The sequence below is a fragment of the Cicer arietinum genome, chromosome 5 (assembly GCF_000331145.2).
Source record: "Cicer arietinum cultivar CDC Frontier isolate Library 1 chromosome 5, Cicar.CDCFrontier_v2.0, whole genome shotgun sequence".
NCBI lineage: Eukaryota > Viridiplantae > Streptophyta > Magnoliopsida > Fabales > Fabaceae > Cicer > Cicer arietinum.
This window is the reverse complement of record NC_021164.2, coordinates 62,271,646-62,343,734: the sequence shown is the minus strand read 5'-3', so window position 1 is coordinate 62,343,734 and position 72,089 is coordinate 62,271,646. Positions and strand designations below refer to the sequence as shown.

General features: G+C 29.8%; 6 protein-coding genes and 1 non-coding gene across 9 annotated transcripts in view; 3 read left to right on the top strand and 4 right to left on the bottom strand.

Moving 5' to 3' along the window:
• The first annotated feature begins 9,803 nt into the window (after nt 1-9,803).
• On the top strand, nt 9,804-9,875 carry TRNAP-UGG (transfer RNA proline (anticodon UGG)). The gene has a single exon. It is a non-coding gene; the product is annotated as a tRNA-Pro (tRNA).
• Nucleotides 9,876-10,890: 1,015 nt separating this feature from the next.
• LOC101497757 (dof zinc finger protein DOF5.6) lies at nt 10,891-12,853 on the bottom strand. Its single transcript, XM_004501871.4, has 2 exons — nt 12,465-12,853; nt 10,891-11,992 (listed from the first exon to the last, which is right to left on the bottom strand). Exons 1-2 carry the CDS (start codon nt 12,519-12,521, stop codon nt 10,979-10,981), a joined length of 1,071 nt encoding a protein of 356 aa, XP_004501928.1. The 5' UTR covers nt 12,522-12,853; the 3' UTR covers nt 10,891-10,978.
• Nucleotides 12,854-20,697: 7,844 nt separating this feature from the next.
• LOC101496775 (pantothenate kinase 2) lies at nt 20,698-34,631 on the bottom strand. 3 transcript variants are annotated; one of them, XM_004501867.4, is made up of 23 exons: nt 34,406-34,631; nt 33,419-33,835; nt 32,815-33,027; nt 32,602-32,654; nt 32,103-32,219; nt 31,492-31,611; nt 31,280-31,374; nt 31,102-31,195; nt 30,818-30,949; nt 30,416-30,528; nt 30,120-30,312; nt 29,130-29,341; nt 28,698-28,742; nt 28,560-28,608; nt 27,314-27,396; nt 25,567-25,683; nt 24,591-24,654; nt 23,914-24,060; nt 23,648-23,806; nt 22,636-22,719; nt 21,639-21,830; nt 21,476-21,547; nt 20,698-21,069 (listed from the first exon to the last, which is right to left on the bottom strand). In XM_004501867.4, the coding sequence occupies exons 2-23, from the start codon at nt 33,705-33,707 to the stop codon at nt 20,980-20,982; spliced, it is 2,733 nt and encodes a 910-aa protein (XP_004501924.1). In that variant the 5' UTR covers nt 33,708-33,835; nt 34,406-34,631; the 3' UTR covers nt 20,698-20,979. The 3 variants fall into 3 exon arrangements, with proteins under 3 accessions (XP_004501924.1, XP_073224403.1, XP_073224404.1); XM_073368302.1 differs by lacking the exon at nt 34,406-34,631 and adding an exon at nt 34,212-34,315; XM_073368303.1 differs by lacking the exon at nt 34,406-34,631 and adding an exon at nt 34,090-34,165.
• A 10,474-nt stretch (nt 34,632-45,105) lies between these two features.
• On the top strand, nt 45,106-47,659 carry LOC113786621 (uncharacterized). Its single transcript, XM_073368459.1, has 4 exons — nt 45,106-46,540; nt 46,627-46,730; nt 46,823-46,913; nt 46,990-47,659. The coding sequence occupies exon 1, from the start codon at nt 45,508-45,510 to the stop codon at nt 46,168-46,170; it is 663 nt and encodes a 220-aa protein (XP_073224560.1). The 5' UTR covers nt 45,106-45,507; the 3' UTR covers nt 46,171-46,540; nt 46,627-46,730; nt 46,823-46,913; nt 46,990-47,659.
• Nucleotides 47,660-53,539: 5,880 nt separating this feature from the next.
• On the top strand, nt 53,540-59,023 carry LOC101496116 (boron transporter 1-like). Its single transcript, XM_004501865.4, has 12 exons — nt 53,540-54,794; nt 54,934-55,016; nt 55,098-55,290; nt 55,380-55,518; nt 55,630-55,801; nt 56,048-56,214; nt 56,333-56,506; nt 56,610-56,705; nt 57,014-57,151; nt 57,235-57,554; nt 58,135-58,405; nt 58,538-59,023. The coding sequence occupies exons 1-12, from the start codon at nt 54,691-54,693 to the stop codon at nt 58,796-58,798; spliced, it is 2,118 nt and encodes a 705-aa protein (XP_004501922.1). The 5' UTR covers nt 53,540-54,690; the 3' UTR covers nt 58,799-59,023.
• A 5,029-nt stretch (nt 59,024-64,052) lies between these two features.
• LOC101503635 (transcription factor MYB98-like) lies at nt 64,053-66,149 on the bottom strand. Its single transcript, XM_073368830.1, has 3 exons — nt 65,578-66,149; nt 65,359-65,485; nt 64,053-64,956 (listed from the first exon to the last, which is right to left on the bottom strand). Exons 1-3 carry the CDS (start codon nt 66,147-66,149, stop codon nt 64,420-64,422), a joined length of 1,236 nt encoding a protein of 411 aa, XP_073224931.1. The 3' UTR covers nt 64,053-64,419.
• A 5,897-nt stretch (nt 66,150-72,046) lies between these two features.
• LOC101495561 (triose phosphate/phosphate translocator, non-green plastid, chloroplastic) overlaps nt 72,047-72,089 on the bottom strand; it is a 4,377-nt gene continuing 4,334 nt past the window's right edge. The window contains exon 10 of the mRNA XM_012716313.3: nt 72,047-72,089. This exon is cut by the window's right edge and continues 95 nt beyond it. The gene's annotated coding sequence lies outside the window, so the exon portion shown is untranslated.

Genomic DNA, 72,089 nt, shown 5'->3' with positions numbered 1-72,089 from the left:
CATAAAATCATTTTTTTAATAAATTAGATCAGTTTTAGATTATATGATGCAAATGGATTCAATCGAAATCGAACTACAAAATTATAATATTGATACATGTGTATCTAGTATTCACACACCACATTAACTGAATACTCGTTAAACTTTATTTGAAGTTTGTTATTATCGACTAAAATTGATGTTCATATTTTTTTTATCGGAATTTGATAGTTAAAAAATTGATTGATAGTTGAAAACTTAGTTGATAACTCATGATTTATAGTTAGAAAAACTAATTAATTGAAATTAAAGTGATTAATAAATTTAGCTATTAATAGTATAAAATGTCATAAAAAAATTAATTATTTAATTTAAAATAATAAAAATATGACATTTTTATTCAACCTTAAGCATTATTTTAGTTACAGGCGTACACGACTAAGTTCGTCTCACAAACCCGACTTGACTCATAAGTTTTGGGTTGGATCTGACTCGATCCAAAACAAAAAAAAAAAGACAAAAAAAAAACAAAAAAACAAGACAACAAAGTAAAAAATAGACCCGGTTTAGACCACCCTCCAGTTTTTCGTCCCGTCTCAAAATACTATATCATCAATTTGATTTTTTTATGTATCCTTTGCGTATACCTGACATTTGGTTTTAGAAATAAACAATAATAAAGATCTCAATTTATTTTTTTAGTCATCAATTTTTTTTTGGTACTCAATCAATTTTTTCTACTTCACTATATTTCTTATGTTTCCGTATTTTCCATATTCTCATATTTACAATTAAAACATAAATTTTTATATTAGAAATTTTATTGTATGAAACACGAATACCGACACATAATCAGACACAACACTAATACATCGATAGTAATAATAAATTGAAAAATTAAATTAATTAAATATAATTAAGATGTTGGTGCCGTGTTCGTATTCAACGCCATTTACTTTTTTAATTATAATATAAAATAAATTTGAAAAGTTCTTCAAAAATTAAACAAACCTCATATATATATATATATATATATATATATATATATAATTATAAAAAACAATTTATTTACGGTTTACAATTTAGAACTTTGTGAATTTTTTCATATGAATAACATGAATGATTTTTTGAGTTATTTTTTGGAAGAAATTAAAGAAATCGAGTCTAACTATATTGTTTTGGAAATAATTAAAGAAATTGAGTCTAGCTCTATTGCATGAATTTGTCAATTTTGTATTATGTGACATAAACTCTTGCCATGCATGAAGTTAAATTTGTTATTGTGAAATTTTGTACAAGAATCAAAAGAATGAATGTGTTATGTAGAAGTAATAGTACCACTCTGAATTAAAAAAATAGAAGTAATAGCATTGAGAAGAAGATACTAAAGATAATAGTAAGTTAGTGGGAGAATTATGTTTTACGTATAAAAAATAATATTTTAAATTATTGAGGTTATAAATAAAAGAAACGGTAAAAAGTTATAAGCTATAAACTCAAACACTACTTGAAATAGCATCTGAAAATCTGAGAATCTGATAATACACTATAAGTGTATGAGAAAAAAACTTATTTACTAAACACATCTAATTTAATCCAATCAACTTATAAATTAATTTAATAAACTATGAACTAGTTTATTAACATTACTAAACAATACCTAATACCTAAATGTCTATAATTTTTTGTGTGTGTCAAAATGTCCATAATATATTGTCTATTATGTTTTATATAACAATTTTTTATGTCATATAAAAAATATTAAACAAAGTAATGTAAACAAAACTAAATCGAATTTAATTTTAAAATAATTTGGATATAATAAAACAATTTTTATATTTGAATTCTTTAATTTTCATACATATATCTATTTAATATTTTATTTTCTCTCCCAAAATATTTAAAGGATATTTGGGTGTGCACGAACCATTTTTCATAATAAAACTAGTGATTAAATCAAATGTTTTTCCTTCTCAACAAATCCAATCAAACCCTCGAATACTCGTACGATCAGAAAGAGAGCAAATCAGGGAACAAAAGCAACACCATCGATGCATTATGCACATAAGGTTGAAATATTAATAATAAAAATTGGGAGGGCTTGATAAAGATGTTGTGCACTTCACCACAGTCCCATAGATTTGTCAATATATACAAACACAAAGTTTATTCTCAACGGATTTTGTCTTGTATATATACAAACCGTAGATCTTAAACAATTTCGTTACTTAGAAATTATTTAATATATAAATTATTTATATGTTATTAATTAAATTTTAAAAATAAATAATTTTATAAGTGAAATTGAAGTTTTTAAATAATTTATTGTAATTTTATTAATATTAATATTCAACATCATTTTATTATATGTCATATTGTTGAAAATATACTACAACAACATTTTAAGCTAAAAAATATGAATGATGGATCAAAGCTATTAAATTTTAAAATAAGAGATCAATTTTATAAATCAATGAAAACATAGAAACCAAAAATGCAATTAAATCAATAAATGATTAAAAAAAAATACCAATCAATTTGACAAATTTTACACATATTAGAAGGATATATAAATGAAAGTGGAAACAATATACTTCTAAATTATTTTTAAGAAATAATATTAGTGCATTCACTATACTATAAATTCAAATGGATGAATGTTGAGTTGAGAGTGATGCAACTATAATCAATCTGAGTATATTGAAAAAGTTATTCATTTTTTAGATAATTATTTTTTATGAATTGGTCTAGAATGATAATTTAAATTTTGATTTAATTAAAATACTGGTAACCAACCAAACTCATATGTACTTCATAATTAGTTTACCTATTTTTTGGACATAAAAATTCACCTAGTAATGAAATTTCTCTAAATGCACGAGGCGAGGATATCTAGTCACCACATATTACATAACAATTACATGAACCAAAAATAATTAGAGCAATGACACACATCTCTTCAAAAAAATTCATACACTCATTATAACATTTCATTTTATCTTTATTTTTCTCTTATTGTTACATTATCAATTTATTAGACTTTTTTTATTATACCATTAAAATAAAAATTAAATACTATAATACCACTCTTTTTAAATTATATACCAAAATACCACTGATTTTAAAGTTTGTATTGTTTTCTCTTATAAGTCAGTTCTTGCTCCTACGCTTTCTCAACTAAGTTTTTTTTCTTTTTTTTTTTAAAGAAAGAAGGGAAATCGGTTTATTGAATACCGATTTCTCAACATGAATTTTTTTATTTATTTAAATTTTGTTATTTTTAATTATTAAATTTATTTTATCTTTTATAAAATTATTTTTATTAGTAGTACTATTTAATAGGCACATATATAGGGAATTTGATCAATTAATAAAGCCACGTTCACCCACTGCGAAATAATGCAACACATTATTTTTCGTTAACATCTTTCTTAATAATAAATATATATTTTATTAATCAATAATTATTATTTTAATTAAATAATTAATTTAAGTTTTATTTATTATTAATTTAATTAATTCTTATTTAATTAAATTAATTAGTTTAATTTAATTAATAATTAATTTAAGTTTCATTTATTATTTTAATTAAGTAATTAATATTTTAATTCAATAAATAAATACAATGTTAATTTTATATTTTATAATTATTAAAAAAAATTAATTAAATGGACTCCATAAAATAACAATATTTAATTTAATATTATAATTAAACATACAAATACCAAATGAGTAAAAAAAATATATATAAATTTTATTACAATATTTTTATTACATTAATTTCCTATATGGTGTCCAGTCCCACATCGTGGTGGTCGACGAATACGACGTGGACGACATGGAGGTGAGTTTTCTTTGTCAACTGGGGCATATGTCTCCTGAACATTTTCACTTAGTAGGTCGACATGCATCGAAGAAGTATGATCTACTTGATTTGGGAATGATGGAACACCAAATGAGTACATGTTATTAATATAATGAGTAGCCGATTCAGACGTACCTAGGTATGCACCAAATAAGTTATTCACAAAATCTTGATCACTTGAATGTAGAGATTGTCGGTGATCATCTTGTTGAGTTGACATGAATTGAACTGATTGTCTTGGTGGTTCAAATTGTTGTTGTGTTGGGGTGAAAGAAAATGAATGACGATGTGGTTATGGCGCTTCATCTTCTGCAACACCACATCGTGGGTCCCGTAGTAGGTGTAGAGCTGATAGATACAGATTAGAGTTGTGTCTAAACCACACCATATACTCCTCTGTTGGTATTGGGTGTCCATGTATCGGTTGACCGGTAAGACAATGACTTCGACGTTCGTTCCAAAATTGAATCCATGCAACATGTTTGTCTTTCCAATTTTCCAGATGATTCCCTCTCATATCCTGACAGTGAAGTGTATCAATATTTTCATGTTCATCTGGTATTTCCTGCAAAAGTCCAAACTGCAGTTTGACTCTATCTCTTTGATGTCATTCAACAGTTGAGAAACAAATCAATGCAGTTTTGGCAGTCCATATCATTGAATCCTGATATGCTTGTTGTGGTATGACATTTTCAAGACCCCTATAAGGCATCCGTATGAACTAGAGAAAAAAAGACATATTGGTAAGACAACACAGTTATAATAAATATAAATTTTGTTGAACAATAAAATTTTAAACCTGATAATGTTGCATGTGATCAATGTTTGATCTATAACTGACAAGATCCCCGTATGGAGTTCCAAAATGGATTAGTCCTCTGCCAATCCATCTAGTAAAAGAATATAAAACTATTATTTAGCAAGTTTGACAAGTATATTATATGTAATTTATTGGATTAATATGAAAAATGTTTTACCGTTTTGCTAGTAGAAATGATATCTCTTTAGTGCAATGAGGGGCAATGAACGGCATGCGATACCATACCCAAGATTGAAGGAGCAATGTACATCCACCTATACATGCATAAGACGGTGTGGTTGCACGACACATTTGTCTTTATAAGTTTGCCAAACACGCTGAACCCCAACTATATAGTCGAACACATTGAATATGTTTCAACAGGGGAAAATACATCAAATGAACTCTATTGCAAGATTTGTCAGGGATTACCAAACCCCCAATCAAGCGTAATAGGTACGCTATACTATGTTGTTGTACTTGCTCAGCTGCTGCATTATTCAGAACATGAGCAAATGTGTCTTTTAGGATTACGATTTGTCAAGATTTATCAGTGGATGATTTGAGGATTACGATGACGTCATCGTACACGCATTCATTATCTTATCCAAAAATCTGAACCAGCCAATCAGTGGAGGATTGGGGGATTACGATGACGTCATCGTACACGTATTCATTATCTTATCCAAAAATTCGAACCAACCAATCAGTGGATGATTTGAGGATTACGCTGTCGTCATCGTACCAGATTACGCTGACGTCATCTTACACGTAAGCATTATCCTATCCAAAAACCCAAACCAGCCAATCAATGGATGATTTGAGGATTACGATGATGTCATCGTACCAGATTACGTTGACGTCATCTTACACGTAAGCATTATCCTATAAAAAAATCCGAACCAGCCAATCACTGGATGATTTGAGGATTACGTTGACGTCATCCTACAAGATTACGCTGACGTCATCTTACACGTAAGCATTATCCTATCCAAAAATCCGAACCAACCAATCAATGGATGATTTGAGGATTACGATGACGTCATCGTACACGTATTCATTATCTTATCCAAAAATCCGAACCAGCCAATCAGTGGATGATTTGAGTATTACGATGACGTCATTGTACACGTATTCATTATCTTATCAAAAAATCCAAACCAGCCAATCAGTAGATGGTTTGAGGATTACGCTGATGTCATCGTACCAGATTACGCTGACGTCATCTTATATGTAAGCATTATCCTATCCAAAAATCTGAACCAGCCAATCAGTGGAGGATTGGAGGATTACACTAACATCATTGGGATGTTATCCATCATAGTATAAATATGTAATGTTGTTCACTTATTGAGTACACAAACAAATATCATTCTAAATGCTTACTCATACACATCTTTTACCTATAATGGCTCCATCAGAGTTTTTTGTCATAGTATATTACAATGGACATGTTGAGAGGACAAACATAGAAGATGTTGTCTTTGCATGCGCAAATACATCATTGGTAAAAGTGAAAAAAAATATCAAACTTGATGGACTTATCAAATGTATCCAAACAAAGATTCAACCAGACAACTCACAGAGGGTGGTAGATGTTATTTACCGATACCTTATAACTCTTGCGCCAGGACATGTTCGATATGAATCGTTAAATCTCTTAGGAGATGATAACGTGTATATGATGTTTGACATGTTCATTGCAAGTAAATGCCTTGGTATTTCAACAACTGAAGTTTATGCACAGTTAGTAGACGATCCTAGAGACGACACACAAGTAAGTTTACCTTCTTCATATCCCAACTCCATTCCATGTTCATACCCTTTTATTGAAACACAAATCCACCATCAATCCATAGCCTCATCGTCACAACACCCATCAACATCCACCCATGATATTGACCTTAACACACCGTACGATGATCCTATTAGTGTTGTAGCTGGTGTCCACAATGAAGAAGTCGACGATTTTATTGAGAATGAGGATGACATTCTTGTTGAAGTTGTTGTCGATGACGATGACGATGATGATGATCAGGAACCCGTAGTAGAATGTCCATCTACTACAATTTTTTTCTCTGACCCCGCCTCACATTTTTGCAACGTTACCACCGACAACATGAATTACGTTGACAATGAATTTGTCAACTCTATATCCAAAAACCAATCTTACCTTGTTCCAGATCCTGACAATCTTCAAGTGGGGATGACATTTCCCACAAAAGATGTGGCAATGCAGTGTGTAAAAGAATATCATATGCACAATTCTACGAGCTTCGTCGTTCCACATTCTGATAGCACTAGATGGATTGTCCACTGTAAAAATAAAAATTGTATGTGGAGGTGTAGAATCTTGAATGGAAAGAAATCAAACATATGAAAGATCACAAAACTAGAAGGGCCATACACATGCTCATCAACAATGGTTTCACAAGATCACCAACAACTCTCTTCGGCTGTTATTTGTGAAAGCATCTTACAAATGGTAACAACAGATCCCACAATATCAGTTTCAGTATTGATTGCACATATACGATCTCGGTACACATATACCACTACTTATAGAAAAATATGGATTGCAAAACAAAAGGCCATTGAGAGAATATACGACAATTAGGAGGAATCATATAAAGAGCTTCCAAGGTGGATTCTTGATTTTAAACATTATCTTCCAGGTACTGTTACCGATATTAAAGTGGGACCCTTTATTGAGGATGGCCAACGAGTTCCTAGCAAGGCTGTCTTTCATCGTCTCTTTTGGAGTTTCCAACTATGTATCAGAGGGTTTGATCATTGTAAACCAGTTGTTTCAGTTGATGGAATATGGTTATATGGGAAGTATCGTGGGACCTTACTAATGGCAATCGCTCAGGATGGTGACAGTCATACCATTCCTATAGCATACGCCATTGTTGAGGGTGAAACATCAGATGGTTGGTTTTTTTTCCTCAGTCGTCTACGAATGTTTGTCACACCTCAACCCAACCTCTGCTTGATTTCAGATAGACATGAGTCGATTAAAAGTGCTGTTAAGCGTGTAAACATCAATTGGCATCATGTCTTTTGCGTTCGACATATATCACAAAACTTCATGAGGACTTTCAAAAATGGGCTAATGAAAAATCTTGTAACCAACATGGGTTAGTATTTTTATATATATATATCTCACACATATTTTTTCTTTATAATTTTGTTTTCAAATTGTCTAAACAACATCAACTTTTGTTCATTCAGGATACGCTATGACTCAACCAAGCATCACATACTTTAGAAGACAAATCAGTGATTGGAGTCACGATGCAGTGAAATGGCTCGACGATATTCCAAAGGAACAATGGCTACCAGCATATGATGAAGGTAGACGTTGGGGACACATGACAACTAACCTTTCTGAGTGCATGAACAATATATTAAAGGGGACACGCAATCTTCCAATCAGTTCCTTAGTGCAAGCAACATACTATAGAGTGACTGCAAAATTTGAAGAAAGAGGGATATAGGCCCAAGCAATGATGACATCATGTTTGATTTACTCAAATACAATCATTCAAAATCTTAACAAGGAACGAGCAATGTCAAATTCCCATGAAGTTGTTATTCACAATCGAGCTCATAGTATATTTACAGTTAAGGAGTTGGTTCGTCCACCAAGTGGTCGTCCTGTAGGGACATTCAAGGTAGACCTCGACAAAAGATTGTGCGATTGTGGTGAATTTCAAGCATTACATTATCCATGTTGACATGTCATTGCCGCTTGTTCGTTTATTCACCGTGACTACATGATGTATGTGTCTTATAAGTATACATTGCAATGTATCTTTGACTTTTACAAAGAAGAGTTCCCAGCAATTCCTCTTCAATCATATTGGCCAAAATACAATAGAATAAAGTTATGCCACAATCCAGCCATGAGAAGAGATCCAAAAGGTCGTCCATAGTCTACTCGTATTCATACTGAAATGGATCAACGAGAGAAAAACACACACCCCAAGAGATGTGGTTTGTGTCGGAACGAGGGACATAGCAAGAATAAATGCCCTTATCGTACTGATGCTCCTAATAGAAATTAATTCATTGTAATAAAATTAGTTAATTTGGTATTTGTATGTTTAATTATAATATTAAATTAAATATTGTTATTTTATGGAGTCCATTTAATTAATTTTTTTTAATAATTATAAAATATAAAATTAACATTGTATTTATTTATTGAATTAAAATATTAATTAAATAATAAATGAAACTTAAATTAATTATTAATTAAATAAAACTAATTAATTAAATTAAATAATAATTAATTAAATTAATAATAAATGAAACTTAAATTAATTATTTAATTAAAATAATAATTATTGATTAATAAAATATATATTTATTATTAAGAAAGATGTTAACGAAAAATAATGTGTTGCATTATTTCGCAGTGGGTGAACGTGGCTTTATTAATTGATCAAATTCCCTATATATGTGCCTATTAAATAGTACTACTAATAAAAATAATTTTATAAATAATAAAATAAATTTAATAATTAAAAATAACAAAAATTAAAATAAAAAAAAATTCATGTTGAGAAATCGGTATTCAAGAAACCGATTTCCCTTCTTTCTTTAAAAAAAAAATTAGTTGAGAAAGTGTAGGAGCAAGAACCGACTTCTAAGAGAAAAAAATACAAACTTTAAAATCAGTGTATTTTGATATATAATTTAAAAAGAGTGGTATTATGGTATTTAATTATTATTTTAATGGTATAATAATAAAAAAAGCCAATTTATTACGTGTATTAAATCATTATTATTTATTTTTCTCTTATAAAATGTATAGACAACATGGTTTCTTTGTGATATTAGTGAGGAATAAATTCCACAACGTGGTTGCAATTGAAATGCAAGTGGAGAATACTTAAGCTAATCTCCTTGTCTACGGGAGGCACCATTTCACCCTCATCTCCAAACATTCGCTTTCAAACTCACGTTAACATGTCGCCCTCCTTTTAGGACATGTAGAAGATTATTTGTTGCTTTGTTGTTAACAAATAAAAAGCAAGAGAATGATAATTGCGCAGCAAAATATTAAGCACATGCATTTTATGAGTTCTTGAATATGTGTGACCGATTCTGAACATTTGGATTTATTGCTTTTGTTTGACACAAGTTACAAGCGGGCATTTGGTCTAGTGGTATGATTCTCGCTTTGGGTGCGAGAGGTCCCGAGTTCGATTCTCGGAATGCCCCTTCTTTTTTAATGTTTTTTCTTATTTTTTCAGTTTTTTCCAATTTATTGTTTGCAATCAAATCAAAACACAGTTAAATATTTGTTTTGGTACAGCCAAAAGGACTAATATTCTATTCTGGTTGTCTATGTAAATACGTAACGTTGCCATATTCTTTCAGCTCTGTATATATCTGAACTTCCACTCATCATAACTCTTGGTCCCTCAGTGAAAAACTTGTTTAATGTCTTGTGATGAAAACAGAATAACGAAGTCAGATCAGAACACTAACAATTATGGACATATAATATAATATTAAGGCCCACAAGCATAGAGACAAAAGGTTTTCATAAAGATAATAATATAACAGTACACTACTACTGCATATTTTCTTTAACTAGAAAAAGAACAACTATCATATCTTCCTCGATGTTACATCATATATAAATCCTAAAGCTTTCATGACGTGTCGCACACAAACACACACATAACGCACCAAGGCAGTCGATTTGGACTCTCAAACTTCTCTTTCACACTCCATCCATCTCTTTGTTAATTTAATACTACAACATTGAAGACCACCCTGATTTAGAAACAAACACTACATAAAAAAAAAAATACAAGGAATTTATTTAAACCCTCCCATACAAACACTTTTTGTATATATATATATATATATATATATATATATATATATATATATATATATATATATATATGCGAATAAGCCTACCCTACAATTATCCATTTGTGTAATCCCCTTTGAGCCTAATTACCCCATTATTTGTAATATAGCTCATTACAAGCCTAAAAGTGAAAAACAATGAATTGGCCCAATCTTGGGGGATAAAGGAGTCTTTCCTTACATAAGTGTAGGGGTGCTCAACTTGTTTGTATAAATTTGAAGGTTATGAAAAAAAAAAATATATATATATATATATATACGAGGAAAGTGATTGACCATGCATTGATCATCAGATACAAGCTAGATTATCCGTGTATGAATCCTCTATGTCAGTTAGGTGCAGCAATAGTGGAAGCCGTTACATTATCCAGTGACTAACAGTTCCACAACTGCTGCATCAAACAACTGATTTAGAAGATCCAAATCTAGATAATCAGCTTTTAGACCAAAGGGTTTGTTGTGGAAGATCCATAACCATTCATCATGCCAGTCCATGATCCATAACCATACGACTCTTTTCCAGCATCAGAGCAACCTTGGTCTTGGTTCCATTCAAGGGACAACAGTTTAGGGTTTGGCTTCACATCAATTGACTCGTTATTATGATCATCCTCATCATTGGCATCATATGGAAGCATGAGTCTTTGACAAGAATCCATCAAATTATAAGCCCCAATATTGTTATTGTTTCCATGATCAAATGACATGCCACCAAATGCATGATGAAAATCATGTGGCAACCCATTTTGACCATTCATCATATTATTATCTCCTCCAACCCCAACCCCAACACCCATATTCATATTCATACTCATACTCATATGGTCATGACTATTTCCAAAAAAATCAAAATTCCTAGAACTACTACTCCCAATTATTCCTTCTAACTTACTTTCCATGAAATCAATAGGCCTAGGGTGGTTAATCTCAAGCATGCCAACATTATTACCATACTTGTTCTCCATGAAATTAGGGTTTCCTAATGCTCCATTAGTCCCAAGTAAGTTACTTAGGTGAGAGAATTGAACATCAGGGAAAGAAAGTTGAAGATCTTTAGGGTTGTGATGAATATATGAATTAGGCATTTGTTGTTGTTGAGGTTGATTATGAATATTATTATTGTTATTAGCTAAATGGTGGTTATGATCATTGGATTTTTTGGAAGAAACTTTCTTGTTCTTTCTACAACCACCACCTACAGGGATGTTTCTAAGGGTACCTCCTTTTGTCCAATACCTTCTACATGTCTTGCAGAAATACCTAGGCTGAGAGAGACTGTAATTGTTGTAGTAACAGAATTTGGTGTGAGTTGAATCACACCTTGGACATTTTAGTGATTGGTCATGTGGTGGTCTTAGCCTCCTTTGATCCATCATTGGTCTTGAACATGTTAGCATGTCACCAGATATTGGTGATGATGAATCCATTCCTGCAGATTCCTCGTGAATTGTGCCCTGACATTTTGTATAAAAGAAGCTATAAGTTTTAATGTGTATTATGATGATAAAAGTTAAAGTAAAAAAATGTGTTGATTTGTCTTGTTTGATTATTATACATGATAGAGTATATGTCTTTTTCTTTTTCATTCTTTTTGTTGTCTTTCTAGCTAGGTAGCTAGCTTCTGTTAATTTTGTTTTGCTAAGCTTTCTCTTTATTTTTCCTTCTTATCACTTTTGATTTTTCTTCCCTTTTAGAGATCACATATTTCAACATACTACATGGTACTTTAAATTAAACTCTATAGCAATTCAAATGATCACATGAATCTAATAATGTTAAATAATGTACAAACTACTATATACCATTCATTTGATGAATGCAAGTGTTACTACTGAGAAGTTAATGAAGTTCATATAATATTAATCAATGTGCTTCTCATATGCATTTTATCATGTGAGTGTGCATAATGTAAACAAAAATATATACCTGCAACCAATGTTCTGCAGATGATTCCATGCAGGCGTGAAGGGAAGATAAACCCATTGCAAAATCCAAGTTTTGAAAAGAAGGAACTTAATTGTTCTGTTCTGTTCGGTTCTGACCAAGCAGTGTACTTGATTAAATAACAAACAAACTAATAAGTGGCATTACTGTATAGTATCAGTTTGTTAACGGCATTGCATTGCATTGTTGCAAGGAGAGAAAGGAAGAAAATGAGAGAGGATTTAATTTGAGTGTGTTAAGTGAGAAGAGAAGTAGAAGAATATGATAGTAGGTAGCTAGCAATTGCATGTGTGTTGTGTGGTTTGCTACATGGGACGGGACAAGTGAATAAGAAGGAAGAAAAAGGTGAAGAGAAGAGCAGTGATGGAGTGAGTGAGATGAGAGTAGTGTGTGTAAAACCCCGTCGGTGATAACAAGGGTGGGCCTCACCATGTCTCTCTAGTTTCTTAGCTTGACTACTAAATCTTTAGTGACAAAAATGGACGGTTATGATTGAGAAGCAGTGAGTGTTGTTGTTGAGTTGGATGAATGAGAAGCGTTGATTTTGATTTGGTGGATGTAGAAACATTAATAGTAGTAGTTACGTCACTGTAGTCGTATCTGACGTGACAGAAGCTATGTAGAGAGAATATTTGGGTCCCGTTCCCAATAAAGAACAATGCATACTACGCATACCGAAAGAGCACTCTACTTAATTGCCCCACATCGTTTGGACCCACTCCACCTCCTCCCACAAGCAAGGCATATATTCCAATTCTAATCTCCCACGCGCCCTCACTCTCCCTTCAATTTCTCTCTCTCTCTCTCTCTCTCTCTCTCTCTCCCTCTCCCTCTCTCTCTCTCTCTCTCTCTCTCTCTCTCTCTCTCTCTCTCTCTCTTTTTCCCTTAAAAAAAGCAAAAATAATCACTCACCGCCCTCTCTCTCTCCACTCTCTCTCTCTCTCTCTCTCTCTCTCTCTCTCTCTCTCTCTCTCTCTCTCTCTCTCTCTCTCTCTCTTTTTCCCTTAAAAAAAGCAAAAATAATCACTCATATCGTTCAGATTTTTAAAATTGTATAATCATATAGAAATAATTTATATATTCAAAGAAAGAATTCTGAAGATTGCAAATTTTTGAATAATTAAGGCTGATGAAAATCAGCATAGCTTAGATTATTTTATAGTAAAACAGATAGTATTCAAGAACTTTTCTTAATACTTCTCTTACTATTTTTTTTAATTCAAAAACAATTAGACTCTTTAATTTAACACATCATTCTAAATTTTGTTTGGAATTTAATTTTGCACCACCATATCTTTTAAGGTATTATTCAAATTGATTCTCTTGTAGACCTCACCATTTTTTTTTAAAGAATATTTCAATATTTTTAAGAGTAAGAAAGTAGTTTATAAACTATCATCAGCTTTTATTATTAAGTGATATTTGATTTTTGAGTGTAATTGGAACAAATTTTATTGTTAAAATTAATTGAAATGTTAATTCTATATAATTATTTTTTAAAAATATTATTATTTTAAATGTATAATTTGAGTTTTGTTTAATAGAACGTTGAATTGCAAGAAATTCAAATCAATTTCTGACCTGCTAGCTATCGTACTCTTCAATTTTAGGTTACCCGGGAAAATAAAAAAAGAATATAGCAACGTTTTTTCGTAGAGTAATAGGTTTGGCCTTATATATAATATAATATGTATATCTTTATTCTTGTTTCGAATTAGGTTGCAAGTGTTATATTCAAACTTTGAACTTATATTCCGCAACAAGGCGGGTTGGTGGGGATGGATGTTCTTTAAACATTAGGGAATAATAAACTGAAAAGCTTTCGTAGTAAGGGTGACACCCCAAAGAGAAACGGTATATGATGTTATCTTTATCCAATTATATATATATATATAAGAATAAGCTGATATTTATTGATTCTATGAGTTATTTTATTTAATAATTTAATATAAATGATAAATGGAAAGCATGGCCAAACACACAAAATTTTATATATAAATATGAAATTTGTAGTTATATAATTTAACAATTGTTTGATTATACATTCATTTGAAATTATATAATAATATATTAAATAATTATAAATTTTATAAAAATTTATGGAGTTAATTCACTCATAAACTTTTGATTTTACACTTAAATTAATAAAATTTATTGTTTATCTCATAATTACTCTTGAAATCAACATCTCTCCATCATATATATTTATATCCATCTTTCTTTTATTACAATATCACCTAACAAAATATAGATATTAGGAAAGATAATTGTAGTAATAAAATTACCATATTAGTAAAAAAAAAGTTATTGTAAATGTGTGATACTTTTATATATTTATTTACACAATTGTTAGTATTAAAAGATAGAATAACATTCTCTTTCTCAATAATAAATTAATGGTCTAACTTTAGACACTTGTCAAGAAATAAAAAGTGAAATTTTTAAATGATCTTTCTCAATGTATTTTTAATTAAAAATTTATATTTAATTCCTTAACAAGTGTCATTAAAGATTTATTAGAATTTTTCATAAATTAAATAAAAACATTTTTGTAAAAAAATAAAAAACTTTAATGCATGTCAAATTTAAAAAAAAAAAAAATTGAAGGAAAAAAATGAAAATGGTTTTACAATGAAGGACGGGGAAGAATATGGTTGGCGTGAGGAACACACCCCTATCCATAACAGTACATGCTGCAGCATGTGAATAAAGTGAGTGAATTTGTGTGTGTCCACGTTCCTGCATTCACCTGACTCCGTAGCTAATTATTTACTAGTACTTATGTGTGATGTCTTTTGTTTTCCATTGGTGATCATTTTCTGTCTCCTTGCAAAGATATGAATTATAATTTCATCAATCATAAGCATCTTAATTATCATTTTACTACTACTCACTATACTTGACTTTCTTCTAGGTACGTACTTGTTAGCTAGCTTTTTGCCGTCTAGTGTAAAATCAAGTGCTTTATTGTCCGATGGTAAATACGGATCTGAATTATACAGTCTTATTGTTGGATGGTAAATACGGATTTGGATTGTATGCGATTATTATCTATGTAATCATATGTATTTTAGTTGACGAAGATTTAAATATCTAAGTTTTAAACCTTGAAATTTTAAATTTGAAAATATATAAATAAAAAATGTTTCAAAAATTAGGTTATTTGATCTACATAGACAATCGATATGTCTAATGAATTGTGTAGTAAAAATAAGCATGACACAAAAATGCCCCTGCAATGGATTATGGAAGACAATTATTTAATTCTTTATACAGGTATACACATAATTAGATCGCATGAAAGTTATAAGCACTTTGTTTGTCCTTAACAAAAAAATACTCTTTTTCCTCAAAGAAATAAAAAGTAATATAATTAATTCACTGGATCTTATGAGTATATATATGATTACAAAATTCGATAATGTTGTAGTGTAGTGTAGGCTATTTGCTTTTTGCCATGTATATGTATAATATGCACATGCCATTGTACGTATCTCAATAGGTATATGTCTTGTAAATAATTAACAACAATAAGTATCACCTTTTGAGATAGAAAAACTTTAATCTGCGAACATATACTTCACTCTCAAGTTACATGTTTTTTACTTGAGTTGCTTTCTTTGATCTTCTTTTCTTCTTTCTTTCTAAAAAATAAAATAAAATCAAAGTTAAGAAAAGGCCAAGCAACACCACATAAATTTAAAAGCCCAAGTTTTTCTCAAAATTATTTAAAGCGGGAAATTTTTTGGTGACTATTTTTAGATAATTTTTTTGTAATTTTTTTGCCATAGAATTAGATACTCACCTTCTTGATCATACACTTTTTTCATTGTTTATTATATACGCGTACAGCCTTTAAAAAACTTTTTTACTTTCTTTAATTTCCAATTTGTCTTAAGCTACTATTCAATCTATTCCTTGCATGGATATATTTATATCACCTTTTATTAATATGTTGTATGTGGTCGTTACTTTTAGGTGTTTGATTTCTCCCTATATATAGCTGTTGTAAAATGCAATACTTGTGAGGACCAATATTTTTTTTTTTAATTTCTTACGTCGGTTGCATTATACAACAACATGCGAATACAAATTAAGAAAACAATTGATATCAATCGACAAAGGTTGGTAAAAATCTGGTCTGAAACGGTTCTCTACCGTGTTTGAATCCAAGTAGATTGTTGTTTCTAGGTTTTGGAAAAATATTTGGGAAATTAATTTTTGGATTGAGTTGTGAATTAAGTCGCTCTTTTGAAAACGTTTCACGACATTGTTTAAAATTGTACAAGACAAACTATCAATTATGATGTCCTTGTATCATACTCTCTAAATATGACTGTTAAAACTACCTGTAATATGATATTATGACCACTCAAAAATTCGAGACGAATTTAAAAAGGCAGAGAGAAAACTAATTTTTTTCCAGAGTTTTGGTCTATTTTCTAAACTGAGCAACTCGGTGAAGGGCACATACAACATGTCAAAAAATCTTCGAAAGAAAAAGACACACATTAAAAAAAAAAATTACACTACTTAACTCAATATCAAATCGCCCAAACAGCAGCACATGTAGTAGTCAATTTGAATACATTTTTTTTCTTTCACAAAATTAAATATCCAAACACACCTTAAAAATCGTAGTGACGTGATAACGTCTTTAGTGGATGATCTTTAAATACTCACGTCATCTCTCTCTTAAGTCTTGAGTCATGATACAATGAATCTAAAAAATTTAACTCTTTTTATGTTAATAAAAAAATTTGATATAATCAAACTAATATTAATTGTGGTTGCTCATACGGATATATCATTAGGTTTCAATTTGATTATGAGTAATATATATCTATATATAAAATATGACATGTGTACATTTCAAATTTTTAAACATTCATTTAATTATTTATTTTCATTTTATCCCTTTTTTTTTAATCACATTTTTTATATTACATTTTATTCCGCGTTATAGATGATCGATGGTAAAAAATTGGAAGCCTTATACCTCGTTATTGGTGCACTCAGAAATTGGTTCTTTAGTTAGGTTCTCTTCAAGCAAATCAGCCCGGCCCCACCACAATACTTATTTTCTATCTGTCCCAAAGTTTTCCATTCACATGTACAACAACAATGTACCAAAGAAAAACAAATTAAGAAGGTATTCCCTCAGTTCTGAATTTTATTTCTGTTAGTTTTACGTGCACGGATTAAAAATTAACAAATTTATAATATTTAATCTTTATATTTTTTATTTATTAAGTTAAAGTCAAAATTAATTTCATAAATACTTTGTTTTTAAAAAATAAAAAGAAAATATTATTAATTATATTTTAATTTTTTAAAAGAATCATTTTTTTTCAAAAAATATTTAAAGAACAAAAATTTAAGGACGAGAATACCAAATTAGGAAACCAATATTTACATTTTAAAATATTATAACGTATAATTCCGGATCGCACCGCCAATTTCAAGCATTATGACGAAGAAGTAGATTTCTTGGGACTAGTGTGAACTCCAAATTGAAACACTCTGCGGCAGCCGGCAGGATCCAAAGGAAAATCATATGCAAGAGTATTATAGGCTAAAATAATTGTCCGGTAAACTATTATTTTAATATTTGAAAATAATTATTTTAATTTTAAAATTATTAAAAAAAATTTAATTTCTCAAATTATAATAATTATAAAATTTTATGATAATAAATTATATTTTTTATAAATTATTTTGATGATTTGAATACTAATTTATAATTTTTCCTGAATTAAGAATAAAAAAATTCTCATGTTTTTAGAAATAACGGTTTATCTGATAATTATATGGTTTTGATAGTGTGCGCAAAATATAAAACAAAAACATTACACCATTGTTAATTCTTTAGAAGATTATCGGAGAATACCCATAACTAATTGACTCCTTTGCAGATAAAGAAATAAATATTGTGATGAGAATTGTGGTAGATGTAATAGGAAGAGAAATATGAGTGTTGGAAAATAAATATTGTCATGAGAATTGTGATAGATGTAATAGGAAGAGAAAGATGAGTGTTGGAAAACGTGAGATATTTGAATATTTTGTTGTAAAAAAGTAAAGATAAGTAAAGTAAATTATCCTTTATATAAGAATGTTTTTGTCTCAAATATATGAAAAAGTAACCAATTTAAAAGTGTATTTATTGTTTAAATGTATTTTATATTATTTTATTTGAAATATAATTACCATTTATATTAATAGATGTTAAAGTATTTAATATCAAAGTTACTAGAAATTTTTTTGAGATATCTACCCCATCCCCAATTTATTGTTCATTTGCTCCATAAAAACAAATTTTTTTTTCAATAAAAATAAAACTTTTGAAATTTTCCTAAATTTTCAATATATATCATATACAAATTACTGATAAGTTTATTTTATTTTTATTATTTGTATGTCAGTGACTAGGGCGAGATACATAAATAAAGAAATCATTTGCACTATCATAAACGAGAGAGTTCCATCTACGGTATCTAATTGACAAATGTATAAGAATAACTTTCCACCTCGTTAACATCGTCTTAGGCGCGGTGTCAAGAACTTGACAATGATGTTTAAGAGTTTGAACATATTGACCACCATGAGCAAATGAACCATCGTGAGTATGAGGCAAGAGAGGAGGATGTGGAAACAAATGAGCAGACAACCAAAGAGCTGGTCCAACACTGTGGATTCCCTAGAGGACCCATTGTCACACCGATGTTGACACAATATGAACACCATGTCGTAGAATTTGAAAAGGAGATGCATATTTTAATTAATTAAGTTTTTTTTTAATTAAGAATAAGTATATTATATTTAGTATATTTTTTAAAATTTAATACATTATTTATGTTTTTTAATTACTTGAAGAACTGTGGTCTATTAAAGGTGATCCACACACAATCTAAAATTGAAGAAGTTTGTAGCAGACATATTTGATATTGTAGAACATTGAATTCAAGAATCTTTATTAATGTTGTTGTCTTAAGCTTATTCGACAATGATTGTTGTTGGTCTCATATTTACCTTCGTAGAAATGTGGAATAAAAAGACCAATTCGTTGCACAAGCCATTTAGGGAGATGACCATCACATTCAACATCTCACGACTCTTTTGCACACTCCTCCATATGATAGGTTCTTTAGTGCACCAACAAATATGAATAATAATAATATTATGATTGCGTTACAACACATGAGTTGTTGTGTGTCAATAATGTAAAAAGCAATTATTATGATAAATTTTAACAAATGTGCTCAATATACACCGGAAGAGCATACAACAATCTCATCCAAACTAATCAGTTGAGTATACTGCAAGAACATATCTTTTGTACTTAGTTGGAAACACTATTTTAGCCGACAAAACTCACACTCGAATCGAGACAAAGTATGTTAGCTTGTTCTCTTATATAGCGTGTTGCCGGAATTATACATGAAATACAACTATATTGATGGTGTTATATAATAATGAGAGATGAAGTTATTCATAATACGAGGCAATTGAGATATTTATACGTATTATCATATTATAATTTTTTTATATTTGTCACATATTAAGTTGAATTTTAATTTATTAAATTGCCTTTTATTTTTATAAACACTTTCTTAAATCTATATGCGGACAAACAATGAAAGGGTTCATGAACATAATATAGAGCCAAATTTCATAAGCAGATGCATGATGCCATTTTGCTTGAGGATAGTGTTTACATCATTCGAAGATAACAAAATCAATCTTCTGTTTAAACTAACGACAATGTACTCCAATAAGATTCATCATGACATATTTATACATTTAAAATTAATAATATTAATTATTTTTAATATTATCTTATCAATCATGAATTTATCAATAAAACCTATAGTCAATGTAATAAAGACTTCACCATACTCCACTCATACTTTGATTCAATTTAAAAAAATATATTAATTAAAAAAGATACCAAATTTAATTAGTATCTATATCGCAAATATATTTTAAAAAATTAATGTAATATTTAAATAAATAAAAAGACATTTTGAAATATTCAGCATCTTCAAAATTTTCAAAACTTTCATCTTCATCAAAAATTTTAAAAACTAATATTTCGTTTCAAAATTACTATTTTCAAAACCTTTTGAAAATTTCACGTATATTTCAAAGTTTTGAAGTCCCATAACCTTCACCTCACCTCAACAATGCTGTTATAACTAAACACCTTTTGAAGTCCCATAAGTGATTTCATAAATAAATAATAAAAAAGAAATTACTGTTTCAACCATCCATAAAATTATTATGGACAACATAGTTGAATGGAGCTAGGGTTAAAATGCTACATTATAACAACTATTCCCCCAGACATTCCATCCAGGCAACCAGTCGAAAATTTCTAAACTAAAACAAAACGTGACAGTGAAACTGTACAAAAACAAGATGCATATGTAAGATTACTTGAACATATGTTCCTTCTCCTAGAAGCTTAAATTACACAATCAGCTCGTTTATGCTTTCAACTAGCAGGCTGGTATTTGCAAATACAGTCATATATGTTCCCTTTAATCAATTTTTCAGCCAATCTTTGATTTTTCACCATTGCAAGCTGCCAAAAGTGTTTAAAATAGATAAATAAAAAATGAAAAAGAATGTGTCAAAATCTATCCATTTAAAGTTATTCCCTCTCATCAACAGTGGCATCTCATGCATGCAAGCAGCGGAAAAATTCAGTGTATATATGGATGACAGATGAGAAAGAGAAACCATAAGAATTCTGATCAATTCATAAAACCATGGAACAGCTCTCGAAGTAGTGGAATCCTAAACACAAGATGATCATCAACACAAAAGAGGACAGTAAAGTATTGGCTTAGCTAAGTACATACTAAACCAAAACCAAATGATGAAAATAAGCTAAATTAAATTCATCTGACTGTTAAAATTAAATTCATCTGACTGCTAAATTAAATTCATCTGACTGTTAAAATAACCATTAACTTAAGGACGATTACCTTCAAAGCATCGCATTTAAATTGAGCATAGAGGTTAGTATGCAGAGCTCTACCCATCCCTTCCAAAATTATCTGCAGATAATAAAAGCTTAATTAGAATAAATTTCACCATGATATTCTTAAATACAAAGTGATTTTATCAAAAAGGGAAGGATTCTCCCACCAAATCGGCATCTTTTGCAGCAGCAGCCAACTCAGAGCTGACTTGTCTTAAGTCTATACATGGGCTACCACACCCATTTTCAACAACCATCAAGGGAACCGAAGATGAATTTTCTTTAGAGCTGTCTGTATTAATCATTGCATCAACAAGCAAGCCTCCAGCTTCAGCAGCTCGCCTTAGAATGTCACAATGCTGCAAACAAGAAGATTAGTTTCACCAAAGGATTGTTAGATCATAGCAACATCAACAAAAGAACGTTTACTATAATGTCAATGATATTGTGAACTTCTGACAACTCTTTTCGGAGATACTTGACATTGAACAAATGAACTCTAGTCATTCTTTGGGAATTCACATAGAATGCTATGCCATTTTATTTTGATGGTAAAGGAAGGTCTACGAGACAAGAAAATAAAATGTAAATATTCATATCCCATTTCATAAATCAATGCAGCAATTTTAGTTGATTGAAGAAAAGACAAAGAAAGGGTAGTTTAGATGTAGTGACGAAGGAATAAATGATTTGAAAATGAGGACTGACATAGGAAGGTGTTTGCTTCCATTAAAATCAGCGCATTAGGAAATTGAGGTTTTCATAGCATAATGTTAGATAACATTCTTAATTAGAAGAATGAGTTAATTAGGGAGTCATTTAGACAGTGAGTGACGATAGGCTGAATTAAGGATCATTATGGGTTTCGGAGGAGGAAATCATATTGGGAAAGAACCAACCTGGGTGTAATAGAGATTTTGTTCAATAAAGAGAAATTTCTTCTACATTAGTAGATTTTGAATCAAATTCTATCAAAATGAAAATAAAGATTAAATCCAGGAGGATTCTTCATTAATCACTATGACTCTAGCTAGTGCAGCACGAGGGAGGACGGCATAATGAAGAGATGTAACTGAATCCAACAACATTCAGTTGAGTATAAGCGGGCTCCTTAAACATGAAAACAAAATAGAGACTGATAAGAGTTCACAAAAATAGACAAACCTTGGCAGCCTCAGCTACAATATCAGGAAGCTCCATTGCTGTCACATCATTTAAAGCAGGAAGCGAGTTTGCAACCAGAACTACCTGCAAGACGTGTTCGTTGTTATCATGGTAACAGCAAAATTTACAGACATAGTCCAAAGTGATTGTATTTGAATATCAGCCAAAGTACCAGCAAATGTCAATTGTAGAAATTCGTGTAGAGGAATTCAAAGAAAGATAGGCTTTCTGAAAATTATTACCAAGTACAGAGTGTAATTGCAGGTATTTGTAACCTGACTAAGCTTAATAGGCTGTTATTTACTGTAATAACAAACTAGCTAGACTCTATTTAACTGAAGTATTACAGAAGCTAACTAAGTGCATGTTTGGTTTCAAATTTCAATTTCGGAGGGGCTAAAATCAGTTTTGGAGTTGTATAATTGATTTTGCCATATTTGAATGATTTCGCGCAGAATTGATTCTAACTGGAAGCTAGAATTTGTAGCTTTTGAGTCAAAATGCGAATTTTAAACTGAAATTTAATCTTGAACTCATTTTTACTTTAAACGTATCCAAACGTAAATCACTTAACATTCAACTCACTTTTAAGTAAAATCAATTTTACAAAACCAATACACCCAAAATCAATTTTAATCATCGCATAACCAAACACACACTAAAGCAACACATGCATGTGCAGAATATAAAGCCAGTCAGCTACAGCATAATGTCTGTATTCTATCAATCAATCATAATATTGTCATAAGAGAAATCATAAAACTAAGTGAAAAACCACACCAAAAGGGGGAAATTTGAGCAAGCAGGCATATTTGACTTAGGAGATTTAACAACCACTACAATTGGAATGTAAGTGATCCATATATTAAAATTACTAAGTTTAAATTCAATAAACTCAAATGAAGTTAATAATTTTTTTTGGAAGGGGAGTGCTTTAGATCAAAAACACATAGAAAGTCCTATGCAAAAATTTTAGCATTTCCAAAATATAGAAACTAGAATGTCAACTCACTTCAGTTCCACGACGGAGGAGCTCCCTTGCCAGTGGAAGCATCCCTAGAACAATGTCAGCACCTGAATTATCAACAAAAAGCAAAGCTCTTCTATGAGGGGGCCTTTTCTTGTCTCCGGTCCTTAACATTCTTTCTTTGAAGACATCAAAATCATCCACCTAGATCAGTAAAAGTTGTCTTGGTATTAAACAATCAACTATGATGAACAAATCCAAAATTCAAAACATGATTAACCTCATCAATAGATATGCTTAAATCCACCTACCCGCCAAGGTCTGCGCATTTTATTGCGACTCATTCTGTAAATTTCAATAATTGTTCCTTTATGATAGAGATCCACACATGCACGAGATCCCCAGTCAAAAATGTTTGCAGCAAGAACACCTTCAATGAGAGTAAGCAGCCTCGTTTCCTAAAACAAAAGAGTTTCATATTACTCGCAGCAACAAGATTTATTATAAGCTAGAGTAGCTTAAGCACATAGGAGAAGCAGAAAGACTACAAACTTGTTCGTGAATGAGCCAGCATGGCATCAACATTTAAATAACTAATTCAGTTATATGTTTGGTCCACTATTGAAGGAGTCAATCAATTTTGGAGGTGTAAAATTGATTTTGACATGTTAGGGTGTAATCGAGTAGAATTGATTTTATCTCCGGAATTGATTCTAACTTGAAGCTAGAATACGTAACTTTTAAATCCAAACGTGATTTTTACATAAAAATTAGTGTTAAGCTCACTTTGAATATATCCAAAAATCATTTTATATTGAACTCACTTTTAACTATAATCAATTTTTGTCACTTTAGATCAAACACACGCTTAAAAAGGAGTGATGATACATTAATTACTTAACCAATCAAAGTACTACACATGAAAGAATGAATAATGACTCCTACAAATATGTTAAATTCAGAGGATTGTAGTATTGTTCAGGCATACCTCATCCATGCTATCAAGTTCCACAAACAAGTCAGGCAAAACAGCAAGTGATGCCTCATTTTCCCTATTATACACATACAAACCACACCAATATAAATGTCAGGAGAATAAATATGTGAAAACAAAATATAAATCAATTCATGTTCACATTTCAAGAAGAAATTTCTTCTACAAATAACTTTTTTAGATTTTCAAAAAGAGGAGAGCCTTGGCACAACCGTGAAGTTGATGTCTTGTGATTAGTGGTCATGGATTCTAGTTGTGGCAACAGCTTCTCTGCATATGTGGGCGAGCACTAATTTGTGTATTGCACATATGATCCACCCAAGACACCACAAGTTGCTTTTAAATTTGTTTTTCTAATTCAAAGACCAAGTTGAAAGCTTATATGATATGTATGAACATTTAAAAAAATCACAATTTCCATCTCAAGTCATTATGGCTATTACAATGGTAAGGTCCAATTAATTAATTTTAATTTCAAAGAAATCTTGATGAATTATTTTTGCACAAGGGAGTATGTTTTATAAAAAAAAGAAAAAGAAAAATAATTCAATACGAGAAAGTAGAAATGTCCAAGTAAGGAAGGTAGGTAACTGATGCTCCTAAAACAATCATAGAATGCTATTTAGATTTCTGATAGGGTCTTTAAAAAATTCTTTGTACGCATTAGTATTAAGAGAACGGGTAATAAAAATGGGAGCTACAAAGAAAGTAGTAAATACACCGTAAGAGTCAAGAAACTAAATTCACCCTTTTAAGTTTTTGTGCAAATGAAAATTTAGAAGTGAATCCTCATATATTCATTGAATAATGCAAAGAGATGAGCATGAGGTCTTTGTGTGTTTCAGCGGACTAGTATACAACATCCTTTTTCATAGAATCATAGTCTACCTGAGTTGAGCTTAAGTTAATTGCTTTTGGAAAAACATAGTCCAAGAAGAGATTTAAATTAAAAAAAAAAAAACATAACTACCTCTGCTTTATACTTCTGTAGGCATCAACAAACTGGAATTCCCTCAAGCACTCTTCCCTCATTTCCAATAGATTGGCCAAACCTAACTTCCCGTATGCAGAAGGCTCCTCCATTAACCTATTCAGTTGGTATGGAAGTTGATTAATGAAAGAAGATTAAACCAAATAAAATCCATGAAATTCAAAATATTTATTAAATGTAATGAATACAGCTAGTCAATAATATAACAAAACTTATCCAAAAGGATTGAGATTTGTGAACTTCATGTTTCAACAACCTACCCTTCACAAGAGGTTTGAGTTGAATTTTATCAACTCTACTTCGTAGTCAACCCAATTTGAGCTTCGGCTGAAACACTAATTTAATGAATGTTCACAAAAAATTGCAGTTCTATGAGCAATTTTACATTTTATATCCTGTGAGATTCATGATCTGGAAGGTGAAACTCTGAAAGTTGAAGAGTGGGATTCATGATCTAAACTCGGTTTAAGGGATTCAAATGAGAAAGTTTCTCGATTGTGTTCTTGTGAGGGAAAAAACACCCAATTTCTGTAGTGATTCAAGCCAGTGGGAGCTTGCCGAGTGTACTTGGAAGAAGATCAGGGGATAAAACTTACAGCTTGACTTTAAGAGCTGATACAATTCCCATGATGTCACGGAACCGCAACAAATTTGGTTTTGACTCTACTACTTTCCCCTATTCTCTTTAACTTACGATACTAGGATCATTGAATAGAATGTGTCTTCTGATTCAAAGAATTTCATATTAAGAAAAATTATCCTCTCATTCTAGTACCTATTTTAAGTCAAACACAACATCCCTAACTCATAGGCCTTTCTCTTCACATGCTAATATGCTTCAGTAGGAAAAGAGACACTACTGATTAAGAAAACAGGAATAGTATAAGGTAAAAGGAGACCAAACTAGCCAATGTTGTGAATTTTAGCAATTTTGATAGGATCGTGTATATATTACATACACAAAATAGAATCATGGTATTGGGCAACTAAAGTTCTTTCTCGTACATATCTTTTTGTTGACACAAGTTTCTCAAAAACCATGAAACACACTGCAAGAGTGCTTGACCCACTAACCAATTGATGTTCCTTTGTTAGTTACACCTTTTAGAAAAAATGAGAATCTAAATATTGGTCCCGTTTGTTACAGATTATAAAAACACGGTTTTAGTACTCAATAATTTAGAGATTACTTTTTATAGATTTAAAAAAAAAAGCAGAAGCTGTTTTGTATTTCTGCCGTAATGAAAATAATTTTTTAACAAAAAATTCAGTTACGTAATGATTTTTTTGAAAAGCTCTTCTCATTTGAAGCAATTTTTAAATTCTTTTTCTTAATATTCTCATTTTTTCAAAGAGATGTAATAAACAGATGAAAACTTTTAAAAGTGATTTTTTTTACAAAATAAGTTGTATCAAACATGCTGATCATCTAAAAAATCATAGTAGCTTCTCAAAAAAATTATTTTTATAAAAATCATTTTCACTACGTCAGATAAATACAGAACAACTTCTAGTTTTCTCAAAAATCTCAAAAAAAAAATAATCGCTAAACTATTGAATACTAAAATTACTTTTTTATGTAAGTGTAACAAATAAGCCCTAAAGATAACAGATAAAAAAACTCTCCATTTGTTCTTACACCTAGTTTGCATCAGGATAACTAAAAATATACATGCCTCAATAATGATACTAAATCATCAAAGCAGGAATCATTTGCCAATATTACCTTGACAAGTGGGCAGAAAATGCACGAGCAAAAGCATCACCCCTTCTTTTGGCATCATCAGTTCCACCTTCACTAGCAACAGCCTATTTATGTCACAATCGTAAACTACATTAGAACTTGATAATTTGTCTTTTCACACACTACTTCCAACGAAAGGAGGGGCAACAGAGTACAACTGAACAATGAAGTAAAACTCAATGCAAATTGTTTACAAGAGCAAGTACAGACTGTGCCCCCATTGATTGACAGGAAAATTATAAAGCCAAATTATAAATATAACATTTTAGCGCAATAAATAAAATGCCAACCATTCAATAACTCTTAGGTTCACATATCACATAAAATCCTTCCTTCTGAGTGTTTATATTGAAGTTCTAAAGTTCTATCTGATTCTGAGACTACTTAATATTATATTAACACAGTCCACCTGTGAGGTAATTATGTCAAAGACTCTCCGGTACTTTTGGTGAAATTGAGTCATCCAATAAACTAATAAACTATTATGTCTGTTAGATGTCAGAGGTTTAAGGCCATTGATGAGAGAAAAAGCTCTTCAACAATTTGGAATCTGTTGAAAATAAAATATTAGAATGTAAATAAATAGAAAATCTGTAAGTATTCCAGTCATTATGTGTACTTATCACTCATAGTCTATATAAAGAACTTCCGTTGTGTAGTTGAAACACACGGATTATTCAACATGACACTCAATATTTTTTTCTCATTCAATAGAATCTAAATGGTCATTGGGTACATTCTTCAGGAGGAAAACCGCGTCTAATAAAGTAACTTTCTTGTGCAACCTTTTATATGGGAAATTTTTTATCATTTTGGCCTCTGGTGCTTGGGTAATATTTTTGGGGCTCTAGTATTTTTTTTTTATGGACATGGAGACAGACAGACAAGCCTGGCCTAGTCGATAAGGTTTTCATGTTTTCCCTGGTGTTTGAGTTTCTGGATTTCTTTAAGGAGAGAATCTTATGGTTTTCTTTCGCACTTCTCTTTTTATTTATTAATATAAAATATGTCTTGACAGAAGTGAAAAATGATTAGAGGTAACATTGTTATATTATCACTTTTGTTGATGCAAGGGGTTATCTTTATTGCAAGCAGAAACCTAAAGTTATCTTTAGAGTTTAGTTTCTTTCATAGATGGATATTTCCAATTTTACTTTGTTTATGCAATAAAAGAGACACAAGCATGAAACCAGGGATTTGAACTTTCACGACGACATTAGTTTACTACCTTGTCCACAAGATCCGGCAAGTGCTCCGACAAAATAGTGAGCCAATATCTACATAGATACAAATTGTGTTAGCTACAGAAGAAACACAAGAAACTATGAAGCCTTAATTGAGCAATAATTAACAGTAATTAGCTTACTCTAATTCACTGGGATCTGCAAGATCAATTGTATTGGGCTCATATCTGATAGATAGAATTTATTATTAGTTTTAAAAAACAGAATAAGAAAAGCGATAACATAGGATTGCCTTAAGTATGATAGTTATTAAGTATGAGGTGGAATATAAGCGATAAGAGTGGATCAAATCTTGACCATTAGATTAGACCCTACATGGATGGTGAAGATTACAAATTAGTGTAAACAATCTAGTGGTCAAGATCTGTTCTTGCAATAAACAACTATATATGAGTATGCATACATTCATGTATTAACATAAACATACACATATATAGTTCTCTATTGCCATCTTTGGCAACATAAATGACCGGAACATACTAACTCAAGGGCGGCTCAATATATGTAAAGTGTTCAATCTAAGAGGAGCCAGCACATTCCACAACCATCCTTACAATTTTGGGTCAGCTAACAACGGAAACACTTCCAAAGTTGGCACTAGATGGAGAACACCAACATTTAGAGCACTTGCATCAGATCGCAGAGCACTTCCTTTTGACAAAGGAACTTCAAAACCCCCAAGTCCAGTAGTACCAGCAACAGGAGTCATTGGAACAGGCGCAGTAATTTCAGTTCCCTTTTGCAAGAATTTCTCCATCCACGAAATCTGCATTGGAACATCCAAATCACTTAAAAAAAATCTATTAGATAGAGCCACTTATAAATTTAAGGGGAAAAAAGCGAAGCAAATAACTCTGGCACATCAGAGAGAGTTATTACCGTCTAGAAGAATCTACAAGAAATGATAAAATCAATCTATCAATAATTCAGACCAATAGCTTTATCAAACAAGCTCATTTGCTGCACAAGTATACTTGTTGTAAGGTACAAACGTAACCATCACTCACTCTCATTCTATGAATTATAATTATAAGTGTGTTAATATCTACAATGTGACTATTTGTTTATTTTAAACAAATCATACCACAGGAAATATAAGCTTTTCTGAAGTATAACAAATTGTACTTCATTTCAAATTATAATTTCATGCCAAGAGGTACTTTACTATGTTCAACTTTCTTTCTTTACTAGCTACTCAAGTAGGTAGGCAGTTATTCCAAATCCAACTCAGTTGAATATGATTCTGTAGGGGTGAAATTAAAAGTCATTCAAGAGAATCTTATTAGTGGAGTTACAGTAGTTATAAAACTATTGCAACTACAAGAGAAGCCACTTAGGGGGAAAATGGGGACTTCCTGATGGTAAAGCAATCGATGCACACTAAAAAACACTTATTAAATTGACTTCAGCGTTATGGTTGTTAGAATTAGCTTTCCGTGGAAAAACTAAGCAAAATTAAACACGCTAACTTCATAACAAGAACAACCAATTATCTCAGGCAGGCAAACAGCACAAATTAGATATTTCCAATTCCTATCACTCGCCTTCTCATTCAGATCTCCAAGTGGCGGGCCATGAATCTTGCCTCCAGTATACGGAGCACCCATTGGAAACCTTTCAACTAACTGATGCACCATGAGGTCATCTAAACCATGCTTTTCATAACTCATAAATGCACCTAAAGCTCCAAGAAAGCCTTCATGTCGCAAAAACATTGCTTGTGCATCCCCATTAGACCTAAATGAAAAATTATATAAGTTGCAAGTCAATATAGTAATTGTAGTAATTTACTTTAAAAGAAAAAAATTAGTTAAATCAAACACTTAGGCATTATATGTACCAGAATTGAACGGCAAAAGAAATAGTGTCCATGGTATAAGCATGACCCCTGATAAAAAATCCTCCAAAAAATATTCTCTTCAACCGAAATCGTAATGCATTCAAGTAAGCTATCTACAGGGATGAAAAGAACACGAAATTGTCAGATATTTGCTGGAAGAACAACAGATAATTGAATAGAACCTTGGAATTCCTGAAAGGGGAATCCTGATAACACGTGTACTTAAAGTAAAATTAGATGACATTCAATAAATAAACTAAATACAAAGAACTTCATAACTTTACATGTCTAATTTATAAACTTAACATTTTTTTTAATAATGGAGTAGATAATTGGATAAGAACAGTTTTGCCAGCGGATATTTATGAACTAAAATGGATAAAATAATAATTGTCAGCTCACCTGGCCAATATTGTATGAAATCATCCGTAGAAGAGAGAGTGATATGTCTTCAGGTCTGTAGTTTTCAAGCTCCTTTGTTTCGGATATTGTTTTTCCAAAACTTGAAGCAATAGTGGAAGCCGACAGGCCAATCTAGAATCATTTAACACCAGAGAATACTCATATATGTTGATTGATAAAAAATTATCAACTTGTTCATATTTATCTACTTTATAAAGTTAATCGCTCTCTCTCTCTCTCTACATATATATATATATTAGAACAAGATCAACTGCAAAATTTACCTTAGAATAATCCAAACCACCATAAATGTCCCCAACAAGCATGTCAATAGTTCTGTTATCTCCTTTCTGGCTCAGCTCAAGCAACTCATCAAAGCTTGAATTCATTGCAACAGAACACCTTGTCAATAGTTTATACATAGCAATAGAACAAAATAATGACAAGTCTCGTGCAAATTACCTTTTGCACTTTGTTAACAGTCTTCCCAGGCCCCAATAAGTACCACCACCAACATTTGTCCCACTAACCCTCTCAAACTTCCCATCCCCATCAACCTATAAGAAATAAAAGAATGTATCATTAACCTCAACATTTGTCCTTTACATGCCTTTATCATGCATAGTCCAAAGAGATCAAAAGTGTGATAAAATTAGCAAACAAGAAAAATGCACCTTGATCATACTAACGCCTGATCCAACATTAACTAGAAGATAAGGGAACATATCATTATGGTCAATTTGAACAAACTCTTTCTGGCCCTCCATGTGTGTGAAAGCTTCATGACGAATTGCCTACTAAGAAGTGGTAGAACTTCTAATCAGAGATATCATGGGATAAAGAAAAATATATAGCATAGATCAGTCAAAAAGAATGAATGAGTAGCGTAGCACAATCTGTTCACAAATTCCAAACTAAACGGCGGAGCTTGATTTATGATAATAGGAAAGGACCAACAAAGTTCTCAATCAGATCTTGGTTAGTAGCAAAATATATTGATAAGTTAAGGAAAACAGTAACGAGCAATTGTCAACTATAGCTATATAAAAACTCCTACATAAAATTTTACACTTGTTGCTTGAACCAAATTGTAAATATAACGGTAGTCAAGTCTAGCCAAGCAAAGTCAGACAGACGACTGTCTTCCTTTGTTAATTATTTATTTCTGATTATTCATTTGAATAAGTGAGATGCAGAATAACTATTCAAAGAAACAATACATCCTCCGTAACAAACTGGTTAAATAAAATGCATACAAAAAGAGTATTTTAAAACAGGCATCCACCTTAAGCAAGAAATTTGCTCCGGCCACAAGACAATCCATTTCATCTTCTTTGTCAAGACTAACCCCAAGTCTTTCTTTGAAAAGGTCAGTATACTTGTATGCTCCACCTCCAGTAGCCTTTGTCACAAAATGAATGCATTAGTCTAGTACTTCATAGCATCAAAGCAGAAGGAAGACAAGCAAAAAAGGGGGTGCAAAGGTATCCATTTTGAAAGCTTTCTAGAACTGGTAATGTTACAATTACAAATAATACTACCAACGACAAATAAAATGAACAGAATAATCCTTGATATTGGTTTTTATGCGAGAGGGTAAAGCAAATCAGTTATCATTTTTACAATAACTACTAACACATGTGATTAGTAGCAAAAGGTTATAGCTTTATGTTTGCAATCTCATAAATTATAATTGATAATTTGAAGAAAAGATATAATCCAAACAGAAAGAGATAAATCATAGCTTCTGGATAACCAAAAAAAACACGAAGACTTAAAGTTACCTTAATTATGGCATTTTGATCAGCCGCAGCATCAGAGTAACGTGACTCCAACCCTATAAGCAAGAGAAAAAATCCATAATCATAAGTACACTAAGTTGTACTGATGCGCTAAATTTTTTAAGCAATGTTGAATGTAATTGAATGAACACATGGAACTATCAAAATTACAAAATGGTATTTAAATGCACAGTACTATTATAGCGGACTATATACCACCACAGTGAAGCTGCTTTGAATGAATGAAATCTAAGCATTCATTGATCTTTCCTGTTTCAAACTTCACAAAGTGAAGCCTTCCACCGAGAATAGGAAAGCTTCTCCTGTTACCATTAGAAAGCCCTAACCGCTCCTTCAAACTTTTCTTCCTTTTATCATCATCTGAGTGGCCTTCGTGTCTTGAAAAGTATACCAACTTTATCAGAGATCCTGCACATATGATGAGACAGATTCAGTTTTGGGCATATTTCTGATACTAAAAGTTCTTTAAAAGATGACAGTTATTTTATGACTAAAAGAATGACATAAAAAACAAGAAGCAAAGAGAACAAAAAAAAATCTTGGGCTGAAAAAGGAAAGTTCCTAAAAATATGGCAGTTGCTTTATGGCAGATAGTATACTAATTAAACCCAAAATGCTAGCTCTAATTCCCACCTAAAAAATGGAAGTAAAACACAACAAAAATCACGTATAGCCACAAAAGGAACAGAACAAATATCATAATAACACAAACAATTTAATGAACAAAATGAAAAACAAAAACACCAAACTATACATCAGCAATAATCATGATATCATTAATTGAAACATACATACATACCTCCAATATCAAGAGCAAGGTGAGACAAATCATCAGATTGATTAGGCAACAAAATGGTGGGATACTTATCCTCCACATTTGATTGAATTTCAGCTTTGCTAACATCAAGTTGAGGCCTTGAACTTGATCTATGAATGGAATTACCCGAAGCAGGAGGCATGTCTTTTTCTCCCTGACCCTCTAAATGTAAGCGTTTGTTGTTCTCCTCAGACTCAGTTACCACCTTATTCTGTCCCTCTTCGTTAATTCCAATAACTTGTTGTTGTTCCTCTTCAACCAAATCAGCCATATTTATTTATTTATATTAAATAAATAAAAACTTACACACCACTCAAACAAACTCTCTCCTAATTAACCCCACCAAACTCCCTCCGCCACTTCCCTATCTATATTTGGCTACTGCTTACTGGTCCTATCCTACATTGAAACAAACAAACAACCAACATTAACTTTTTATTATCCACTCCTACTTCAATAAATAATAATAACAATAACAAATACAGTATTAAATTAATTAAATACTCTGTGCACAATGAAATATAAACCCAAAAAAAAATCTTAATAGTCGACAGTCGAATATCTTATCTAAAATTTACCAGATACATAGACTTTTTTATATATTTTGTTATTTATATTTCATTTTACAGCAATAATTAATAACGGTTGTATACCTAAAGATAGCAAATTCGACAATTGAGAAGCCAATTTTACATAATTCTAAATAAATAAATAACATTTTTACAAATTGTGAATGGAGTTTCAATAATTTGACGATGAAAAAAAAATATTTGACCAAAAAACGGAAGGCTGAGATTGAATAGTGCATCAACAAAGGAGGAAACGGGGATTTGGATTTGATAGAATTCAATTTATTTGGAGACCAAGTCCAACCTAAGCAATAAGGGAATGGGAAACATGCGAGATTAGTAAAATGATAAACGAAGGAATCATGGTAATGATTATTGATAATAATTAACATAATACTACCTTGGAAAGCATGTGAGGATAAGGAGAGAAGAGGAAGGTGCGGAGAATGGAGATGAAGATACAATACAAATGATCGAAGTTGTTGAGGGCGGCGCACGTGCCAGTGAAGACCAGGATCTATCGATCGCTTTTCGTCAGAGCTAAACTCTATTTTACTTGAACGCGCCAATACGGCGCGTGGCCTTTTGCTTTCTAGTTACCCTAGTAGTAGCGTTTATCGTCTGGGCAGCTCTATTCTAAATATCAAATCTAGAATAGATCATATACTCTTTAAAATTTAAATTTTAAGATTAGGTTAGGGTTGAAGTTTATCTATATCTACAATAAAAACTTTTATTTATTTATTATGGAGATTAAATATTTAATTATTATTATTTTAATTATATTATATCTTTTATATATTATTTTAATATTAGATAAACTCTTAGACTTGCATCTGTGTATATTATTTTGATATTAAGTAAACTCTTAGACTTATAGTCAAATACAAATTTACTATTTTGCGGTATAATTTATATTTTCATATTAGAGATGTGTTTTATGTTTGAATGATAGATTCGAATTCTTGCATTCACGTAATTAAGATATTAATAATCTTTATATTAAAATCAGACAATCAAAATTCAAAATTTATAACGGTTTGCTGAGAAGACGAGTCATTAATATAAAAGAAATAACACAGGATGGATTGCAAGAAAGAGAGATGCACTTTGTTTGGATGACTGACCCAAATTCCTGTATTTACTAGGATATTGATGATCCTTCGACCAAAATCCGAGTCAAAATTCAAGCTTGATTAATATTTTGAATTATTAAAAAGAATCTGTATTATTTTAAATCATTTAATCTTTGATTCAATGATCAATATTACAAAGGCGTGAATGTTAGATTCCTTACAACTGGAATCTGAATTCTTGGATTACGGACAAACACCGGTGACTTTGGTGAGTGTCTGCTTGTCTATCGGCGAGAGTCTTTTGGTGAGACGTGTCACCAATATACCAAAATAAAAGAAATAAAAGAAGATGGATTGAGAGGAAGAGTCGAAGAGGTAAAGCATTTGAGAAGATTTTGGGGCTGGCCATACAACAGAGGTGTGCAAACCTTTGAAGGTTTGATGTCTGTTTTCTCTTTTAGAAATTACGGGAATTCATCCTTGTATATTCGTAATAATACACCAGATTTCTATCACAAAATATGGTTCCCAAACAAAATCGTGTAGTATGATTCAACTTCAGTAAGGATAAAGTCGTGGACTTCCAAATATTACATGTACATATAATGATTGTATTGTGTACATATTTTAACAAAAATATATTATGTGATTCTCCTACAAACAAACCATGCAAACAACAAACTATTATAACAAACTATTATGCAAATAACAAACAATTATAGCTGCCGAGCTCCAATCAAGAAAAGTCTGACTAAAGAAGATGTTCTAATGATGTGCAATCAACTCATTAGCACCATTGGAGAATCATACTAATTATTTTATTTTTCATCATCATTCCTGCAATGGAAGAAATCATGCAGTGGCAGATTTGTCGCCAGTGGTTGTTGATGTGCCTGCCCTAGCCGAGGCTCGCTTAGCTTCATAATCTTTAACAGCTGCTTTTATAGCATCCTCAGCAAGCATGCTGCAGTGAAGCTTAACAGGTGGGAGTGAAAGATGCTTTGCAATCTCACTGCAGGACATTAATTATGTGTCACTTCAAAAACTAACAGACAGACCATAACAACCAGTCATGGAAGCATTACAAAAGCTAGAATCATGATCATCTAGAAGTAAGATTAAAATCCTAGTGGTGGGCACGATTCAGAAATGAAAAGTTCCAAACATAACAACAAAAGATGCAAATATTCTTAAGCAGTCCTTAGATTTATCATTCATCAACTCGTTCTAATAGGAGATAAGAAGGCGGAGGCATATATAAAAATAACTAAACCAAATCTTCCAACACCAAATGTTTGAAATCAAGGTAGGTTTGTTAGAATCACAGTCACTGTTGTACTGTTTGTGCAAAATCATGGTGGCTTGCCGCGATTCTCACAAACTCACTGATGCCAAACATGCATTAAACCATCCAAATATATATTAACACTAATTAACCAGCATATTTGCTTTCTACTACATAATTCATTTACCATTTCTTCAATTTCAGGCACAAAAGCTGAAGTCTGAAGATGAAGAATTGTAAAGCCTAGAGCTTAAAATTTGATGAGCATGGGAAAGGGGAAAAAAATTAAAACTTGCTACAATTCAGAACAGTTTCCGTGCTTAAAATGGCATTTTTATCAATATACAATATTCTCAAACGCATAACTATTCTCCACCCAATTATAACTTTGAAAAAGATAATATAATGAACAAATAAATCAAATAATACACAAATCACGGCAAGAACAAAAACAAAAGCATACAATAAAAGTATTCAAGAATTCAAAGGCTACTCACGTGTTCTTAATGGTTAAAACCTCCTCCATTTGCTTTCCCTTAACCCATTCAGTAGCTGCAAAAGGAAAAAACTATGAATTAGAAACATAATTAATTAATCAAAGAACACAAATTCACAATACCAAAATCGCAATCATCAAATTCCACGAATAAGACGAAACCATTTGATAAAATAGAATTGAAAATTCAAACACCCCAAAATGAACAAACCCTAACTAACACATAAAAGACAACCTACCGACGGAGGAGGAAGCAATGGCCGACCCACAACCGAATGTTTTAAATCGAGCATCGACGATTTTTCCGGTGTTCTCATCAACCCTAATCTGAAGCTTCATAACATCGCCACACGCCGGTGCACCGACAAGACCAGTACCTACTGTCGGATCGTTTTTATCGAAGGATCCAACATTTCGGGGATTATCGTAGTGGTCAACCACCCTTTCGTGGTAGAATCGTGGAAGAACCCTAACGGCAGGACCTGGCGTTTCAAACGACGCCGTTGTAGCGAGTTTCTTCGCGCACGCTGCGATTCTCAGCATTTTTTTGACGGTGGTGGATGTGGAAATTATGCAACTATAGGAGAAGGAAGAAAATAAATAAATAGGATTCGCTTTGAGGCGGTTTGGCTTTACTTACGTGGCTAGCTGAAATTCTCCCGAATACTTGGAAAATATAAATCCCAAATATTAGTTAAAATTATTTTTTGTGAGAAACAGTATATTTTTTGTGTGACAGTGGTAACAAAGTTAATTTATTTATATGAATAAAATAAAATGTTTGGATGAAGATTGAAAGGGAACTGGTAGTGGGAAGAATGTACCATGAAGTAAATGAGATAATTGTATGGTGCTTCTTTTACTTCTCTTCCTCCATTTATATGAAAAAGACCATTCTGTCTAGAGTGTTATCTATAAAAATCTCTAAAAAAATTGCATTTTTCTTTTTTCACCCATTTCCTTTGAAATTTTAAAATATCTGAGTCTCAAATTGTCAAAACTTCAAAAATTTAAAACCTTTGAAATTAAAAAGTATGACAACCTTCGAAAATTTGAAACTTTCGAATAAATATTTTTTCAAATGTTTGAAAGTTTCTATGATGATGAAACTTTCGAAGTACATTTTTCTCAAATATTATGAAACTTTCGAAAGTTTCCTTTAACATAAAAGTTTCAAAATGCAAAAACTTTCAAAACTTTCAAACAATGTGAAAGTTTCGAAATGTAAAAATCCAGTTTCCATACTTTGGAATGCATGGAAAGTTTCAAAGTTGTTTCAAAAGTTTGGTCTTCTAAAAGTTCCGAAATGCATTTTTTTTAAAGTTTTTTTTTTTCCATTTTTTCTAATATTGATATATTGCAGTGCCTAGAATGAGATGTGTGTTTGGCCAAATTATTCGCAACTTGATAGGTGATAGAGGGGATGGTGTAGAGAGAATTCCACCAATAACATCAAACAGACGACGGAACGAAGTAAATCGTCCAATTAGGCAGCATCGTCGAAGACAAGATGTCCAAGATGATGTCGTTGAGCCTACTGAGCATGCACAGATGGAGGAAGATGTCCCTGAGCCTCCACGGATGGAGCACGCTGAGGAACAATATGTTGCACATGTTGCCGATACTGATGATGATGATATTCATGATGTTGTTGCAGATGATGATGATATTGATGAGCAGATCAGCGGATCGAATTCTCCGGGGGACCGATGATGACACTTGTATTGATACACAGTATGAACTCCACGTGGCTCGAAGGCTATGAGAATGAGAGATATATGTTAATTAATTTTTAATTATATTTAATTATTTGTTTATTTAAGTTTATTAAATTAATTTATTTATGTTTATTTAATTTAAGTTTATTTAATTAATTGTTTATTTAAATTTATTTAATTTAAGTTTATTTAATTATGTTTGTTTAATTATATTTATTTAATTAAATGTTTATTTAAATTTATTTAATTAATTGTTTATTTAAGTTTATTTAACTAATTAATTGTTCTGTAATTAATCGCAGGATCGTGGATCGTTAAAAGTTATTACTCATGGGTTGAAGCTGAAGAAGTTTACCGAAGTTCCTGTGTCAGATCCTGTAGAGCATTGGATTCTGGAATTTAGGCTGCTACATTTGTCTTCAGTCTAACTCACTATGGCTAATGCTGGTTTGATATCCGCATTTGTTGAAAGATGGCACAGGAAGACCAACTCATTTCATTTGTCATTTGGAGAGATGACTATCACTTTAGACGACATCGCGACTCTCTTTCACATCTCACCCCATGGTAGATTTTTTGATGCACCTGTGAATATGAACACTAATAATGCTGCAAGAACTGCACATGAATACTTAGGTGCAACATGGGAGGAAACACTAGCTGAGATTAATTATAATAAATGTGCTCAATATAGATTGCAATGGTTGCGTGATTTATATAGTCGTCTCATTCAAACTAACCGGTTTGAGTGTGCGGCTAGAACGTATCTGTTGCATTTAGTTGGCAGTACTATTTTCGCCGATAAGACACATACGCGTGTGGAGGTGAAATACATTAGTTTATTTATTGATTTAGATCATTGTCGACACTATTCGTGGGCTACTGCGACATTGGTTTTCCTTTATGATTTTTTTTTTTGAGTTAATCTACATTTATTTTGAGTTAATCCACATTTATTTTGAGTTAATCCATAATAAAAGATAATCAAAATTGTAACATCCCACTTTTTCGAGACATTAACTGACGAAATTTTAAACGTAAAATCAACTTCATTTTTATTTATTTATGATTATCTTAAATACTCATTTATCCTAAAATCATTTAATAACTATTTTAATCATATTTCAAAAATAAAGAATCAAAATATTTACAATCACTAAAATAAAGTTAATACGTTAAACAAAAGAGACTCCTATAGCCAAAACTATTGATATTTTACTACCTAAGCATAAATCCTAGTTGGTCATAACTCTGGACGCTTGTAGAAAACTCTCCCAACAAGTCTCATACCAACACAAAAGTATCTCGGAGCCTCCGACTGCATGTTATTGTACTTCCTCGCATTTTTCCTATTGGGTTGACCGTGACATTATTCACTCAAGTAACACTGTATGTGACGTCCTGTCAAATGTAAGGGTCATCTCCAAATAACAAATACAGATAAAATATGCATGCATATATAGTTGTTATAACAAAAATATAAATAAATCATATATTTCATTTAACAGTTAAAAGTCACAACGCACATACAATTCAATCAAAATGCACAATCTATTTGTTAGACTATATGTCAATGCATGATTCCGGAATATCGCCTCCCCCGCAAGGGCTTCGTGGGTCCTTCCAAGCAACACCACTAACTCGAGCTTCGTGGGTCCTTCCAAGCAACACCACTAACTCTAAATCCCCGCAAGGATCTGTGGGCTCCAACCAATTATGGACGCACCACACAAATATGAATGCATGAATGTAGACACTTTTGTTAGTAACAATATAGATCACTCAACCAGAGCGTCCAAAATCATTCAATCTTGTTCTAAACCAACCTAGTTTAGACCCAAAGGAATCACCTTGAATAACCACAACATGTCAAGCACAACCATTATAACAACGTATAATTTGAGCATATCAAGCACAACCATTATTAATATTCATTTTGAAGATAACACACAAACAGAACCAATACATAACATCAAATACATTTATATCACATATAATTCAAGTAGGAAAGCGGATGGAGTGATGCCCTTACCATTAGAGTAATATTTAGAATTATGCTTCACAAACTCTTGTCTCACTCATTTCACACATGTTGCTGTGCGAGCATGGTTTCTTCCTCTCTGAACGTCATTTCGCCGATCCGACCGTTGAAAACGTGGGTCTGAATATTGCGAACCTGCTGTCCAAATATCAGCCCGATCTGACGGTTAACCAATGCGCAATAGATGATTTTCTGATGCTGATTTAACAAATTCGGGAATGGAGTTACTCCTCTCTTTTCTCTTTTGGTGGTTACCTTTTCTATCAAAGTGGTCTCTCACTTTTTCTCTCTTAAACCCTTTTTTATATCGCAGAGTGTTTTTTGAATGGAAGACGTCCCTTTTATTATTATTATTATTATTATTATTATTATTATTATTATTATTATTATTATTATTATTATTATTATTATTATTATTATTATTATTATATAAGTAAAATATAAAAATTAAATAAAATGAAATGTCTGGATGTTACACAATAAAACGTAAATGATAAAACAAGATGATTTGATAAATGATATACTAATAATCCATGATAAATGATATACAAGATATTATAATCTTCATTTAATGAAATACAAGATGATTTGATAAATGATGGATCAATGTGTTCTCAATGCTTCATACGTGCTGCATAAGCTATTTCCCATGTTTTTGCACACTCACTACAAAAGTCTTTTCATTTTTGTGAGGTAGGGAGCAAATGACAATCAGACTTCAATTTAATCTGAACAAGAAAATATTAAACATTATTTTATATGAACAGGAAAATATTAAACATTAATTTAATAAACAACATTAATCATAAATTTTACCTGTATACAATAATTTCCATTGATGAATGCAATTGCTAGTAAGAGTGAAGAGAAGACTCTTTCGATGGTGCTTTGTTTAGCGAAAAGAATGTCATATTCAGATTACGAGACAACGACACCAATATGACATTATATAGTATTGTGATCACGTAACCCAAGTCTGGTATAGACATCCACTTATCTTTTTCTTTAGCACCCAATCCTGATATTTTCAACGAGTTTCGCACTGATTCAACACTCTCATAAAAAACATTGGAATAAAGATCTTGATGTAGACGAATCTCTTTATCCAATTGTGGTCGAACTAAAGGCCAAGATTCTTCAGTCCAACCTAACAATGTTGTAATTGCGCGAAACCCACAATTTCAATCAGGCACAATATCTATTATCTCCTCAATATACGGATGTATAAAAGTAGGAAAATGTATGTTAATGGTTGCCTAGCAAAATACTGTGATGATTGATTTGCAGAAGGTTGAGATAGTTGCCTTGCAGAATGTTGAGATGGTTGCTTTGTAGATTCTTGATAAGCATCAACATACTCTCAATATGAAGGATCACGAGGAGTATCAAATTCATTTTTCCTTTTACTAGCTCCCTTGGTTCTCACCTTCTCTGGTGGTGCAAGTATTGATGTTGTATGTGGAAATACAAGTTCACACACATTTGCCCTGAATATCCTTTAACCAATAATGTCGTGTTTCTTCATGTACGCTATCATTGCTTCCAACTCTTCTGAAAAGTCATAATCTGATAAAGATTATTCATCCTTTAATTCATGCTCAATGCTTAACTTTCTCCAAAAAACATGAATGCTATCTAAAGGGATAACATTGCCAGATATCTACAACTTTGTCAACTCATAAGCACATGGTAATTCATGAGTTGTTCTGATTGAGCAACCACATTTTGTTTTGTCAGTATCTACAATCTTCACCCTCTACAATTATTTGTCAATTTTTTTAAAACATTTCCTTCATACATAGTGATGTAGACTTTGAAAAAATGGTGAATTATACTCGTGCTCAACATCCTTGATGGTTTTCTGAAAATAATATTGAATAATACATATTGGTTCTTCAACATCATATTCATAGCATCCCAACTTTTACACAAATCATCAAAACTAGTTTGCAGCATGTTTTTCAATCTCCAATGAGCAGACTCAACTCTACAAATAAATTAAATAACACAAATTAAAACAAATCACATAAACTAGTAAATCATATTTTCTAAAAAAAACAAATCATAATTTAAAAATACCTATTAGATGTTGTGTTCCCCAAATGCATCACTCTATTGGTCCAAACTTTGACAAATCTTTCTTTGTAAGGTGTTAATCATGAATCTTTCACATAATCAACAAAAAGAATAATATCGGCACACACTACCTTAAAGTGTTGCAAGTGATGACCATACTCCTCCACACTAGTCGAATATACAATTTTCCCCCCCATAAATCCATTACTTCTTCTTGTCTATCATTTTTCACATATTGTTTGCATCTTGCCTCGACATATTTTTCAATATGAAAACGACGTAGAAAATATATTGAAGTAGGAAACACAACACTAATCGCATTCATCATGGCAAGATCTTTATCAGTCCCAATAACTTTAGAAATTAAAGTCTCAGATTTGAACAATTGTCGTACTTTTTTAAATGCCCAGATGAAGTTATCTTTTCGGTCTTGTTCCAAGTAAGTAAACCCAATCGAAAATGTCAAACTAGTAGATATGACACCGACAATTTCAAGTAATGGTAACCAATATCTATTTGTTTTGTATGTGTTATTACATATCAAAATAAAATGAAATGTGTTTAACAACTTTATACAATCAGGATCGTCCAAAATATATCTCTCAAAACATCTGAATTCTTACGTCTTCTTGTCCAACGCACATAATTTTCTTGTTGTATTAACTTCAATAGATGTTGCATTTCTGTGTACAAACCTCTCAATGATGATCGATAAGTACTCCTTGCTTTATATGTTTGACTGAGAATCGTGAGATTAACTTTATTTCTCTCTTTCAAAGTATTTAAGATGAATTTGGGTGCAAGCTTATACTTTGTCATGTCATTGACAAATTTCCTCTCTTCTTCGTTTAAATGTCCCAAATATGAATGAACGGCTACAGTATCAAATAAATCATGATTGTATGTTCCACAACGAACACTAATTTTTCATTCTTCACCGACACTTAATGGTATACATCTGAGAGTAAATAGACAGTTTTCCTTGTGAGAACAAGTTACTGTTGATTTTATTTTGATTTATATCTTCCACCTATTTCGTATCCCAAAATTAATTTGTCTTTTTTCCCCTTTTTCCGGTTGCTTTATCTGATCGAATAGTAACAATTAAAATTTTATTTTCCCTTCCAATGTTTTTTACCCATTCAAATACAGCTTCTCAAGAGGTAAATACCTACAAAATATGTTTCAAATAAAACATCAAATATATCGCTATAAAACAAATTTTGATCGGTGCTGAATTATCAGTAATAATACCTGATCGGTGGTGAATTTTTTTGTAGAATCTATAACCGTGCTTGAAGTAGGAACATCAACTCTACTCATACCTAATTTTAAAAATAGTAATAAATTTAATTAATAATAATATTAGAAATTTAAAAAAAAAATCAAACTTTCGAAAGTTTCTAATTTTTTGAAACTTTCGAAATTGACTTCGAATGTTTGAAATTCTCAAAGGGTATGTGTTTCGAAAGTTTGAAATTTCCGAATGATATGCGTTTCGGAAGTTTCAAATTCATCAAAACTTTCAAGACTTTTTGGAATGTCACAATTCAGAACTTTCAAATTTATCCAAAGTTTCAAAAGTTTCAAATTATCCTGGAAAATTGCATTTCGAAAGTTTGATGTTTATCAAAATTTTCGAAATTGGTTAAATTTTCTAGAAAATTAAATTTCAAAAGTTTCAAATTAAACAAAACTTTCGAAAATATAAAAAAACTCACTTTGTTATTATTTCAAAAGTTTGTAATTTTCTATTATTTAAAAATATTTTATAATTTTTGAAAGTGTGAGTGAGAAATAGACTGATAATTATATTAATAATGTTTGTAAATAATTTTTACATACGTGACTGTTGACTATTTCATCATAAAAATTAGATAAAATTAATCACTAGTAGTATTAGATTCATTTCTATTAAATTATTTAAAGGTTTAGCAACATGTTTTTCAATAAGTAAAAAAAGTATAAGTTTTTCAAGACACTTTTTTTTTATTTGTTGAAATTGACGAGTCCTATTAATTTCATATAAAATCTATATAATTTAGTTGATTTAATTCAAATTACAACGAATAAAAAGAAGTGTGTTAGATAATTTATTTTAGTGCTCCCTCTAAATATATTTATAAAATTATTTATAATAAAATATATAATAATTAAACATGGTTTAATAAAAATAAACAATGCAATTAAAAATTCTAAAAGAGTTTTATATATTTAAAAATTGAGTAGCATTTTACTACTAATTTGATTACTTTTTATTATCATCAACATCTCCCAAATAGAACCGAACATATCTCATCTAAAATACATTGAAAAACATATTCCATTTATAAAAAAAAGTCAACAAAAATAAATATATTTGACATAAATTTGAAATCAAATACATTAAGATTTGTTGACCATTACAAACCATGCACTTTGACTAGAGAATAAAAAAATACTATTGCAAAACTTCATATTAAAAAATAAAGCTTGAAGATATTAACTTGCTCTAATTGTTAGGGGTCTATACCACAATATGATTCAATTTTTCTTTTATTGATATTCATTTCTGAATTAATTTTCAGCATGAGAAACTATCGAACTTTCATGGCAAAAAGCAAAGGAAAAATACAGTGGAGCCTCGAATATTTAAAGATTTTCAATACATACTTCAATCTTCACTTGGAGGTTTTGGACACAAAAACAATGAAACAAATGTTCCTGATCAACATATTGCTGCTGTTACTCCACATATTCCTGCTATAATTGATCACAATATTCCTGTTATTGATAAGCATATTGATTTTATCATTCCTTCTAATGTTTCAATGTTTGATCAATATGTTGCTGATTCTGCACCTATTCATGTTCCTGCTCTTGGTGGTCCTGCAGATTCTGGCCCATATCAAAATATTTCAGCAATTATTCTTAATCAGAATGAACCTGCTCTTTCTTATTCTGTCTATGATCAAAATTGTTCTACTGTTACTGATGCACCTGATCAAAGTGTGACAGATATTACTTCTGCAATTACTCCTGTTGCAGCTGAGAATGATCATCTAAGTTTTTCTGCTACAACGGTTGCAACTGAAAAAAATCTTGTTACTTCTGCTGCCACTGATAAAAAAAATTGTGCCATTATTACTTCAGAACCTAGTGAAAATGTTCCAGCTGATTTCATTTATGGTGTTACACATTTCATAGCTGATGGAAAATTGTGTTATGTTACTCCTCATGCACATGATCAAAATGTTGTAGCTTATGGTGATACACCTTTTCTTGATGAAATTTTTTGGGCTACTAATGGTGCACCAGATAAAGATATTGATGATATTTCAGCTCTGTTGACAGCTATTGATCAAGATATTCCTGTTTTTGAGATAAATATGTTTAATCTTTCTAATGTCCTTCATGATACTCCTGCTCATGCTCCTGCTCCTGCCAATCATGAGGACACTATTGTGATTGATGAAGAAAACACCCGTCCCTAGTCATGCTCCTGCTTCCGGCCGTGCTCAGGATCACCACATGTCTACCATTGATGAGGATTTTATTGTTCCTAAACAAGAGACTGGTGAAGCTCCCCACCCAATAACCATAGATTGGGAAATGGAAAAACAGCTGATCATGGAGACTGCAAATAATGCTATGGAAGAATTAACAAGGCTTCTTAAATTGAATGAGCCTTTCTGGTTTAGATCTATAGAAGATGAGAGATTCGTTTTTCAACGTGAGACCTATGACAAGATTTACCAGAAGAGCAATTATTTAAAGGGGCGTCGCAAGCGTACAGAGGCAACAAAAGATTCAGTTATAGTGAGCATGGGTGCTGCACAGTTGGTGGGCATGTTTCTAGATTCGGTTAGTACCTGCATAACTCTTCTTATGGATTTTGATTAATTGCAACAACTGCATCATAGATACTCATAAATGCTTAATGTTTGTAGGAAAAATGGATGAATCTTTTTCCAACAATTGTTAAAAATGCAGTAACAGTGGAAGTATATATGAAGAAGGTTCGATGGAAAGCAGAAATGGAGCTTTGCAGTTGGTATGTAATTTTGGTAAACAGCATGTATGCATAAATAGTTTTTTGTTTGGAATAAAAAATAGAGATAATAGAAGAAGAAGAATTTTATACAGATGAGTGCAAAAATGCATATTCTATCCTCCTAATGTTTGGAAGTTTCCATCTGGATGCATGATTCAGGAACTTACCAATCACTCCTGCAGGGTTAGTATATAATTAAATTGCATTTCTAAAACATATTATTATTATTATTATTTATATGTATTAATGTGATATATAGGTATCTTGGGTTGAACACATAGAAGTGGATGATAAGAGTAAAACTGACTTGCTATTCAAAAAAGCTATTTGTAGCAATAATGGATATAGAGCTGAAAGATGGCTTTTGACATTGGAAAGAATGTGCCAGAGATTTTCAACTCATTCAATTCAAACTATTCCTTCTCTAGGACTAGGAGGTTACTATACTCTTCCTTAATCAACAATATTATTAGTTATATAGATCTCATCTAAAATTAATAGAACTCATGAATTTCAATGAATAAAAAAAATGTGCTGAAAAACTTCTATTCTTTTTACTCATTGAAAAACATATTGCTAAACCTTTTAATAATTTAATACTACTAGTAATTAATTTTATTTAATTTTTATGATGAAATAGTCAACAATCATGTATGTAAAAATTATTTACAAATATTATTAATGAAATTAATTGAATATGTATTTAAAACAAATTAATTTAAAGTAGTAATAAGTGATGCTCTACAGGTTATGTATTTTTGACAAAAAGTCACAGTCTTGATGTCTTTCTTTGTTTCATTTTTTAACCTTTTTACCGCGATAATAGGTTGTTTGACAGCTTTAATTAATCCTTACTATATAAAAAGGGCAGGAATATTTCCAAGTTGATGGAATGGTCGTGTTGAATATTAGTTATTTTGCTGATTGAATATTAGTTTTATGTAGGTTAGCTGATTTTTTTTAAATATCTATCAAGGGATTAGGAGACATGAAAATCTTTCTTTTTTTAATTATTTTTTATTATAAGTCAACCAATCATTTAAGAAAATAATTTGAGTTGAGTATTGAATCATTTTGATTTTTAAACACAAAAATTGATTAATAAAATTAAATTAAGAATCAAGTAAAATCGAATTCTATCAATGATTTGATGTTTACACGTATTTTATGATAAATTTTATAATTTTAATATTCTCATTTATTATATATTTATATATTGATGTTAAAAAATACTAGTAAAAATAAATTACACTATATTTTTTAAGAAAAAACAGTTTCATTATTTTTTTTTTAAAAAAAGACATGTTCATCTTTTACACTCATTTGAAAGAAAAAATAAAAAAATATAAACAACCCAATTCTCAACAAAATCTGATTCTGAAATAAGTGGTTTAACTCAATCGAAACTAAAATATTAAGTTTGCAATTGACATTCTTCCACCAAACTCAATTAGGGTTCTCTATATGGTGTAAGTAGGGATGAGAATAGGCTAGGTCGTCCGTTAGAGACTTATGGCTTGGTCTACTTATGGTCTGGTCTATTTAATAAAAATGATAGAGTTTTTAAAGTTTATCTATTTAAATAGGTCAAACTCAGACTTATAAAAAAGCCTATTTGGCGTTACCGGCCTATATATATTTTATTATTTATTAATATTATTTTTTATTATTATATTAATAATATTATTTCCTATTTTAAATTCTATCAATTAGACAATCAATCAACAATAATTCCATATTTCAGTAACCGTTCTATATTCAGTAACAATCCTATATTTGGTAGCCGTTTAATTAGTCAATAAAAAATCTATTATTTAAAATCAAAAATTATTTTTTAGGGTTTAGAGGATGTTTTTTTCAAGTTTTTTTAAAATTATTTTGTTAGAAAAATTATTTTTTGTTTGATATATATAAATATATAAACATTGATATTGGTATATTGAGAGAGTATCATGTGACATTAATAGAGATGTTTTAATGTTAATAAGACTTTTAAATAAGTTTTCAAGTCAGACCAGACTTTTAAAAAAGTTAAGACAAATCAAAAAAAATAAAAATAAATTGTAAGTCACGTATTTCAAAGTCTGGCCTATTCCCAGTTTTTCACCCCTAAGTGTAAGTTTCAATTTTAATTAAATTTAATCCAACCTGATTCATGCACGGTTTTATATATTATATTTATTACATTTAATATTCGCCAATCTTAAATATGACTATTTATAATCGAGGAAATTTATGGAGAAAAATAAAGGACTCAACTTTTTGGAGTGATGCTTAATCCCAAGAACGTATATACAAACAGTAACAACTCCCCATAGGCCCATACGATGCAATGAATTGATATATTTTGTGCAGAAATAGCAATCCAACTGTCCAATTTGGCAATTCAGCTTTTGAAAAAATTGTTTGATACACTCGCATCATTTTCACCCAAAAAATAATTAACAATTGCATTCAATTTTCACTAATTTAATTCATTTACATACGTGTGGAGTGTGTGTGCACTAAAGTAACATTATGCATCAATCAAACAATTATCTAAAAGGACAGGCAAAGCAAGCACATTCAAAAATTTATGTGATTGTCTTGCAACAGTTATCCCTTCGCCACCAGAAGACAAACATAGCTTATGTCATTATGCACTCTTATGATCTTATTTCATGTATGTATCCCTTTAATTAATTTTGCATTGTTTGCTGGTATACGTAAATGAATCATTTCCTTCGTCAACATTGTTATAAAATATTATCTTTGATTAATGGATATTGTAACGGATTTTTTACATTTTTTTCTCATAAACTAATGGAAATCAGTTTCCAGCCGACTTAAGAATGTCATCTTTATGCTTTTCAGCAATAAATGTTGTGTCCCTAAAAACATTATATGTTTTATTTTTAAAAACGTGTTTTTTATTTTACTGCGATGAAATATTTGTGAAGTACATCATTGCAAAGAAAATGTTATTCTAGTTAAAAAGATGTATTTTCAAAAATTATAATTTTTTTATATATTTTATTGTAGTTTAAAAATTTAGATAAATATTTATATAAAAGTTTTTATCTTTTTATTTACAAGCAAAATCAACAGAAAAAAATATATATATATAATCTCTACTTCGGCCACTCAATCTTATATTGATTTGTGTTGAACATTAAAGTATTTACATGCTCTACAACCACAAAGTGTTTCTTTCCATTCTTATTAGTCCAACTCATTCTCGGTTCACATGGGATCATTGATGTTGTTTTTGGAAAAACAAACCCACAAATGCCATAGACGAGCTCTATTGAGAGACTAATTGAAGTCAAGGATAACTTATAAACAATCACACTCGTCTACTCGACTACCAATATAAATTTTCACAAAAAAAGAAAACTATGAGAAGTCACCAATGGTGGAGCTTGAACAAAAATATTAGAATAATCAAATTTATAAAATTTTAATATATAAATAAAAAAGTATAATAAAGTATTGTATAAAAAAAATTTAAATTATAAATTTACAAAAATACATTGACGATCAAACTCTTAACCCTTATAAGATAGAGCCAACAGATCAAATTTTGGTTGACAATTTTAATAATTAAAAATTAGTTTCTAAAAATCTATTTATTTGCAAACACTAAAATTTTATAGTTTAATTATTATGTTTTGTCAATGTAAAAAGTTTTACATTATCAGCACATTATTAAGTGTGACTTTAAAAATAATTATAATAAAAGTCAAACTATTTTATTAATCTTACAGTTATGATTAATTGACAATATAAAATATCTTTATATTATCGATGCAAAAAAATTAAATCCAAATTTTTACACTATTAATATAATTTTTTTAACTACAATGACAAAAACAATATATATATATATATATATATATATCTATATATATATATTTAAATATAATTATTAAAATATATTTAAATACGACGCATTGTTTAAGATATCAATATTGACATAGTTTTAATAAATTATAAGTATTTTAATTTGAGTATTATGCGATCTATTTTGAAATTATGTGAAATTATATCTCAAATCAATAAAGGTCGAATTATTCATTTAGTTCAACTTGGACTCAAACTCATAAAAAATATCAATATAATTTAAAGAGTTTATAGTAGTTGTTTTTGTAATTATTTTTATAAATAATTCCATTTGATTTTTTTTTTTTTATAATAAACATTTGAGTTATAATTTGGTCAACCAAAATTTTTATATTTGATTCATAACATAGATCAAATAGATCATTTGTTGATCAAATTATAAGTCAAATGAATCTTATAGAAAATAGAGTAATATTATTGAAACATAAAATTTAACACAAAATATGACAAAAATACAATATTGTATAAAATAAAAAGAATTACATTTTATATTTATATTTTAATACATATTATTGTATTTATATCTTATTTTGTATTAAATTATATTTCAATAATATTACTCAAATAAAAATTTAAAAATAATAATATTTTTTTAAAAATTATTGAAGACTTTGAGTGGCCGTGGCCGTGATCACCTAGGATCTCCAAAATATCCGCCAATGGTAGTCACACAAAACTCAAACACTTCGTAATATTATTCAAGGGAATTTGAGTCCTTCCGGTTTTTAGATATTTTGCTATATCAAAACTAAACTTACAAACATCTTGCCGTAGTCAAAGAAAACTTTCACGTATATTTTGTCTGGTCTAATGGCATAAACTTTTGAGTATTTTATTTTCTTACTGTTATTTTAAGTAATGCATGATTTTCATTAGCTATCTCAAATCAACTGACCTAACTAATTATCCGATAATTCTTTAGATGTTAGGTGTTGTCTTGATGCGTAGTAGTATGTGTTTAATTGGATTTCTTTTCTACGACACGACTTTTTCGTACATTAATTAATTAGTTATCCAAATTACCAAAACCATATGTCTTTTTCACTACTAAATAAAATATAAACCAACCATACCGAAGTCTCTAACCAATAAGATGCTATTTTTGCAATTTTTTTTAAGCCGTCTTCAACATCTTCAAGCTTATATATTATTTTAAAATTATTACAAAAAATATTATTTTAAAATGGTACACTTTAGAAAGTAAGATGTATAATTGTATCTATAATAGTTGATAAAAAAAACAACGCTTTAAAAATTTCACAATTCATTAATAATACCAGACAGACACGACAGTAAATGTCTTGTTGCTACTATTAGATTATTGTTACAATAACTAATAAATAATTTCTACATTTTAGTATTAATACATACATTTTCTAGAAATTCTTTAAATACACTTGTCATTTTAAAATAGAAAGTTGTTTTTTTTTATCTAAAAAAATCTTTTCACAAATAATTTTTAGTTACCAAATATATTATTTAGTTAAATCGTATAAAATATTTAATCATAAATTATATTGATATTATTTTTAATTCGAATTCAGACTCGTCATAAAAAGTTTAACCTCTTCAAATAGACTCAACTCTTTATAACCTTTTTAATACTTTATTTTTATAATAAATGATAATTAGTGTGAATAGTTATTAGAAAAAATAAACTAATACATGAAAATAAGATGACAGTGAATGATTATTATTTGGAAGAGTTAGATACTATCATAACCATGCATTAGGATAATGGATGATAGCGAGTGGTTATTATTTGGAAAGTTAGATGCTATTAAATAAATTTTGTGTTTCTTTTCAATTTTCTCCCTAATAATATATATATATATATATATATATATATATTTATATTTATTATTATAATATATGTTAAAAAAGGGTATATTATAATGTCTGCTATATATTTTGTAAAAAAATAATGGTTGTTTTATTATTAATTTATCTATCTATAATTTTAATAACAATCTCTTTTTATATTAAAAAGAATCTCATCTCACAACTAAAATTATTCTGCTTTTATTATATTTCTTCTTTGAACAGTATATTCTAAAATTTGAAATATAACGACATCAACCTGAAAAATAACAATTCCTATGTCTGATTTGTGTTTTTAATTTAATGAACTCAAATTCACAGTTATAACATAACAAGAGGTATACTCTAAAACAACACTAAAATGCTACTTGAGAGATGTTGATGAGATAGGGTGACGGTGGAGGAGTATTCTTCTGCTAGCTCCTCTTCTCCGACCACGCCATCCAAAATGCCCCCACCCTGCTCTCATCAATATATAAAAATGGGAATCAAATTGGTAGTAAAATGCTACTCAATTTTTAAATATATAACCTTTTTGAGAATTTTTTATATGAAACCCTTTTAGAATTTTTAACTGTATTGTTTATTTTTATTAAACCATTTTTTATATTTTATTATAAATAATTTTATAAATATATTTAGAGCGAATACTAAAATAAATTTTTTAATACACTTTTTTTTATTCGATATAATTTGAATTAAATCAATTAAATTATGTATATTTTATATGAAATATACATAATTTAATTTTTATGAAGAAATAGTCAACAGTCATGTATGTAAATATTATTTACATACATTATTAATATAATTAATTGAATAAAGAGATGGCTCGTATTCTTAAGTTCAAGTAGATTTAACTTCATCGCCAAATACATAAAACCTTTCAAGAATATTCATTAAACATGAGGTGAAGAAGTTAACCTCGGTAAATGATAAAAGTATATATCATTTTGAAAAGAGTTTAACCAAAATCCTAAAACAAGTTGTTGATTTGTGGCTAATCACGTTTGTGTCGCACCCTTTTGTGTGTATGTGTCGCACTATCGTTTATATTATTTACTTCCTGGTACATCCTTCCCACTACCATTTCCCTTTCAATCTTCATCCTAACATTTTATTTTATTTTATTCATATAAATAAATTAACTTTCTTCACAACATTCAACCACTGTCACACAAAAATATATTCTTCGCACATTCTATTTCTTCTTCTTCTTCTTCTTCACATTTTTCACAAATACTTCTCTTTGCTTTGTTGTTCTTGTGATTTCTCTCTCTCTCTCTCTCTCAATCTTCTTTACCTCTTAGACTCTCCATTATTTCTGTATTATCTCACTTTAAATGTAACTGCAACTACTTTTTCTTCTTCTTTGGTTTGTTTCAACTTCCTCTTGTTCCTTTTTTTAAGTCTCTTTTCACAAAAATGTAATTTTGATTTTCGATTAAAGTACCCTTTTGCTTTTTTTAATTAATGTCCGAATCCTCAAAACTGTTCTAAACGAATCCCAAACAATGGTCTTATTCATGGAATCTCGTTAATCTTGCATTATACCTATTTCACTTTATGAACATTCTTCTAAGAGATTCTAAACTATAGAAAAATGCAGGTTGTGATTATGGGTTTTCGTTAATTTTGCTGGATTTCCCTCCTTAGCTAGACATTCAAAATTCATATTTGAATAATTTCAATTTGAATTTTTAGTATGTAAAATTATTGGAATGCTGCTAAGTTTTGTTCTATTTTGGTTTACCTTTGTTTCTTGGAGCGAGTTTTGTATGGAGGATAATCTAGAGAGAATAGAAGGGTAGTTTTGGATCTTGGATTTGTTATGGCTGAGAAATAGTTTTCACTTTCATCTTTGAGGAGAGTTTCTAAATTCTACACTTTTTGTGAAGTGTTTTTGACTATCTTTGAGTTTCAATTGAATATGTAAATCCAAAGTGCTTTTTATTCAATTAACTTGTTCATTTGTCATTCATTACAATATATCCAAAAATTCTTCATAAATTCTTTGAAATGTAAATTATCATTTTTTTGGATTCATTTATTCATTTTCTTCATTATGAGCAATCAACAATTGAACTACACTTTCTTCAAGCTTTTCTGTTTAGGATAGTATGTAAAATTCTGGTCTCCCTGCCCGGCCGGAGTTATATCGATATTTTCACCTATGCAACTTTAATCACTATTTTACCTCTAGAGCTCTCTTGAAAACTTAAGATCAATATTAATTCCTTAGTATTCCAAATCTTTAATGGAAGAAACATTTGTTCCCTTCCGCGGGATTAAGAATGACTTTAAAGCAAGAATTATGTGCTACAAACAAGATTGGACCAGCGGATTCCGAGCAGGTGCAAGGTTTGTGATATAATTATAAAATACTATAATAAACTATGAACTTGTTTGTTCTGATGTTACAATTATAATCTTGAAGTTTGCCTATAGTGTTTAACCAGAAGAAAATTTGTTAATGATTTAATTTGGTTGTTGTTTATAGGATCCTTGCACCAACATTATACATATTTTTTGCTTCAGCAATTCCTGTTATTTCTTTTGGGGAGCAACTGGAGAGAAACACCGGTACACGAGTACTTTTCTTGCAAGTTCAGTCTCTTGGTATTCTTGTCATTGTTTGCTAACAAGTTATATAATGTTATACAGATGGAACTCTCACTGCTGTGCAGACTCTTGCATCAACAGCACTGTGTGGTATTGTACACTCAATTATTGGAGGCCAACCTCTCCTCATACTGGGTGTAGCCGAGCCAACGGTTCTAATGTATACATTCATGTACAACTTCGCTAAGGATCGAAAGGATTTGGGACACAAACTATTCCTACCTTGGACTGGATGGTATCTTTCGAACTCCTTAAATGGTTCACTTTTTATAGGGAACGAGCTGAAGTAATTAGCTCTATTTTTTGTTATAAATAATCTTTTAGGGTGTGTGTTTGGACTGCCCTGTTGCTCTTCTTGCTCGCTGTTCTCGGTGCGTGCTCCATAATCAACAGATTCACACGCCTTACTGGTGAACTATTTGGTCTTCTAATTGCAATGCTCTTTATGCAGCAGGCTATAAAGGTTAGTATGCATCAACAATGTAACATTGGTAATCTGTAACTTCTGTTAACAGTTACCTAAAATGTGAAACTACAATATTTGATAAGAAGGTTAATAATCTGTATTTTAAAGGGACTTGTGGAAGAGTTTAGTGTACCAAAGAGCCAGACAGAAGGTATCAATCAGAATGCACTCCAATCCTCTTGGCTGTTTGGCAATGGAATGTTTGCGTTAGTTTTGTCATTTGGCCTTCTTTTTACTGGGCTAGGAAGCCGTAAGGCTAGATCTTGGCGTTATGGGACAGGTACTGGCTATGCTTCTGAATTATAACCAAAAAAAAAAAATTGTTGTGAATTTTGATTCTCATTACAGGATGAACTGCAAGTTTAAGGTGACTTTAGTAAAATCAATTTCATATTTTCATGTCCTAAGGTGCTAGTTCTGTATTAATTAATAAAGTGTTTCCTTATGCATTCATCTACCTTTTTTAGCAGTAAAATAACTTGTTTTATCAACATCTTCATTCTTCTATAATATGGTTATATTATAGGTTGGCTACGGGGATTTGTAGCTGATTACGGAGTCCCGCTAATGATTCTCCTATGGACTGGTGTGTCTTACATACCAGTCAACAACGTGCCGAGGGGAATCCCTAGGCGGCTTTTCAGTCCGAATCCATGGTCTCCTGGTGCATACACAAATTGGACTGTTGTCAAGGTGACTTTGATTATACAATGTGGATAATAATATCGTGTCACAGTACGGGAAGCCGTATTCTAACTTTCGCCTTGCAAAGAAGGCATGGCTTGTTGCTCATTTTTGTTACATTTTGCAGGAGATGTTGAATGTGCCTCCATTATACATTATTGGAGCATTTATACCAGCAACTATGATTGCTGTGCTTTACTACTTTGATCACAGTGTTGCATCGCAACTCGCGCAGCAAAAGGAGTTCAATATAAGAAAACCTTCATCTTATCATTATGACTTACTTCTCCTCGGCTTTTTGGTATGTTTCGAAATACTTGGAAATCCATTGCAATGCCAACTAATACTTTCTACTCCATCTAGTCAATATTTCATTTCAAATTCTTGTCGATTTTACTTTCCAGACCATATTGTGTGGGCTAATTGGAATCCCTCCTTCCAATGGTGTGATTCCACAATCTCCAATGCATACCAAGAGCTTAGCTACTCTAAAACATCAGGTAACATATTTCTTATTGACCATTGAGTACAGTACAATTCAATTGTTGACGATGGATCTTTATTTCCGGCCAATTTCTTCATTTTATTTGAGCATACAATTGTTTCTTTTTCAGATTTAACAGAGTCTAACCGTCTTTTAGTCTGCTTAGACTTAAATTCAGATTAATAGTTGAACATATGGACATTTTGTTTATTATCATTTTAAAATATTCTCAAATATGACTTGTTGCTATGTATGGACATTTTGTTGAGTCTTGGCTATTTTTTAACTGAGCTAATTGAATAGTATGGATTTTGTTTGGAATAGATTTTACGGCATAAGCTTGTATCAACTGCACGAACAAGCATGCAGAAAAACATGAACCTGAGCCAGTTATACCAAAGTATGAAAGAAGCATATGATGTAATGCAAACACCATTGGTTCCCCAAATGCCACCTACCTTGGTAAATGTTATCCTATGATTTCCAATTGATACGCTATATGCGATCTTCTTTTTCCTATATCGTTGGTTTTGTTCTTCGAGCAGGGGCTGAGAGAGCTGAAAGAGTCTACCGTTGCACTGGCTTCAAGTCATGGATACATTGATGCCCCTGTCGATGAAATTGTTTTTGATGTGAATAAGGATGTTGATGACCTTTTGCCGGTTGAAGTTAAAGAGCAGCGCCTCAGCAACCTACTGCAGTCATTGATGGTTGGGGCTTGTGTTGCTGCTATGCCTCTTTTGAAGAAGATACCCACTTCAGTGCTTTGGGGTTACTTTGCCTTCATGGCCATTGAAAGCTTGCCAGGAAATCAGTTTTGGGAGAGAATATTGTACCTTTTCACTGCTCCAAGTCGAAGATACAAGTGAGTTTACAAAAATGATATTTTGACTCACATATACTATGATTTTTAGGTGTTTAAATATACACGATATTCATTAACTATTCAAATTGCGTTCAAATATGATTACCACAATTTGTGTTCAAATATTCACATGAAAACTGTGGTTAATGACATTTAATACCATAAATAATTGTGTTCAATGGAGGATGATTAATGAGTTGTCATACCTTGTTATATTATTTAACCATTCATTGAAAGTAATTTACCATGTATTTGAACCACTTAACCATCCAAATTATTGTCGAAATTTGCTGTCAAATTTTGTATCAAAATAACACAACAGATAAGTTTATGTTCATGATTTTGAGAATTTATAAATCTAGGACTCATTGGTTTAAATACTTTGTCCAAAATTTTCTTCCTTTGTTTGTGTAAGTTTTTATAGTCAAGATTTATTGATAGTAATTTGGCAACTGATTCAATTGTGCATATATGCGAAGACACCACACCACCTATACAGATCCTTACTAACATTATCACATGCTTGTGAGTGGTAACATTATATTTTATGAGATTGAAGATTTTCTCTTTCGCTTTCTAGATTGCTGGAGGAACACCATGCCACCTTTGTTGAGACTGTGCCTTTAAAAGCAATTGCCTTGTTTACTCTGTTCCAAACAGCTTACTTGCTTCTCTGCTTTGGCATAACCTGGATACCGATTGCCGGAGTCCTTTTTCCATTGTTAATCATGCTTCTTGTCCCAGTTCGGCAATATTTTCTTCCACATTTTTTCAAAGGAGCCCATCTTCAAGAGTTGGATGCAGCTGCATACGAGGAAGCACCTGCCATTGCTTTCAACATGTCCTTTGATGTAAGTGGTTTCAACCATATTAGTTTGAAGAGACAAACGAGATATTTTAGGCACTAAATTGATGGCTTATTCAAAATGTTAAAATCTTATCAAATATCTTGTTCACAGTTACAATGTCTACATACCATGCAGGATGTAAGTAACCATGCAGCAACAGTCAATATCAGCGGTGGGGAAATTCTTGATGAAATTATTACAAGGAGTCGCGGAGAGATTCGTCGCACTCAAAGCTCAAAAGCATCAAGTTCAACTGCAACACCAATAGGAGATATAAGACCAGCTAATAGCCCACAAATGTTACGAAGAATTCCCAGCCCTCGAGTAACTGCATTGAGAGGGGAAAGCAGCCTAGGATTGAACGGAAATGAGTTAAAGTTAAAGCAAACACCTTGAAAAAGATCTGAATGGTTAGCATTCAAGTTAAAATGTATCTTTATAACAAATTAATTTAAAGTAGTACTAAGTGATGCTCTACAGGTTATGTATTTTTGACAAAAAGTCACAGTCTTGATGTCTTTCTTTGTTTCATTTTTTAACCTTTTTACCGCGATAATAGGTTGTTTGAAAGTTTTAATTAATCCTTACTATATAAAAAGGGCAGGAATATTTCCAAGTTGATGGAATGGTCGTATTGAATGTTAGTTATGTTGCTGATTGAATATTAGTTTTATGTAGGTTAGCTGATTTTTTTAAAATATCTATCAAGGGATTAGGAGACATGAAAATCTTTCTTTGAAGTGTATTTGTTTAAAAAAATAATATCTTTAGATTTGAGTGAATTAGTGTCATGGGATGGGAGCACTTTAAATAAAGTGTTTGTTTAGTTAGAGTTCTAGGAATTTTACTTATAAATTTAATTTTAAAGTTCACCTTTTTTACGTTTGAAAATTAACATATAAGAAATAAAGAATGTGGATTGGAGAGAATGTAGATTGGATAATATGTTAATAAAATACATTTTTTAACCGTATACTCTTTTCTTATAAAGAAAAATTGATCACGGAACAATGATGTATTTAGTCTTACATCAATTTTTTTAACCTGAGTTTTACTTATATTTTTGGAACAGATGGAGAAGTTATTTGAATGATATGCTTATATTTGAATTAATTATAAAAATTGTTGATGTTAAGAATCTAAATTTAAATAGTAAATACACGTACTACACAATGAATTTTACTCATCCCAAAAGGTAACAAAATGTTGTTTTCAAGTTTAGAAACTTGATTTTGTCTCAAACAATTAATGCCAAAACATGCTACATCCAAAGGGTCATTTGTAACAGGGGTAACTTTGATGTCTAGAGTTAATAGTATACACACATGCATGATAGAACTTGACCATTTGTAATTATTTATTTATGCAAAAAGTGTACCTGGAAATGATTACAATATGATGACGATGAAAGCATACACTAGAGGCTATGAATGATATGATGTGTTAGGGTATTAGCTAGGGCTATGTTTTTCTTGGTTACAAAACAAGAGTCTCTATTGACAATTTTATGGACATTAGGCCCTACATATTTCATCTCAAGGTAAACACTTTACCTAATGTTATGAGCACTAGGCAGTGTCCTATCAAGGCTTTGCATCATCTCTTGTTTTCAATAATGGCATGAGGATAGATAGTACATTGATAGCCCTTTTTATCTGCATGCCTTGTCCTATGTGGTTCAAGATGCCTTATAGTAGGCCATTCAAAATCATTGTTAAGGCTTGAGAAAGTTAATTAAAAACAATTGCTAGTTAATTAAGTTGTAGACAATAGTATTATATATCTCTTTGTAGTCATGTTAAAGAGATTTTTTTTTTTACCTTAAAGATATATTGTTTATTCGAAAGTAGTTAGATATTTTTATTCATAAATTAATTTAAGATTTTTTTTTTTTGCAACGGAAACAATTAGATTTGAAACTAAAATAAGATATATATTAATATTTTATTCTCTCACCACTTTTATGATAATATTTTGTTAATTGTTAATCAATGATTAAAGACTTCAAACAAGATGTTAATTGATTAACAATGACCATATCAATCAAATTATGTAAAAAATTAATATCAAATCAAAATGAATAAAACTAAATGATAGAAAATTTTTAGCCAAATGAAAAACTCGATTCAAACACCATCCATGATTATTGAAACCTTTCATCTAAAAAATAGAAAATATTTTAATTGCCGCAAAACACCAATATTAAAATTAATACAAACAAAACATGTAGAAAGTAAAATAAAAAAAAAAAAAAAAGCACGATCTTTAATTACTCGTCTTCGCTATATAGAATGTATTTAATCTTTATTCGACATAAATGTGAATTTCTTTCTTTATTATAATATAAATGTATACAACATCCATCAACAATTGATTATAAAGTTTGTACATCAATTTCTTCTTTCCTAAGCTCACAACCAAAATTTCTGAATAAACTTCAAGATCAATTTGAACCCTATCCACAAGATGAAAACACCACTTCAAACTTGCATACCTTAGCATAATCACCAACTCTAGTTTTGAAAAGAACCTCATTTCTCATTTCCAGCACTTACATAATGCAATCAATTGTACCCCAATTGCTTACTGACGAAACAATCATTCTATACAAATGATACCCCATATTATTTGATGTTTATCTCTTAGGAACTCAATCACACAATAATTGAATTAAAAAAATTATTTAATCTTGATTATTTTCTTAAATAAATGATGAAGAATGAAGGAACCTGTCCAACCTTAGAATAAAGGAAGGAATAAATATTTAAAGAAATATAGTTTAATTATGAAAAGACAATGCAATGTAATTAAAATAATTGATTTTATATGAGTTAAAAAAATTGATTTGTAATTGTCAAAATTGAGGATCATGTAAATCAATTCAACGACCTATGAATCAATTCATAAGTATTCAAGAATCCATGATTTCAGGAGGTTTGCATGAATTGACTTATAACAAGTGTAAGTTGGTTTATCAATTTTCAAGAAGTTTAGTAAGTCGATTCATGTGTTCAAATACCTTAAAATGATTTTAAAACTTCTGTAAGTTGATATACAAACTTATGAGTCGATATATGAGTTAAAAATCACTTGAAAAATATTTTTGATGTATTGAATGATGTTTAAACATGTTTATGACATCCACATGATAATATACATAATAAAATGAAATTTCAAAGTAGTTTCCTTATTCAAAAAATTTAGTGAATAATAATAGTTTGAGAATCAATAAAGGCGCAATTATTTAACTAAAATATAATTTTGACATACATCAAAATATTAAATATATTTTAAAAAACTCACAATAGTTGAAAATTTGACCTTGTTATCATATGTATATGTCACATTTGTAATATTAATTATCTCAAATCATTGTTACTGTGAAGAAAGTTAATTACTATTTTTCCAACAATATATAGAGAATATTTGTATTCACTTTTGTGAAAGAAAAAAAAAAGTAAAGGCAGAAAATTGAATTGGTTGAAAATATTCGATGAAGTCCAAATATAATTGATTTTATTTTTACAATAAATTATAATTTAAAGATAAACTTATCCCTTCAAAACATAATTTTTAATTATGAATTTATTATTCAACTCACTTTAAATATTAATCAAAATTTAAATAATTTTATATTTAACTCACTTCTAATCAAAATTAAATCAAACATACTCCTAATAGCAATCACTATCTCAACCTATCATATATTAACTGGTATCCAATTCCTACTAAACTACAAGTGCAATATTAATGGAAAGTGTGAGAAGAGGGGAAACTTAATTTTCAACGTATAATAACCACATAAATTAAAAAAGAAACAAATTGATGCAATCACACTATCATATATTTGTAGTCATTTCATCCAAATAAAACGATCTAAATTTCATATTTCAATGGTATGAATATGGAAAAACTTTGACTGCATTGAATTTGATACGAGAATTAAGATTTGGCTCTTTAATGAGAACATATATAATTTTAGCCTATATACGGTCGAAGGTATATATATGAATGAATATTGTTATAGATTTGAAAAGTGTCTAGCTGGTGGCAGCCAATTTGATTGTGAAATGTAGATTGTTGTCTACTTTGTAAAAAGAGCATGCATGTTCATTTGAGATACTTTTAAAAGGTTGCTTCAGTTAATGGGATGAGGATTCGTGTATCATTTAGGGCCCATATCATAAGATAAATAAGAAACATAACTTAGTGGAAAACATACGATCTTTCCACTTTCTCATACGTACTTACTACTACCGTCCAAAACTATACATCATAATTAAATTATTTGCACAAGCTACCATCTTCAATGTAAAAATAAAAATATTCATTAAATATATTAATTTTTTATTAACTAAATTTTAATTTTACTATCTTTTATAAAAAGAATTAAATAAATTATTAAATATACAATCTGGTCTATAATTATAATAGACTTATATTTTATTTTTAAATCCCTGATCAAATAATTTGATAGTCCTACCAATGTAGAACTATTTAATTAATTATATTAATGCAACTTACTAAGAGGTTTAGTGGGCTTTAGATTTGGGTTAACACCCACTTATAAGCTCAAAGGATATTTGAATGGTAGGGACATAGAGTCCCCCACTATACAATTTAGAGCATCTTCAAACTAAGACGAATTAACGAAAAAACGGTTGTGAAAATTAATCTTTAGACCAAATATTAATTCAAAAAGAAAGAGGGAGGCTTTAATATAATAAGATTTGAAACACAATCTCATGCAAATCACACCTAAATCCATCACTACCCAAGATATGATTCCACTCTTTCATGTTTGTGTTTAAGATTAACTTTTTTATTACTAATTTTACACTTCAAAATATTTACTTTGATATCTATTTTAAAAATTATTAAGACATTACAATTGTTACAAGTACAATTTTTAATGTTAAATTTTATTAAACTCATCGCAGAATGTTTCAAAAAATGGGAATCTTTTATACTAATTGTTATGAATATGAGTTAACCAATACATAATGATAACGCAAAAACATGATAGAGAGAAAAAGGAATAAGAAAATGACATAAGATTTATCAAGGTTCAGAAAAATATCTCTTACATCTTCACTGATTTTGAAAAATGGACGAATTAGACAATTAGAGTACAAATTATTTCCAACTCTTAATTAGAATTCTCTAATGCTCTCACTTGGAGTCTCACAAGCAACAACTCATGCCACCGACGTAAAGGGATAGCTATCACAAATTCACAATAGCTTTTACAATGTTTAGGATGATCAACATGTATTTACAAGTTTTTTTATTTTTAAAGAGCAAATATTCACAAGTTGTTTCAAATAATTATACAAATATTTTATATCTTAAAACAAATCCAAATATGTTGTGAATAATTTGTCACAAATAAATGCTGTGAATAAGTTATTTTCAAACTCATTAAAAACCCCAAAATGCAAAATGCAAAATGCCAAGGTGTCTAGCTGTGTACACGTGTATAAACCTAGAATTTTTGTTTCTCTAAAAGCAATAATAATACTATCATAAACTGTAAAAAAATAAAAATGCTATTACAAATTCATATACACAACTATGTATTTGAAATGACAATATCACTATACTATTTATTAGTTGAGCTAAAATCGATACAATCTAATGAAAATCCAACAATATGCTACTTTTATTTAAGTATTCTCAAATCCAGTTAAAAAGAACTTATAACATATTCTCCTCCTCAAACAAGGAACAGAATTTAACTACAATTTTCATTTAAATCACATACGCTAATAATAATAATGTAGTTATTTTTAATTGAAAATTGTTAGAATGTTACTTTTTCTCTTGTTTTGTAGATTATAGCGATTATGTCTAACATTTCTGGTCTGTCATGTGCTGTTGTTTCTGAAACACCAAAGAAAAGAGTAATTGAATGAGTTACTCAAAGTCCATGTTCCATCCTTTTGAATTTGGTCCAAAAACATATACTTAGAATAAACAACTAAAAATAATGTTGTTGCCAATGGTAACTTAGCAATTTAATTGAGCAGTGACACCATCTCCTTCTTAACTTCAACTCCAAACATAATTGATCCCATAATATCTGTCTCATCAACAAGATTAACACTTGATCCAGATTTTATATCCTCTAGCAGAGAATCAATACTACACCCATCTTGAAACAAACTCTCAAAATCTGGTACATCATCAAAATCAGAACTTGGTACCAAACACTGATTGAGACAAAATTGTTGATGAGGTGTTTGAGACAGAGTGATTTGACTGGTTTTGTTTTTGAACAAAGTAGCATTAGTGGTAGATTTTCTTCTATAATCTTTTGGAGGGTTTTTGTCAAGGTTCAAGCTTTTGATATATTCTTGTAGAAGAGTTCCTCTAGGGTACTTTGAACGACACTTTCTTTTGGAATATTGTCTTCTTTTGGTTGCATTCCAATGGTTTTTGATTGAGTTTTCAGTTCTTCCAGCTAATATTTTAGCTATCTCTGCCCATTTGTTTCCTATCTCTGAATGAGCTTTTATCAATATTTTGTCCTCTTCCTCACTCCATATGTCCTTCTGCAATAACACACATTTCAAAAAACTATTTTTTTTAAATGCTACAAATTCATTTTCATCATTTCTAAAAATGTCATTGTCTAAATGAAAATTCATCATATGATGGTGGATTGTTAAAATCTTATTGCAAATGTGTGTGCATTTGCATGTGGATGAGTACAATATCATTATTTCTATTTGTTAATTATATATAAATATTTAGATTAGAAAAAATGCACTTCCTTATATTAAAAAGAACTATCAATCTCAGCGATGATTTATGACAATTACTTATAACTTATAAAATATAATTTCGAATATGAATGTATGTGATTGCTAATACATGTGCTGACGAAAAATTTAAATATCTATTTTGAGAATTGAGATATAGTTATGTATAGAAAATGATAAATAAATTGGTACCTTAATGTCAGGCCTTAGATGATTATGCCATCTCTCTCTGCACTGTTTTCCTATTCTATCTGGGAATAACTGAGCAATATGAGACCACTTTCTCAATCCATATTTTTCAACCAGCTGAATCAACAACCTGTTTTTTCATACACAAATACATAGCCTTTTGAGACCAAAATTCCAAAATAAAATAAAATTATATAATATAATGGAAAATATTTTCTTTACCTATCTTCTTGTACTGTCCATTGCCCTTTGACTATGTTGGACTTCTGAACTTTTTCTGTCTTTCTAGCATTGTTTCTGTTCATGCCAATTCTTTTGTAATAATTCATTGGTGATATGCATGAGATTTTATCAGGTACAACAAAATTCAAAGGCTTGGTTTTTTGAGAATTAATATTAAAGGGAAAATAATTTTGTTGGTTTGTAACCAACATTTCCACTTTATTATTATTTCTCTGAAAAATGTTCAAACCATAGCCTCCATATAAAAAATTGTCCATAGCATAAGCATTACCACTACCATTATTCTCCAACAAATTAGGCTTGAAATCATAGGTAAAATTATCACAAGGATCAAAATTTGTTGTTTGGACCCCGGAAACAGGATTGAAAAATGACCCATTCACATTAAACTTATTAATGTGATTAAAATCTTGCATGAATCCTTGAGATGAATTAGGAAACCCACCAAAAGTATTCTCATGATTTTTCATGTTGGGTTTGGTGTAGTAATTTTCTTGTGAATGTTGTGACTTTGAAGCATAGATTTGTGTAAGTTTTGTCTCAAGATCCATTGACATAAAGTGTAACAGAAAATAATTTGTGTCACACTTATGTTTCAAGTAACCTCGTTTGTGTTCCTAAATAGAAGAGGATCACACTAGAAGCATTTAATAACAAAGTAAAATTGATTTCAAGGTCCAATGGTAAAATATAAAATAAAATCACATCTTAGTATAATCTAACATTATATTTTTATTTTCATGTCTAAGTTGGTAACTGCCACTCATTAATAAAGACAATTATGGTTTTTACGTTATGTTATTTACATTATATACTTAATTATTATGGTCAATGGTTTGTAGCAATAGAATTTATTCGGTATTGTAAGTGGCGGATCTTATTTTTAAAATTTTAATGAATAAATAAAAAATATAATATTGTATTGTATATAAGAATTTGAAGTTGTAAATTTACAAAAATAAATATATTGAAGAGATGTAGTAAATCAAATTTTGGTTGATATTTTTAATAATTAAATAGTTGGAATTTAGGTTGAAAAAATTATTTTATTTTATAATTACATCAGTTGTGTTTGTAATTTTTTATAAATTATTCCCTCTAGTTTTTAATAATAAACATCTAAATTACAATTTGGTCTACAAAAACTGATATATTTGTTTTAGGGTTCTTCTTAAAGATTTTGGAGATACTATCTTAACCTTAAAAATTGATTCTAATAAAAAAAAGTGCAATTGTAATAATTAAAAAATTTGATAAATACACATATCAATCTTACATGACACATGTCATTAATTTATGTAACAAAAAAAAAATTTCATATCCTTTTTACCTATTACACTAAAACATACTTCGAGAAGGAACTTTGCGCCATTTGTGCCAATTAATGTAGCTATTTTATATAAGAAGAGGAGGTAATTAATAATGGTTGAATGATGTAGGTCAACACAAATGCAATGTGAAAATTGACTAATCATTAGTGCAAGTTAATGAAGTTTATTTCATGTATTACATGTAATTGGTTTTGTTAATGCTGTATTTTATTTCATGTATTAACGTTACAACAATTAGTTTGAGACGAATAAAACATAAAAACTATAGACAAGCTTTTAGTGTTTATGGTCAAAAAGATTGAATGTCTTTGAATTTAGACTTTAGAGTGTGCTTCATACAAAGTGGGACGCTATAAATAAGAATTATGTCAATATTAATTATACTAATTTAGACCACTTCAATTTTAGAAGTTTTATGCAAATAATTTATTTCAAGTCAAACATTGATCTATATATTCTCTGGGGGTGTGTGATTTGGATGGATTTTAAGAGAAATATTCATACAACCCAAATTAATACAGTTTAAATTGAATTAATTTTTAATTAATATAAATTATAATTTATAATATATTATTTTAATAATAATATTATAAAATTATATTAATTTATCAAATTTGAAATAAAATATCATATATAATATATGATATTATATTTGTTGTTTGGACCCCGGAAACAGGATTGAAAAATGAACCATTTACATTAAACTTATTAATGTGATTAAAATCTTGCATGAATCCTTGAGATGAATTAGGAAACCCACCAAAAGTATTCTCATGATTTTTCATGTTGGGTTTGGTGTAGTAATTTTCTTGTGAATGTTGTGACTTTGAAGCATAGATTTGTGTAAGTTTTGTCTCAAGATCCATTGACATAAAGTGTAACAGAAAATAATTTGTGTCACACTTATGTTTCAAGTAATCTCGTTTGTGTTCCTAAATAGAAGAGGATCACACTAGAAACATTTAATAACAAGGTAATTGATTTCAAGATCCAATGTTAAAATATAAAATAAAATCACATCTTAGTATAATCTAACATTATATTTTTATTTTCATGTCTAAGTTGTTAACTGTCACTCATTAATAAAGACAATTATGGTTTTTACGTTATGTATTTACATTACATACTTAATTATTATGGTCAATGGTTTATAGTAATAAAATTTATTCGGTATTATCAGGATCTTATTTTTAAAATTTTAATGAATAAATAAAAAGTATAGTATTATATTGTATATAAGAATTTTAAGTTGTAAATTTATAAAAATATATTGGAGAGATGTAGTAAATCAAATTTTGGTTGATATTTTTAGTAATTAAAAATTAGTTGAAATTTAAGTTGAAATTTTTATTTTATTTTATAATTATTGTAATTGTTTTTGTAATTTTTTTTAATAAATTATTCCCTCTAGTTTTTAATAATAAACATCTAAATTATAATTTAATCTATAAAAATTAATGTATTTGTTTTAGGGTTAGTCTTAAAAAATTGGGATTTGAGCTTAATAAAAAAAATACAATTTTAATAATTAAAAAATTTGTTAAATACAAATTTAATCTTACGTGATATATGTCATTAATTTATATAACAAAAAAAAAGACATTATATCACTTTTACATATTACACTGTAACATATATAGAAAACGGAACTCCGCGCCATTTGTGCCAATTAATATAGCTGTTTTATATAAGAAGAGGAGGTAATTAATAATGGTTGAATGATGTAGGTCAACACAAATGCAATGAGAAAATTGACTAATCATTAGTGCAAGTTAATGAATTTTATTTCATGTATTACATGTAATTAGTTTTGTTAATGCTGTATTTTATTTCATGTATTAACGTTGCAACAATTAGTTTGAGACGGATAAAACATAAAAACTGTAGACAAGCTTTTAGTGTTTATGGTCAAAAAGATTGAATGTCTTTGAATTTAGACTTTAGAGTGTGCTTCATACAAAGTGGGACGCTATAAATAAGAATTATGTCAATACTAATTATACTAATTTAGACCACTTCAATTTTTGAAGTTTTATGCAAATAATTTATTTCAAGTCAAACATTGATCTATATATTCTATGGGAGTGTGTGATTTGGATGGATTTTAAGAGAAATATTCATACAACCCAAATTAATACAGTTTAAATTGAATTAATTTTTAATTAATATAAATTATAAGTTATAATATATTATTTTAATAATAATATTATAAAATTATATTAATTTATCAAATTTGATATAAAATATCATATATAATATATGATATTATATTTGTTGTTTGGACCCCGGAAACAGGATTGAAAAATGACCCATTCACATTAAACTTATTAATGTGATTAAAATCTTACATGAATCCTTGAGATGAATTAGGAAACCCACCAAAAGTATTCTCATGATTTTTCATGTTGGGTTTGGTGTAGTAATTTTCTTGTGAATGTTGTGACTTTAAAGCATAGATTTGTGTAAGTTTTGTCTCAAGATCTATTGACATAAAGTGTAACAGAAAATAATTTGTGTCACACTTAAGTTTCAAGTAATCTCGTTTGTGTTCCTAAATAGAAGAAGATCACACTAGAAGCGTTTAATAACAAGGTAATTGATTTCAGGGTCCAATGTTAAAATATAAAATAAAATCACATCTTATTATAATCTAACATTATATTTTTATTTTCATGTCTAAGTTGGTAACTGTCACTCATTAATAAAGACAATTATGGTTTTTACGTTATGTATTTACATTACATACTTAATTATTATGGTCAATGGTTTATAGTAATAAAATTTATTCGGTATTATCAGGATCTTATTTTTAAAATTTTAATGAATAAATAAAAAGTATAATATTATATTGTATATAAGAATTTTAAGTTGTAAATTTATAAAAATATATTGGAGAGATGTAGTAAATCAAATTTTGGTTGATATTTTTAATAATTAAAAATTAGTTGAAATTTAGGTTGAAATTTTTATTTTATTTTATAATTATAGTAATTATTTTTGTAATTTTTTTAATAAATTATTCCCTCTAGTTTTTAATAATAAACATCTAAATTATAATTTAATCTATAAAAATTAATGTATTTGTTTTAGGGTTAGTTTTAAAAAATTGGGATTTGAGCTTAATAAAATAATTACAATTTTAATAATTAAAAAATTTGGTAAATACACATTTAATCCTACATGATATATGTCATTAATTTATATAACAAAAAAAGACATCATATCACTTTTACATATTACACCGTAATATATATAGAGAACGGAACTCTGCGCCATTTGTGCCAATTAATGTAGCTGTTTTATATAAGAATTTGTGCCAATTAATGTAGCTGTTTTATATAAGAAGATGAGGTAATTAATAATGGTTGAATGATGTAGGTCAACACAAATGCAATGAGAAAATTGACTAATCATTAGTGCAAGTCAATGAATTTTATTTCATGTATTACATGTAATTGGTTTTGTTAATGTTGTATTTTATTTCATGTATTAACTTGCAACAATTAGTTTGAGACGAATAAAACATAAAAACTGTAGACAAGCTTTTTGTGTTTATGGTCAAAAAGATTGAATGTCTTTGAATTTAGACTTTAGAGTGTGCTTCATACAAAGTGGGACGCTATAAATAAGAATTATGTCAATACTAATTATACTAATTTAGACCACTTCAATTTTAGAAGTTTTATGCAAATAATTTATTTCAAGTCAGTCATTGATCTATATATTCTTTGGGGGTGTGTGATTTGGATGGATTTTAAGAGAAATATTCATACAACCCAAATTAATACAGTTTAAATTGAATTAATTTTTAATTAATATAAATTATAATTTATAATATATTATTTTAATAATAATATTATAAAATTATATTAATTTAACAAATTTGAAGTAAAATATCATATATAATATACTAAAAATTAATATTACCATAATAACATAAATCGATTATGTTTAAATTATATAAAATAATAATAAAAATATATCAATTTAAATACATAAGTAATAAAAGTATATTTAATAAAATTTTATTTTCCCCCACTATTTTCTCAAATGACGGCTTAAATTAATTATTTTTAGAGATATTTTAATATACACAAGGGATAACTTGAATTTGTCTTTAAATAAAAAAGGAATATCTTGAATGAAATTTGAAATTTTTGCAGAACAGATCAGTCGTTTTCCATTTTTATGGGCAAGTTTTTCTTTGTATTTTTTCCAATGGTCATTTTGGACGTTTACTCTTGTAAAAAGATATTATAGAATATTTTTTTCTCTCAATACAAAAAATTTATAAATCTAGGATGCTTTTGTAAACTTCATTATCTTTTATTGGATTTAGTTTTTTCTTTTAAAGCAAAAATATCCAGAAACTATTTTTATCTTTCCCCGTAAAACTTCACCTTATTTTTGGACTTTGGGTCTTTTGTTGATGCGGTTAGTGCAACGCTGACTACCAGTTTAACCCTTTTCGTCTTTTACACAAGTGTAATAGAAAAATGGCTTAAATATTATTTTATTTTTTATTAAATATACTTTTTGGTTTTTATTTATTTATTTATTTGATAATTCATATTTTATAAGTATTGTATCTTAGTAATTTTCATCATAAATTTTTTAAACAGTTGTATAATTATTATTATGAATTATTGAGATCAAATCTTGGATTACTTTTAAAATTTAGTGTGCAATTTTAATAAAAATGAGGTAAAAATACAGTAAATTTTGATAAATGTCATTCGTTTTAAATAGTTTACATATATTTCAATGCATACAATTTTTTTTAAGTGCAAGTCTATTATTAGGTTAAATGTTTTTTTTTAAAATATTATACTAAATATATATTGACAAGTGTTAAAAGGGATTCTAATTACCGGATGTTATAACTTTTGTCGTGATTATGATAAAGACTAAAATACACCACATATAAAAGATGAACGGCCAAAATGAATTAAAATAAAAATAAATAATAAAAATGAATAAAACATAAAAGATAAAATTGAAAAATTGAAGCCTCCATGGAGGCAACTGCCCACACTATTTTTTAAGCTTGAAAATGCTTAATAATTACTATATATCTCCCCACAAAAATAGAGTTACTCCCATGATGAAGTTGCATCCATATAATATAGGCCATTTTTTGGTTAGATTAATGAAGCCTAA

What these genes read in the sequence shown, in the direction of transcription:
- LOC101497757 (XM_004501871.4), bottom strand. Translation starts at nt 12,521, where the DNA reads ATGGGTTTATCTTCCCTTCACGCCTGCATGGAATCATCTGCAGAACAT. An exon ending in CTGCAGAACATTGGTTGCAG is followed by an intron (nt 11,993 to 12,464) that starts GTATATATTTTT and finishes ACAAAATGTCAG; the next exon opens with GGCACAATTCACGAGGAATC.
- LOC101496775 (XM_004501867.4), bottom strand. Translation starts at nt 33,707, where the DNA reads ATGGCTGATTTGGTTGAAGAGGAACAACAACAAGTTATTGGAATTAAC. An exon ending in TTGGAGATCTGAATGAGAAG is followed by an intron (nt 29,342 to 30,119) that starts GCGAGTGATAGG and finishes GTTCCAATGCAG; the next exon opens with ATTTCGTGGATGGAGAAATT. An exon ending in TTAAATGCGATGCTTTGAAG is followed by an intron (nt 21,070 to 21,475) that starts GTAATCGTCCTT and finishes CACTTTTGGCAG; the next exon opens with CTTGCAATGGTGAAAAATCA.
- LOC113786621 (XM_073368459.1), top strand. Translation starts at nt 45,508, where the DNA reads ATGTTTGATCAATATGTTGCTGATTCTGCACCTATTCATGTTCCTGCT.
- LOC101496116 (XM_004501865.4), top strand. Translation starts at nt 54,691, where the DNA reads ATGGAAGAAACATTTGTTCCCTTCCGCGGGATTAAGAATGACTTTAAA. An exon ending in GCAACTGGAGAGAAACACCG is followed by an intron (nt 55,017 to 55,097) that starts GTACACGAGTAC and finishes AATGTTATACAG; the next exon opens with ATGGAACTCTCACTGCTGTG. An exon ending in TTATGCAGCAGGCTATAAAG is followed by an intron (nt 55,519 to 55,629) that starts GTTAGTATGCAT and finishes TGTATTTTAAAG; the next exon opens with GGACTTGTGGAAGAGTTTAG.
- LOC101503635 (XM_073368830.1), bottom strand. Translation starts at nt 66,149, where the DNA reads ATGGATCTTGAGACAAAACTTACACAAATCTATGCTTCAAAGTCACAA. An exon ending in TGGACAGTACAAGAAGATAG is followed by an intron (nt 65,486 to 65,577) that starts GTAAAGAAAATA and finishes ATGAAAAAACAG; the next exon opens with GTTGTTGATTCAGCTGGTTG. An exon ending in ATCTAAGGCCTGACATTAAG is followed by an intron (nt 64,957 to 65,358) that starts GTACCAATTTAT and finishes GTGTTATTGCAG; the next exon opens with AAGGACATATGGAGTGAGGA.